Below are 72,089 nucleotides of genomic sequence, written 5' to 3' on the forward strand. Positions count from 1 at the left end.
AACGGGGTTGATGGATTCGTACTCGTCGTGATCCAAATCACCAATGATCCTAGTGCCGAACGGACGGCACCTCCGTGTTCAACACACGTACAGCCCGGTGATGTCGCCTTGATCCAGCAAGGGGAGAAGGAGAGGTTGGGGAAGACTCCATCCAGCAGCAGCACGACGGCGTGGTGGTGATGGAGGAGCGTGGTACTCCAGCAGGGCTTTGCCAAGCACCGCAAGAGACGAGGAGGGAGAGAGGTAGGGCTGCGCCAACAGGGAGAGCAAATCACATGTGTTGGGCAGCCCCAAACCTCAAGTATATATAGGGGAAGGGGAGGGGCTGCGCCCCCACCTAGGGTTCCCTCCCTAGGGGTGGCGGCAGCCCCCAGATCCCATCTGGGAGGCGGCCAAGGGGGAGAGAGAGGGGGCGTACCTAGGGTGGGCCTTAGGGCCCATCTACGCCTAGGGTTTGCCCCCTCTCCTCTTGAGGACGCCTTGGGCCTTGGTGGGAGGCGCCCCAGCCCACATAGGGGCTGGTCCCTTCCCACTATTGGCCCATGTAGGCCTCCGGGGTTGGTGGCCCCACCTGGTGGATCCCCGGACCCCTCCGATGGTCCCGGTACACTACCGGTGATGCCCGGAACACTTCCGGTGGCCAAAACCATACTTCCTATGTATCAATATTTACCTCCGGACCATTCCGGAACTCCTCGTGACGTCCGGGATCTCATCCAGGACTCCGAACAACATTCGGTAACCGCGTACATACTTTCCCTATAACCCTAGCGTCATCGAACCTTAAGTGTGTAGACCCTACGGGTTCGGGAGTCATGCAGACATGGCCGAGACAACTCTCCGGTCAATAACCAACAGCGGGATCTGGATATCCATGTAGGCTCCCACATGCTCCATGATCATCTCATCGGATGAACCACGATGTCAAGGACTTAATCAATCCCGTATACAATTCCCTTTGTCTAGCGGTACGATACTTGCCCGAGATTCGATCGTCGGTATCCCGATACCTTGTTCAATCTCGTTACCGGTAGGTCTCTTTACTCGTTCCGTAACACATCATCTCGTGATCAACTCCTTGATCACATTGTGCACATTATGATGATGTCCTACCGAGTGGGCCCAGAGATACCTCTCCGTTTACACGGAGTGACAAATCCCAGTCTCAATTCGTGCCATCCCAACAGACACTTTCGGAGATACCTATAGTGTACCTTTATAGCCACCCAGTTACGTTGTGATGTTTGGCACACCCAAAGCACTCCTACGGTATCCGGGAGTTGCACAATCTCATGGTCTAAGGAAATGATACTTGACATTAGAAAAGCTTTAGCATACGAACTACATGATCTTGTGCTAGGCTTAGGATTGGGTCTTGTCCATCACATCATTCTCCTAATGATGTGATCCCGTTATCAACGACATCCAATGTCCATGGTCAGGAAATCGTAACCCAGTTACGTAGGAGTTCTTGGGGTGTGCCAAGTACTGGGTGACTATAAAGGTACACTACGGGTATCTCCAAAAGTGCCTGTTGGGTTGGCATGAATCGAGACTAGGATTTGTCACTCCGTATGATGGAGAGGTATCTCTGGGCCCACTCGGTAATGCATCATCATAATGAGCTCAATGTGACCGAGTGGTTGATCACGGGATCATGCATTATGGTATGAGTAAAGTGACTTGCCGGCAATGAGATTGAACGAAGTATTGGGATACCGACGATCGAGTCTCGGGCAAGTAACGTACCGATTGACAAAGGGAATTGTATACGGGATTGATTGAATCCTCGACATCGTGGTTCATCCGATGAGATCATCGAGGAGCATGTGGGAGCCAACATGGGTATCCAGATCCCGCTATTGTTATTGACCGAAGACTCATCTCGGTCATGTCTGTGTCTCCCGAACCCGTAGGGTCTACACACTTAAGGTTCGGTGACGCTAGGGTTGTTGAGATATTAGTATACGATAACCCGAAATTTGTTCGGAGTCCCGGATGAGATCCCGGACGTCACGAGGAGTTCCAGAATGGTCCGGTGGTGAATATTTATATATAGGATGTCAAGTTTCGGCCATCGGGAAAGTTTCGGGGGTAATCGGTATTGTACCGGGACCACCGGAAGGGTCCCGAGGGTCCACCAGGTGGGGCCACCTATCCCGGAGGGCCCCATGGGCTGAAGTGGGAGGGGAACCAGCCCCTAGTGGGCTGGTGTGCCCCCCATGGGCCTCCCCCTGCGCCTAGGGTTGGAAACCCTAGGGGTGGGGGCGCCCCACTTGGCTTGGGGGGCACTCCACCCCCCACTACTAGAAAAAGGGCTATATATGGGATTGACACTAATGGCGCAGCAGACAAGCGGTGCGCCATTAGTATATACTAATGGCGCACCACCTTCTGATACGCCATTAGAGTTGAAACTACTAATGGCGCACCTGGCCCAGGGTGCGCCATTAGTATCAAATTTTTTTTAACTAGTGCGGCTGTCCAAACATACTAATGGCGCATCCAGACACAGTGCGCCACTAATGTTGTTTTCTTATTATATTTTTTATTCCCTTTTTTGCAAAACTACTAATGGCGCACTGTTCCACCGTGCGCCATTACTAATTTAAACTAGTAATGGCGCACTGTGGGACAGTGCGCCATTAGTATTTTTTTTTGCAAAACTACTAATGGCGCACCACCAGAAGGTGCGCCATTAGTAACCTGGATTACTAATGGCGCATTTAGAGTTGGTGCGCCATTAGTAAGTGGGCAGCAACAAGATATTTTGGACAGCCTCTCCTACCCACACTCACTTTCTCCCCACTTCATTCTCTCCACCTCCTCCTTGTCTCGGGTGCCTCCTCTTTTTCACCTCATTTCCACCATAGATTCATTCAATTTAAGTGGTTAAATTACCTTGTTTTGATAGGTAAGTAAGGGGGGAAGCTATATTTATGTTGTTCTCCCTACAACAACGTGCACATGCACTTTTTATGGCCTAGCTAGATCTATGTATGTTCGTGGTGTTGCATATGTTTGTGGTGTTGCATATGTGTTTCTGTTTGGAGGTGTACCGGTATTTGAAATGCGATAGTTGCCAATATTTTGCCGGAATGTTGATTCATTTCCGTTTTGGTGAGAATTTTGGCATTAAGCATTCTTTTTGGTCCTATTTTTAGGGAAAGTCATGCCAAATTTTTCCTTGGTTCTAAAATATCGTTTTGCTCTACCCCGCAGGCGACCATGGTCCGCATGATGACCGAAGGCATCGTGAATAGGTTTTTTAGGTCCACGAAGGCCGAGATGCTTCAAAAGAATGTGACGGAGATAAGATGTCCGTGTCGAAGATGCAAGCTGAAGAGCCTTATTGCGGACCCAGAATCCGGGCAGGTGCGGGACCACCTGCTCTTGCGTGGTTTCATGGATGGCTATCGGTGGCAAGGTGATGAAGATGACTACGAAGTCGTCCATGGGGGCCGGGCAAGAAATGAGGAAGGGCGGCAAGACAACCACCGCGGCTCGGGCGGGTGAGAAGACGAAGAATCCCCAGGAGATGATCACGACGGTGATGCTGTACACAGTCATCATGTAGAAGATGCAGGACATGATGATGAGGAAGATGCCGGAGCAGACGACGGGCATGATCATGAAGATGATGATGCCGGCGGAGCAGATGACGCTGGACCATCGATGGGCTGGGTGCAGGACCCTCATATTCAAGAGCTGCTTCTCAAGCAGACGGATAACGCAAGAGCTGCCGCCCGAGAGAAAGCCAAGATGGATCAACTTGAGTTAGACGCGGTTACTCCATTGTATGAAGGATGCAGGCCCGAGGATACCTGCCTGAAAGTAACACTCATGGCTCTGGAGATGAAGGTAAAACACAAAATGACCGACGCATGCTTCGACGAGAACATGTCATTCTGGCACGAACGTCTTCCCAAGGGGAACAAGTGCCCGACCAGTTTGGAGGAGGCGAATTAAATCGTGTGTCCTCTGGATTTACCGCACGTGAAATACCATGTGTGCATGAACAATTGCATCATTTATCGGGACGAGCACGCGGAGTCTACCATATGTCCGGTGTGCGGCGTCACTCGATACAAGAAGAGGAAGAAAGCTCCTCGAAAAGTGGTGTGGTACTTTCCGATCACTCCTCGTCTGCAGCGGTATTTCGCGGACCCTAAGGTAGCAAAGCTCCTGCGTTGGCACGCGGATAGGGAGGAGAAGAAGCGAGAATATGACGCAAATGATCCGAAGATAGATAAAAAAGACAAGATGCTGAGTCACCCTAAGGATGCGAGCCAGTGGCAAGCGTTGAACTTTGAAGACCTAGAATTTGGGAACGATCCAAGGAACATCGTGTTGGGCGCGAGCACGGATGGAGTCAATCCGTTTGCCAGCCAGAGAAGCACACATAGCACCTGGCCTGTGTTTGTGTGGATGTACAACCTTCCCCCCTGGTTGTGCATGAAGAGGAAGTACATTCACATGAGTATGCTAATTGAAGGACCGAAACAACCAGGGAACGACATCAATCTGTATCTGGGGCGGTTGAAAGAGGAGCTTGACACGCTGTGCGAAACGCCAGCCAATACGTGGGACGCCGCAGAGAAAGAATATTTCCCTATGAGAGCCGCGCTGCTCACGACGGTGCACGACTATCTCGGTTACGGATATGTCGCGGGGCAGGTGGTCCATGGATTTTCTGGATGCGTCAGGTGCATGGATGACACAACGTATCGCCAGCTAGATAGAGATCCCGGGTCTTCGAAAACTGTGTTCATGGGACATCGAAGGTGGCTTCGCGATGATGACCCGTGGAGAAAACACAAGGATCTATTTGATGGTGAAACCGAACCCCGAGGACGCCCGCGTACGAGGAGCAGCGAGGAAATAGACGAGCTGTTGAAAAATTGGAAAGACTGCCCATTGCCGGGAAAGAAGCAAAAGGCGCCAGAGCCGGGAAAGAAGCGAAAGGCGCCAGAGCCGCTGCGGAAGGTATGGAAAACGAGGTCTGTTTTCTGGGACTTGCCGTACTGGAAGATCCACCGTGTGCCTCACAGCCTTGATGTCATGCATATCACGAAGAACGTGTGCGAGAGTCTTCTTGGTACCCTGCTCAACATGCCAGAGAGGACCAAAGATGCGCCGAAAGCAAGGGCAGACTTGAAATCAATGGGCATCAGGCAGGAGCTTCACGCTATATATATGATGATGATGATGATGAGGCGAAGCAGGACACGGAAAGTCGTCGCAAAGGCAAAAAGGCCAAGAAGACCGGAAATGACTACCCTCCCGCGTGCTTCACTCTAAGTCAGGAGGAGATCGAGCAGTTTTTCACCTGCCTCGTAGGAGTAAAACTTCCTTACGGTTACGCGGGGAAGATAAGCAGATACCTAGACCCAGCGAAGCAGAAGTTCAGCGGGATGAAGTCTCACGACTGTCACATGCTGATGACGTAGATACTTCCAGTTGCAATCCGTGGGATCATGGACGCGCACGTCCATGAAACCCTATTTGGCCTATGCAACTTTTTCGACGTCATCTCTCGGAAGCCTGTTGGCATGAGGCAACTCAAAAGGCTACAGGAAGAGATCGTGGTGATACTATGCGAGCTTGAGATGTACTTCCCGCCCGCATTCTTCGACATTATGGTGTATCTGCTGGTCCATATCATGGACGATATCATCCAACTCGGGCCGACGTTCCTGCACAACATGATGCCGTTCGAAAGGATGAATGGTGTCATCAAAGGATACGTTCGCAACATGTCACGTCCAGAGGGAAGCATAGCCAGGGGCTTTCTGAACGAAGAGTGCATCTCCTACTGCACGAATTATCTAGGCATCGAGAACCCCGTTGGTCTGCCCGTCAACAGGCACCTCGGCAGGCTCGCTGGATGGGGTCACCGTGAGGGTCGCCGCGAAATGCATGTCGACTTCGAGGGTCGACTCGCCGACTTTGAAAGAGCAAACCTAGTCGCGCTACAACACATAGACGTGGTCGATCCTTGGGTGGTAGAGCACAAAACCTTTATTAAGAGGACGTACAATGACCGAGGCCAACAGAGGACGGACGGAGATATACTCAAAGAGCACAACTCATGTTTCACGCGTTGGTTCAAGCAGAAGCTTATGTCGTACCCTTTACATGAGGATTCTTCCGCGGAAGAACAACTCATATTCGCCTTGTCACAGGGCGCCGAGCACAATCTGATGACCTATGAGGCGTACGATATCAACGGCTACACATTCTACACCGAGGCCAAGGACATGAAGAGTGATGGTTATCAGAAATCCGGGGTAACGATGGAATCCTACACCGGTAACGACAAGGACAGATACTACGGAAGGATCGAGGAGATCTGGGAGCTAAGCTAAGCTGGAGAGAAGGTCCCGATGTTCCGTGTCAGATGGGCGAAGAGCATCCTAAAAGAAGACCGGTATTTCACCACCATGGTTATACCCGAAGCCAAATCCAAGACCGCGGGCGCAAACGTCACCGCGAAAAATGAGCCATGGGTACTGGCTTCCCAAGTGGACCAATGCTTCTTCATTACCGACCCGTCAAAGCCCAGTCGTGTTGTCGTGAGGAGAGGCAAAAGGAAGATCATCGGAATGGATGGAGTAGCCAATGAGCAACACTTCAACAAGTATGGCGACCCGAGGATCGAACATGACGACGATGATGAAGTAGCAGCATACACCACAAGAAGAAGCAGGACCACCCTACCTAAAGGACGTCCGTTCCACAGAAGAACTCCATTTGCGAAAAAGAAGGGAAAGAAGATTGTGAACAGATAGCTAGCTAAGATCGATTGTATTTAAATCGTAGCCTTCATTTCTCGATTGTATTTCATGGGCACTTTTTGAACTATCATGAATATTTTAAAATTTCATGGACACTCGATCTCGATCCCTCTCCATCTCGATCGCTATCCCACCTCGCCAGATCCGGTCCCCCTCGCCGCCGAGCACCCCCCGGTCCACCGGCCGCCGCCGCCGACCCCCCACACCCCGCGCACCCTCCCCCGCTCCACCGGCATTACTGTTTGATGATATTTTTTAAAAAATTATTACTGTCTTATAAAAAAATATTACTGTTATGATTTAAACAAGTTTGAACATATCTAAACACAAATAAGTATCAAACATCATTTTAAATGCATAAAAAAAATTTGTGGAGCCTGGGAATCGAACCCAAGACCTCCTGGTGTGAGAACTGGCTGCTGACCAGTCAAGCTAGTAGAGGGGACTTGGTGTGGATCAGGTCAGGTGGAAGATAACCTGTTGGCTCGAGCAGAAATAAAAAAAAATACTAATGGCGCACCACGGTGAGGTGCGCCATTAGTATTGTGCCATTGCTATAAGAAAAAAAAAACTACTAATGGCGCACCACGGTGAGGTGCGCCATTAGTATGGATGTACTTATGGCGCACCGAGGGGTGCTGCGCCATTAGTATTGTGCCCGATCCCCCCTTCCCTCTCCCCCTTCGCCCGATCCCCCCTTCCCTCTCCCCCTCGCCAGTTCCCTCTCCCTCCCTCCACCGCGCCGCCGCCGCTGCCCTGACCCACTGCGCCACAGCCGCCCACGCGCCCCGCCGCCTCCCTCTCCCCTTCCCCCCCTCGTCGCCGGCGGCCCAGATGCTGCCCCGTCCACACCGCCCCGTCCACCTCGTCGGGCTCCTCCTCCCGCTCCGCGTCCTCGGGCTCCTCCCGCTCGCGCTCATGCTCCCGCTCCCTCTCGTCGTCCTCCTCATCGTCGCTCCCCTCCCGCCGCCAAGCGCAGGTGAGCAACCGCCGCCCTTCCCTTCCCCTCCCCTCCCCTACGCCTCCTCACGGCCGGCTCTACGGACCTGTCGGCTTCGTTTTCTGTGCTGGATCGATTTAGTTACTGTGATTGATTTCGTTGCTAGTTGAGATTTGCCAGTGGGCTTTATGATGAGGTGCAGGCAGCTTGCACGATGTAATAGAATGAATTGGTTTATTCACATTTACCGCCATTTTAGCTGATCATTCTGCCATTTAGTACTCTATATCAACGTGCAAGCTTAGTAGTGCTCTTCTCTGTGCTGCAGTTTATTTTCAGTCATTTGTCTGAAATGTTTGGTCAAGTTGTTTGCATGCTGCCAGAGTCCTCTGCTAGCTAGTGCCGACTATGATGATGTAAATTGATATTGTCTATGTTTCTTTGCTCATAACCATTGGTTAGGAATAGTTGTTATGTCAGAGGGTCTGATAGGTTAGGCTTTGATGTTTTCCCACTTCCACCCTGGATGTCTTCAACTACAAGAGGAAAACTCCAGTGTCTCCGAGACAAAATAGTTGTCTTAAACTACAAGGGGAAAACTCTAGTGTGTCCCCAAAGACAAAATACTCCACTGCTGCTTTATGTGTTCGGTCATTAATCTGAAATGTTTGATCCAGTTGTTTATATGCTCTGCCAGAGTCTTGTGCTAGTCAGTGCCATGTGTGATGATGATAAACTGATTATGCAAATGTTTCTTTGCTCAGAAGTATTGGTTAGGACTCTAGATGTTGAGAGTGTTTGACAAATTAGGTTTTGATGTTTTCCACTCCACTGTCCCCAGGACGATAACAGTCCATTAATTTTTGTTTGTTTGTTTGAGGGGAATAATAATCCATAGTTGATCAACTACATTTTTGTTTGTTTGTGGCCAAGTAGTGTGCCTCTGTTGCTTGTTTGCATCAAGTGGCACCCGTCTCATTTACCCCGTACTTGGTACAAACAACAGTCGTCTCATGTTTTTGCCTGCATATTTTAATTTTAATCCTAGTTGATCAGCTGTTGTCAAACCTGGAAAGTGTAGCTTCCAACCAGCTGAAGGAAAAGGCCTTCATCTTTTGTGTGGGTAAAAAGTGAAGTTTTCTGAGCATTATTTACAACGTGTTGTTGTTTTTTTCTTCCTGGGAGGTTGTGGACATTTCGGAATTTTTACTAGATTGGGTTTTGTATCTTCTTCATCCAGATCTGTTTCTAGCACATGGTTAATTTGGTCGATTAGTCAACATCTTGTTTCTAGCACAATAATTGATCTGATTTGATTACTCACCACCTTGCTGAGCTTCCTGATTACGTACTGCAAAGCTGCTGGTTTTATACGGCTGTCTGCTAATGCCTGATCATTGCTTGTTGACACTCAAACTACATTACATCAGGCCTTATTATAAGTAGAGAAACCATGGACTAAAGAGGCTCAGCCACATAGTGACCTGACTGAGTCATTCTAGTTTCTTATATGTGTCCAGCCGGCTCAGAGCACCGTCTGGCAGAGCCTTCGTACTGTTGCTGATCACTTCCCTTGATTGTTTCAGCTCAGTCTTGCCTGCAATGAACCAATTCTCCTTTTATCCATTTGATTGGCTCCTATTATAATTGCAGAGGATAAGAAGAACTTGCTCTGTTCTTGCTTGTACACCAATCTCTGCTTCAACTGCTGCATTTACTTTCATGTAACAGTCTTGTACCCAATGCTTCAGTGGCAGTGCATCCTAAGCAATGGAGGCCTTTTTTCACATGCCAATGTATTTTCCATGTTGTGATGGAGGCCTTTTTTGCCTTGTCCACCCGAGAGGCCCTTGAGTTTGCTAGAATGTCGATTAACTTCCGTTCCGGCAAATTCGGGTACTCCATATGTCCTATTTTCAGCAAAGGTCATGCTGAAATTTTCCGTGAATTTTAGCATGACTTTGCTAAAAATAGGAAATATGGGGTACTTGTGACTAATGCATGGGCCGGGTATCTTAGTAGTTAATTAAGTAGGATCAAGTGCCCCGGCGTACTTGTGACTAATGCATGGCTTTCAGGGTGCCTCGGTGTCGATAAAAACTGAAATGATGAAAGCTTAGGCTTTTAGGGTGCCTCGGCGTCGGAAAACCACAATGATAAAAGCTTAGCTTTTAGGATGCCTCGGTGTCGACAAACCCTAAATGATGAGACCATGGTCTTGTTCCTTGACAATAACCAACTTTTTGACCAAACTTTGTTCCTATTTATAGAGAAACATGGCCAACAACGATGAGGCCGGGGGTTCGAGCGGCAAGAAATTCTGGGAGCTGTCCCAGGAGATCGAGGAACAACCTCACTTGTATGAGGACGCCGCCTTCCCCACCGATCCTGAGACCACTGATGGTACCGCCGAGGATGACCCCACTGATGCCACCACTGATGGTGCCGCCGAGGATGCCACCATTGATGATGGCGGCGCACGCACAGATGGCAGCGAACCGAAGAGGCAACGGAAGGACTGGCGCCCGACCGTGCTCCGCACCCTCAAGGAGGAAGTTACTGAAGTGGACTCCGACGGGAATCCAATAGTGCCCGAACGAATAGTCAAGGGGTACTCGCTTCAGCTCGGGTGCATTCTCCGGAGCACTGTCTCGATCAACACCGAGAACCTGAGGCATCCTGACCGAGGGAATTTGCGCAACCTCCTCTTCACGAAGCTACACGAACGATACAAGTTCCCCGCTGAATTTGAAAACATAGGCCTCAAAGGGAATAAAGTGAACAATGCTGCCCTCACGAAGATGAGCAAGGCCCTGTCTACTTGGAAAAGCAATGTGAAGAGAATGATCGAGAAAGGTGAGAGTTATGAGAAGATCAAGGAGAAAAATCCTTCGATCACCGAAGATGACTACAACGACTTCAAGGTCAATTGCTCGAGCACCGCAAACTCCGAATCAAGTAAGTGGGGGAAAGAAATGCGGGAGCTGAACTTAGGGGAACACACACTCGGTCCCGGCGGTTACAGAGTGGCGGAGCCTATATGGGACAAGGAGGAGGCGGACCGTGCCGAGCAAGGCCTACCGCCCCTCTTCGATAAATACGGTGACAAGCAGACCAGGAACTTTGTCAGGGCCCGGTACAAGAAGGACCCGAAAACAAAGGAGCTTACCACGGATCCGAAGACCAGGGCGCTTGAGCTTGTTCTGGTAAGGAATACACCCTCGCGTAATTAGCTCCATATGGTTGCATTCTAATTAATGAAGCCAAATTTCTAAATGGTTCACATTCCTTCCGCAGGCGACTGAAAGCAGTAGCGCGGGGTTGACTAAGAGAAACCCTTGGGACACCACTCTAAATAGGGCGTTGAATGTAATGAAGAACAAGGATAAGCTCAGTAAGCCGACGTCAGCTGGTCGTGTGGCCGGCAAAGGCTTGTCGACAAAATGGTCATCATACTATAACACTGGTGGGCGAAAGGAGAAAAAGACCAGCTCAGAAAGCCAGGCGCGCGAGGTTCAAGAACTCAGGGCACAGGTGGCGCGGTTTCCGGAGATTGTCCAAGAGCAAGTGCAACAACAACTCAGAGCGACGATCACCGCCATTGTGCCTACCTTGATCCAGGGGATTAGTGCGTGGATCGCGGGCGGCCAATAGGGGCTGCCCCCAATTCCTAGCTTCACAGCCAGCAACTCGCAGAACGCGATGGCGGGGCCATTGGTGTCTCCGGCGGAGGCGGCATTGGTGTCTCCGACGCCGGCACGGGAGCTTAATGCACCCGGGTGTACGCCGGCCGGCACCTCTGCAGCAAGCAGCCCCTCCGTCAACTGCACGCCCGCTGTTGGCGGTGCCACGACATTAGCCGAGCTCGACGCCATCATCACAGTAACTATTTAAGCCTCTCTCGGCCGAGGACTTCATCTCCTTGCCTTTGACTGGGCATCCCTAACGCCCTACATGTTTTCGCAGGGCGCCGCCGATGTTCCGTGCACTCTCCTGCACTTCATGAACAACGAGTTGGTCGATGTCGCCAAGGGCAAAATCGTTCAACCAGGCAACCCCTTGTTCCACGGTACCCAGATGCCACCCAAATTTTGTAGGGTTCAACTGGTTCGGGTGCTGCCAGGCTGCGACGAGTTGTTACCTCCAATTCGACCCGTCGGGGCCGACGATGATGACGTGATGACCCTCAGCGCCTGCCTGAGCTGGCCCCTGCTTTGGCCGAAGAGCCAGATTCGTTTGGGGGCGGGGGACACCACCCCAAAGACAACACCGCCAGTCGTGCCGGCGCCAAGTCGGCCCCATGGCAAGACCGCCGCAACGGTGCCGGACATCCCTATGCCACTAGATCCAAACATGCATATGGCACAGGATCAGAACGACGACGACGACGATACATTTGCCAACGTCGATCAGTACTTTGCCGATCATGGGTACGGTGGCGACTTCATGGGGCCTCCTTCTCAAGAACCCAACCCAACAAAAGACGTGCGCGATCTAGCTGGTACCGCGGAGAAGCCAAGTTGCAACAGGCGTCGTCTGCAATTCAGCTCTCAGGAGACGCCTCCAGCTGCCGACCTCACCGAGCCTCAGATAGGCGAGGTGCGAAATATGATCAGCCCCAACACACTCAAGAAGGCGGTCTGTGAGAAGAACTCGGTCCCATTATAGGAGAAGAAGAAGGCACGCAAAAGAAAGACTAACAAGGGTGCGGGCCAGCCGGCACCGAGTACGATCCATGCTCAAGACGGGCCACCTTCACCTGAGGATATCTCGAGGAGGGTGCATGTGGCGGGTAGGCCGATGCTACCGAGAAATATGCTCGATGCTGCAACTGGTGCTATGCGGAGTCTGCATGACAGTGTTCTTTCTTTGGAGAAGCGGCGTCTCACAGAGAAGGATGTGGCATACCCGGTTTTCGCGGCCAAGGTGCCAGAGGGCAAGGGCTTTGTGGATAACTCCATCGGGGGTACGATCGTCCTGCGGTTTGATGACATCCACGCTATGTTGAACCTTCATCCGCTGCACTACACCTTTGTTCGGCTATTTTCGCTGAGTATGGAGATGCGGATCATTTGCGACAAGACCCCGGACATCGTGATAGTCGACCCCTTCTACATGCGTGCCAAGATCTTGGGCAGCGCTGGGGATCGGCAAGTCGCGAGTTCTTACCTCGAAGGCGTCATTCTGGCAAACCAAGATAAGGATAATTTCCTCGTGCCTTACTTTCCCGAGTAAGTCCTCCCCTCAACCGCCCCGTAACATATGAATTCTTAGATTTCGATCGTTTTTATTTTAACATTCCGTGTTTTCTGCAGTGACACACATTGCACGCTCATCCTCCTAAGCCCCAAATATTCCATGGCCACGTATTTCGACCCGGACCGTCAGTCAAACGTAGACTACACAAATGTCAAGAAGGTTCTTGATGATGTTCTCCCCGGCTACGTCAAATCTGGAGGCACCTTCACCAGGCCTATTCGTAAGTACGGCAAGCACGTGTTCTCCCACAATACGACGTTCTGCTGCGTCAAGCAGCCGCCTGGCGGTCAGAAGGGTGCCTACTACGCCATCCATCACATGCGGGTGATTGTACGGGACCATCATCAACTTCTGCTACCAAGTAGACTCAAAGATTGGGCCGCGAGCGTGTCGGCAATCCAGGACGCGGACATCAGACAAGAATTCTTTCGCATCCAGTCGGAGTTTGCGGAAATCATCCATCAAGATGTCCTTCGTACCTCGGGGCAGTTCTACCTCAGAAATCAACCGTCCAACAGTGACATCGACACAATCCTACAAATGCAGGCTGACAACGCCCGTTGTTTCATGACTCCCACGATAGACGGCGACTTCATCCATGCTCCGGTCCCTTGAGTCGAGTCGAAAGCAGTGATGCTGTGTCTAGTTATGAAACATCGATTGGCTCATGTTGTAATTAAACTTTAATGAACTTGTAGTATGTCTCTTTGGTTTCGAGAGTCGTTCAACTTAGATGTAATCGATGCTATTAATGTCTTGCTTTTCTCTTCCGATCGTTTTGTTGCATACTTATATATTGCTTATGTATTGTCTATGAATTGGTACTAACGTTTCATTTGGCTACTGCATAGCGATGCCGTGGTATGTCGTGTCCAAGGGTAAGGTTCCCGGAGTCTACGACGACTGGGAGGAGTGTCGGAGACAAGTTCACCGATTCAGCGGTAACAGTTACAAAGGGTACGCCACTAGGGCCGAGGCTGAATCTAGATACGCCCGCTATCTAGCGGGAGAGGGGAGGGAGCGTTGGAGGAACCGGATGAAGACGAGTTTCATCGTGATGATGCTCATCATGATGACCGCAGCTCTCTTCTATGTGATGGTAGTTTAGATGATCGATATCGACTTGTAATGTGAAGACAAACTCGCGGTCTCGAGACTTGTAATATAATGTTCTATCTTTGTTCGGTCTTTTCAATTCAGAGACTAATATGATGAATTGTATTCGGAGACTAAAATGATGAATTGTATTCAGAGACTAATCTTCTATTGTATTCGATGAATCTGTTGTTGATGTGTGCTGTCTATATTTTGTCCAATTATACATTTTGTAACCTGTGCAAAAAACAGAAAATAAAAAAAATAAAAAAAACCTAATATTCATACTAATGGCGCATCACATCATAGTGCGCCATTAGTATGCCAAAGAATACTAATGGCGCATCATTAAACAGTGCGCCATTAGTATGCCGAAGTTACTAATGGCGCATCCTGTTGTTGTGCGCCATTAGTATGCCAAAGCACCTGGGTATACATGGCCCCCTGGGAGGCATACTAATGGCGCACTGTTGTATATACTAATGGCGCATCTGTGGTGCACCATTAGTATACCAGATACTAATGGCGCACCAGTGGTGCGCCATTAGTAAAATATACTAATGGCGTGGCACTAATGGCGCACCACTAATGCGCCATTAATGGCCAAATTAGGTGCGCCATTAGTAGGCCTTTTCCTTGTAGTGCCCCTTGGCCGCCACCCCCCTTGGAGATTGCATCTCCTTGGGCCGGCCCCCCCTAGGGGTCCTATATATAGTGGGGAGAGGGAGGGCAGACGCACCCTAGCCCCTGGCGCCTCCCTCTCCCTCCCGTGACACTTCTCCCTCTCCCTGAGCTTGGTGAAGCCATGCCGAGATCACCGTTGCTTCCACCACCACGCCATCGTGCTGTTGGATCTCCATCAACCTCTCCTTCCCCCTTTCTGGATCAAGTTCGAGGAGACGTCTTCCCAACCGTACGTGTGTTGAACGCGGAGGTGTCGTCCGTTCGGCGCTAGGTCATCGGTGATTTGGATCACGACGAGTACGACTCCATCAACCCCGTTCTCTTGAACGCTTCCGCTCGCGATCTACAAGGGTATGTTGATGCACTCCCCTCTCCCTCGTTGCTAGATGACTCCATTGATTGATCTTGGTGATGCGTAGAAAATTTTAAAATTCTGCTACATTACCCAACAAATGTTACTATCTACAAAGCTCGACTTATTGCGAAAGGTTTTCGAAAAGTTCAAGGATTTGACTACGATGAGACCTTCTCACCAGTAGCGATGCTTAAGTCCGTCCGAACCATGTTAGCTATTGCCGTATTTTATGATTAGGAATTTTGGAAAATGGATGTAAAGACTTCATTCCTGAATAGATTTTTGGAAGAAGAGTTGTATATGATGCAACCTGAAGGTTTTATCGATCCAAAAGGTGCTAACAAAGTGTGCAAATCCAGCGATCAATTTATGGACTGGTGCAAGCCTCTCGGAGTTGGAATAAACGCTTTGATAATGTGATCAAAGCATATGGTTTTATACAGACTTTTGGAGAAGCCTGTATTTACAAGAAAGTGAGTGGGAGCTGTGTAGCATTTCTAATATTATATGTGGATGACATATTGTTGATTGGAAGTGATATAGAATTTCTGGATAGCATAAAAGGATACTTGAATAAGAGTTTTTCAATGAAAGACCTCGGTGAAGCTGCTTACATATTGGGCATCAAGATCTATAGAGATAGATCAAGACGCTTAATTGGACTTTCACAAAGCACATACATTGACAAAGTTTTGAAGAAGTTCAAAATGGATCAGGCAAAGAAAGGGTTCTTGCCTGTATTACAAGGTGTGAAGTTGAGTTAGACTCAATGCCCGACCACTGCAGAAGATAGAGAGAAAATGGAAGATGTTCCCTATGCTTCAGCCATAGGCTCTATCATGTATGCAATGCTATGTACCAGACCTGATGTGTGCCTTGCTATTAGTTTAGCAGGGAGGTACCAAAGTAATCTAGGAGTGGATCACTGGACAGCGGTCAAGAACATCCTGAAATACCTGAAAAGGACTAAGGATATGTTTCTCATTTATGGAGGTGACAAAGAGCTCATCATAAATGGTTACGTTGATGCAAGCTTTGACACTGATCTGGACGATTCTAAATCGCAAACTGGATACGTGTTTATATTGAACAGTGGAGCTGTCAGTTGGAGCAGTTCTAAACAGAGCGTCATGGCGGGATCTACATGTGAAGCGGAGTACATTGCTGCTTTGGAAGCAGCGAATGGAGGAGTCTGGATGAAGGAGTTCATATCCCATCTAGGTGTCATATCTAGTGCATCGGGTCCAATGAAAATCTTTTGTGACAATACTGGTGCAATTGCCTTGGCAAAGGAATCCAGATTTCACAAGATAACCAAGCACATCAAGAGATGCTTCAACTCCATCTGGGATCAAGTCCAGGTGGGAGACATAGAGATTTGCATGATACATACGGATCTGAATGTTGCAGACCCGTTGACTAAGCCTCTTCCATGAGCAAAACATGATCTGCACCAAGGCTCCATGGTTGTTAGAATCATTACTGTGTAATCTAGATTATTGACTCTAGTGCAAGTGGCAGACTGAAGGAAATATGCCCTAGAGGCAATAATAAAGTTATTATTTATTTCCTTATATCACGATCAATGTTTATTATTCATGCTAGAATTGTATTAACCAGAAACATGATACATGTGTGAATACATAGACAAACAGAGTGTCACTAGTATGCCTCTACTTGACTAGCTCATTTATCAAAGATGGTTATGTTTCCTAGCCATAGTCATGAGTTTTCATTTGATTAACGGGATCACATCATTAGGAGAATGATGTGATTGACTTCACCCATTCCATTAGCTTCGCACTTGATCGTTTAGTATGTTGCTATTGCTTTCTTCATGACTTATATATGTTCCAATGACTATGATATGCAACTCTCGTTTACCGAAGGAAAACTTTGTGTGCTATCAAATGTCACAACATAACTGGGTGATTATAAAGGTGCTCTACAGGTGTCTTCGAAGGTACTTGTTGAGTTGGCATATTTGAAGATTAGGATTTGTCACTCCGATTGTCGGAGAGGTATCTCTGGGCCCACTCGGTAATGCACATCACTATAAGCCTTGCAAGCATTGTAACTAATGAGTTAGTTGCGGGATGATGTATTACGAAACGAGTAAAGAGACTTGTCGGTAATGAGATTGAACTAGGTATTGAGATACCGGTGATCGAATCTCGGGCAAGTAACATACTGATGACAAAGGGAACAACGTATGTTGTTATGCGGTTTGACCGATAAAGATCTTCGTAGAATATGTGGGAGCCAATATGAGCATCCAAGTTCCGCTATTGGTTATTGACCGGAGACATGTCTCGGTCATGTATACATAGTTCTCGAACCCGTAGGGTCCGCACGCTTAAAGTTCGGTGACGATCGGTATTATGAGTTTTGTGTTTTGATGTACCGAAGGTAGTTCGGAGTCCTGGATGTGATCACGGACATGATGAGGAGTCTCGAAATGGTCGAGACGTAAAGATCGATATATTGGATGACTATGTTCGGACACCGGAAAGGTTTCGGACATATATCAAAGTACCGGGGGTTACCGGACCCCCCTAGGGGCTTAATGGGCCTACATGTGCCTTAGTGGAAATAGAGGGCAGCAAGGGGAGTGTGGGGCGCGCCTCCCAAGGCCCAAACCGAATTGGTTTATGGCAAGGGGGGACAGCCCCCTCTTTCCTTCTGCTCCTCTCCCTTTCCTCCCCCCTCTCCTACTCCTACTAGGAATAGGAGGAGTCCTACTCCTTCCCCCTTGGCGCGCCTCTCCCTGGCCGACCGCCTCCTCCCCCTTGCTCCTTTATATACGGGGGCAGGGGGCACCCCATAGACACACAATTTATCATTGATCCCTTAGCCGTGTGCGGTGCCCCCCTCCACCATAATCCACCTCGATCATATCGTAGCGGTGCTTAGGCGAAGACCTGCATCGGTAGCATCATCATCACCGTCTCCATGCCGTCGTGCTGATGAAACTCTCCCGTGAAGCTTTGCTGGATCGGAGCTCGCGGGACGTCATCGAGTTGAACGTGTACTGAACTCGGAGGTGCCATGCGTTCGGTACTTAGATCGGCCGGATCGTGAAGACGTACGACTACATCAACCGCGTTGTGCTAATGCTTCCGCTTTCGGTCTACGAGGGTACGTGGACACACTCTCCCCTCTCGTTGCTATGCATCACCATGATCCTGCGTGTGCGTAGGAATTTTTTTGAAATTACTACGTTCCCCAACAGTTGTGTAGTAGACACCAAATGTTCTTAACATGTGGGAGGGAGTGTGAGTAAATCGACCTCAATAGACGGCAAAATCGCCAGCCTACCGCAATTTGATAGAGACGAGGAGTGAGAAGCGATACGCTAGTCGATTACTAGAGCTAGGTGTCACACGGAGGCCAAGAAATATGGTGATGGCATGAGGTGGACCATGTATGATGTAATTACACTGGGCTGTCGTGTTTCGAACTCTTCCGGTCTACTAGATGTGGAGAAGATTGGGTTGATTTTATACCACTGAATGTAAAATATTAAGAGTGCAGACGCTCCATCGCGAGGTTCCTTGCTCCTTATAGGTCATTGGAAAGCGTTCTTATCCATTTTGCCGACACGTGGGACATCCTGAATCCAGGTCCACGTGTCATGCAAGAAAATGGTGTAAGTAGTAGGATAGACACACCAACAGTCACGAACGTATGTGGAGTACGTACGTGCACGAATCACCCGAAAAAACGTAGGTGTATGTATCAAATATCTCACAATTCTTTTCCCTGACTTAAGATGGCATTATTTGGGTGCCGCTTGATATTGAGCACGCATGCACACACTTAGCATAATGTCGGGGCGAGAGGCACATAGATATAGCAAAGAACTGATCATAGATCGATAATTTTTTTGATCAACGGGTTTGCCATCCTTTGGTAAGTCAAGATGTCCGGTGGTAGGTATGGGGTTTTTCATAGTTTTGCTTTCTTGCATGTTCTTTTTGAAAAGGTCTTTGGTATACTTTTTTGTGAGACAAAGGTACCATCCTGAGTTTGCTTGATTTTGAAACCAAGAATTTTAGTTGACACATCATAGACATCTCATACTTCTCTGACATAAGCCTTCCAAACTTTTCACTAAAGAGAGGGTCAGTAGATCCAAAAATAATATCATCAACATATATTTGGCACACAAATAGTTCACCATTTACTCTCTTAGTGAATAAGGTTGAATCAAGTTTACCAATCTCAAAACCTTTTTCAAGAAGAAATTTTGTCAAGAACTTATACCAAGCTCTAGGAGCTTGTTTGAGACCATAGAGAGCTTTATGAGGTTTATAGACATGGTTTGGATTCTTTTGATTAGCAAAGCCGGGAGGTTGTATGACATAGACTTGTTCCTCAATTTCACCATTTAGAAAAGCACTTTTAATACCAATTTGATAGAGGGTGATATCATGGTGATTGGCATAAGCAAGTAAGATACGAATGGACTCAAGTCTAGCAACGGGGGCGTAGGTCTCACCATAGTCCATACCTTCGACTTGGGTGTAGCCTTGTGCAATGAGACGTGCCTTGTTGCGTATGACTTTTCATCCTCATCTTGCTTGTTGTGGAAACCCATTTGGTTCCGATGACGTTTTGTTCACCCTTAGGCTTCTCAACCAATGTCCACACTTGGTTTCTCTCGAAGTTGTGTAGCTCTTTGTGCATTATGTTCACCCAATCGGGGTCCTCAAGAACTTCATCAACCTTCATAGGCTCAATGCTAGAGATGAATGAGTAATGCCCACAAAATTTAGCTAAACGAGATCTAGAGTGAGTAATTTTCCCAGATTTAATGTCGCCAAGAATTTGTTCGATGAGATGATGCTTATCAATCCTTGCTCTAACTCGAGGTAGCTTTTGCTTAGGTCATGGTGAAGCATCCTCATCATCATTGTCGGTGTACAAAAGTAGGGGCTCTCCTTTTGCACCCCTTTACTTGTGCACGAGCAGTCAGGGCTGCGCCTGCGGCCACACTAAGCAGGGCAGAGGAGGGATGCCGGAGCGCAAGACGACCAAAGCAACGCCAAGACCAGAGGCGCAAAGAGAGCAAGGGGGCGAGGTGGACTCCCCCGGCAAGACCCTTGCCGGGGTGGCTTCCGCAGCCTCAGCAAGATCCTTGCTGGGGCAACTTGCCTGACGCCAGCAGAGCACGCCACCCTTGATCCCAAGTTGTTCTAACACCATATTGGAACCAAGGCTCGGGAGGCACCTCCGTGGTGGCATGCAGATCTTTGTTGAGATCATAGATACACAAGATCAGATGAGAACCAGAAGACGACGATCCTTGGCGAGATCCTTGTCGAGGATATCCATGAGACCCCCGGCAAGATCCTTGCCGGGGACGACCGCGGTGCCACAGCAAGACCATTGCCGGGCCTTGCCGAGGATACCTGCGGGGCCGCAGCCAGGCCCGCGTCTGCCAAGACTCCACCGCCGCTCCCATGCAGCTGGCAGCTCGACCAGTTGGGCAGGCACCTGCATGGCAGCGCGCAGCCTCTAAACGAACTCAGCAAGCACCTGCATGGTGGCATCCAGATCTTCGTGATGGCTCCACCACCGCGCCAGCCCGGTAGCCGACCAACATGGTGCTACAATGCCTCGTCAGCAAGCACCTGCATGGTGGCATCCAGATTTCGTGATGGCTCCACCACCGCGCCAGCCCGGTAGCCGACCAACATGGTGCTACATGCCTCGTCAGCTTAGATGCGCGTCAGAGCAAGGCGAGGCGATGACAGTTGGGACGAGCTTCTTTGGCGTCCCCAATATAGCAATAGGGGCACGTTGGCATCTCATTAAATGCGTTTTTCCAACGATGCCAGGGGATAGACTCAGCCCCTATACACCTTTCCACTCCTGTGTGCCACTGTGGCGACCCATTTTTATCTATAAAAGTAGGCCCAAGGCGTACTGGAGGGGGATTCGGATCTTTTGGACTAGAGAGCTACCACAGCTAGTTCAAGAACACAAGAACACCTAAATATACATAAAAGCAGGACTAGGATTTTACGCGTCTCCACGGCACGAACCTGGGTAAACGATTTGTGTGTTGACCGCCAGACCCGCTCTTTGCACAACCCCGCGCCCGCCAACTGCAGAAGGGATCCCAGTGACCCCATAGGTCTCATTTCCCACTGACATCTCTGGCGCGCCAAGTAGGGGGTGCGCAGTTGTGAGAGTCCGGTCTGGTTGAAGCTATGGCTTCATCGTTGCCATCGCTTCAAGAAAGAAGACGACCGAACAAATGGCATCCTCGGTGGACGCGGAAAACGCTCATGCAGCGGCAAAAAAGCTAAGTCACACGAAACTTTGAGTAATTCCTTTTTATATATATGGTTATCGTCCTCGACGATCTTGCCCTGTGTATGGAAAACCTGCACACAATGGGGCCCTACCACTATTGGCAATGCCCTCGTTCTGTTTCGAGTCTGCTCAACAGTTCGAGCGGCTGCGTCGAGAATGGCAGGGTGACCTTCTATGATTGGCAATGCTCTCGTTCTATCTCGAGTCTGCTCGACAGCTCGAGCGCCGCGTCAAGAGTAGTGAGGTGGTTTTCCCGGCAGCAAGCATACCCGGCAGGCCATTGAACATCCGTCCTCAAGGCGCTGCCTAGGTTTCCACGCAGGCAAACCTACCAAGTTAACGTAGGGTGGACATACAAGGGGAGATCAAACAGGAAAATAACATGCATCGTTTCAAAAGTAATGTAGAGTTATATTACATCATTTGTTGCTATGGTTCTAACTAAAGATAAAAATTGTCTTGGTCATGAACCTGCAGCGGCGATAAGAAATGGGGTGCCTAGTCCCGGCGCTGGCCTTGTACCCTTTGAACTCCGTCGATGCGGCTGATGACGGGCTCGATGCGCTCCTCGAAGCTTCAAAGTCGAGGTCAGGGTTCCAGTATGCCATATTGGTGAGGACCTTGGTCATGGCACCCCCGGCAAAGCCTCCGGGCCTCTTTTCGCAGAAGAGGCCGCCCAGTTGGAGCGAAGCCACTCCAGGGCCCCGAGAACACCCTCGAAGAACAGAGTCAGCCTGGCATTAGACTCACGTTCGGCTCTAGGACGTACCTCACGGGACACCCATGGTAGCCAGCTGCGTGGTGAGCCTGCCGACCTCGGCAGATTCTTGGTCAGGGTCTCCTCCCGGGCCCTGACCTCCGAGAGCGTCCCTTCAATGCCCTCCAGCTTAAGCTTCAGGTCCTTGATGGACTCGTTGGCCGTGGAGAGTAGCTTGGCCGTCTCGAGGACTGCGGCCTGCGCGTCAGCCAAAGCACCCTTGGTCGCGTCCCTCTCCCCGTCAGCTCATGGACCTGCCGAGGGAGTCCTGGATTAAGGGGTCCTCGGGCGTCCGGCCTGTTAGCCATGGGCCGGACTGATGGGTTGTGAAGATACAAAGAGCGAAGACTGTACTCGTGTCTGGATAGAACTCTCCTTGGCGTGGAAGGCAAGCTTGGCGACCGGATATGTAGATTTCCTTCTTTGTAACCGACCTTATGTAACCCTAGATCTTCCCGGTGTCTATATAAACCGGAGGACTTACTTCGGATAGCACACTCATTATCATTGCCATACAAGCTAGACCTCTAGGGTTTAGCCATTACGATCTCGACGTAGATCAACTTTTGTAATACTCATACTCATCAATATCAATAAAGCAGGACGCATGTATTACCTCCATAGAGAGGGCCCAAACCTGGGTAAACATCGTGTCCCTTGTCTCCTGTTACCATCGACCTTAGACGCACAGTTCGGGACCCCCTAACCGAGATCCGCAGGTTTTGACACCGACATTGGTGCATTCATTGGGAGTTCGACTGTGCTGTCGACAACAAGATCGATGTCTCACCTCGTTTTCAAGGATAATATTACCACCGAAGGAACACTGGCTCCAGGCCAAACCCTCCGGCTGGGCGGCTTTACCATGACCGCCCGTTCGGCCATTAAGCCGATGATAGACTCTCGGGTCATCGAAAACCCCCTTCGTATCGACTCCGAATACTCCAAGCAGATGGATCCAGCAGAACTTTCGTCTTTAAACGAGCTCCTAGATTGCATCAATGCCCTGGGGATCGCTACAGACTACGATCGGATTGGACTTAAACCCGATCGGAGAGAAATCAAATCTCCGTCGATCAGCCACCAGATAGCGGTAGTCGAGGAACGGGTCGATAACTCTTCTTCCATATTAAAGATGGACAATGTCCGGATCTCCGGTCTCGAAGAGCCGGACACCTACCCATGAGGTGAAGCATCCTTCCCTCCGAACATAGAATCAGATGACGGGGCTAATAAATTAGCGGACACCCCGGACCCCATCTGTTAAGTTCGGAAGACCTTCAAACTCTGGATCCAAAACTGGGGCAGGGTTAATATTCAAATCCACCCACCCACCCGAATACAAGCTCTCTCACAAGTATAAAATAGCAGTCTCAGGAAACGGTCCACCACTTCTGGGCCAGATTCCTTCTTGTCAAAAACAAGTTTAAAGACTGCCGTGACGTGGAGGCGATCTCAGTGTTCCACAACAATTGCAGGGACGAAGGAATCCTCAATGCAATTAATCACCGTCGCATCCTACACTTCGCTGACTTGGCAACCATCATACAGAAGTACAGTGCAATGGAAAGCGCCTGGAAAACTCAAGCAGCTCGTTGGGAATAATCGGTCCCCACTTAACCCTTCATTTAGGCGAAAATGGCACACCCTTGCAACACAACCAATTCAATAGTAAAGAAATACAAGTCCGGTATGGGGTGCGGAACCGTTCTGGAATGATGGCTTGATGGGCCATGCAAAATACACGCAACACCGGATAACATACCAACACATAGCCTTAGAGCATGTTGGATACTCTGGCAAGTGGCAAAGAGCGGTGAGGATATCCTCACCAAGAATAACCCAGAATAACACCCCCAGAGGACAACGACTCCAAAGTACTGACGGTCTTCGAGACATTCGCCTCCAACAATAGGCACCAAAGAGCACTACGCGGACTCGCTGAAGTCTGTCAAATAGAAGCAATAAACCCTTGGAACGACACGGCTATAACTTTTAATGCCAGTGACGAACCAAAATACAGGACAGCCCGAGCACCAGCCGCCTTGGTCCTCAGTCCAATTGTGGACAGCTTTCGGCTAACCATGGTCCTTATGGACGGCGGTAGCGGGCTAAAACCTCATCTACGAAGATACACTCCACAAAATGGCAATAGACAGGAGCCGCATTGAGCAAAGCGGCATGACCTTCCGAGGAATTATCCCCAGCCGGGAGGTGTGGTGTGCGGGAAAAATAACACTCGACATGGTATTCGGCACGCCGGAGAATTATCGGCCTGAAGAAATAACCTTTCGGGTGGCCCCTTTCAACAGCAGGTATCACGCCCTCTTAGGGCGAGATGCATTTATGCGCTTCCAAGCGATACCCCATTACGGATACATGAAGCTTAAGATGCCTGGGCCCAATGGTATAATCACTCTAGCTAGTGATCCTGACATAGCACTCCGCGCCGAGAATAAGACCGCATCCTTGGCCCTCGAGGCGTTATCTGAAGCCCTCACGGCCGAATAACTAGCTGCCCTGCGCTCTATGGCGGAAAGGGATGATGTCATGCTAGATAAACGACCCAAATCCACCTCCTTCAAACCGGCAGAAGAAATAGTCAAATTCCAAGTCCATCCAACGGACCCCAAGAAGACAGCATCCATCGGAGCACAATTATATCCAACGGTTGACGCCGTGCTACGAGAGGAAATAGTCAAATTCCAAGTCCATCCAACGGACCCCAAGAAGACAGCATCCATCGGAGCACAATTATATCCAACGGTTGACGCCGTGCTACGAGAGTTCCTACGTGAAAATTGGGATATATTCGCCTGGCACCCTTCTGATATGCCAGGAATCCCACGTGAGCTGGCCGAACACAGCCTCAATATATTAAAAGGATATAAACCGGTCAAGCAAACACTATGACGCTTTTCCGAACCCAAACGCCAAGCTATGGGGGAGGACCTAGCCAAGTTAATCAAGGCCGGCTTCATCAGAGAAATAAAATATCCGGACTGGCTGGCAAACCCGGTGATGGTAGCAAAGAAGGACAAATCCTGGCGGGTGTGCGTTGATTTTAAAGACCTCAATAAGGCTTAACCTAAGGATCCCTTCCCCCTCCCCCAAATTGATCAAATCATTGATGCTACTGCAGGACACGACTCACTGTGTTTCCTGGATGCATATTCCGGATACCATCAAATCAAAATGAAGGAGTCTGATCAAGCTGCAATAGCATTCATTACCCCATATGGGCCATTTTGCTTCAACACCATGCCCTTCGGGCTCAAGAACGTCGGCGCCACATATCATCGCATTATTCAAACATGCCTGGAGAAGCAGATCGGCAAGACAGTTGAATCTTACATGGACGATGTCATCATCAAAACCAGGCGCATCGAAACATTAATAGATGATTTACTTCTCACATTCGATGACCTCCGCGCGTATGACATCCAGCTCAATCCGGAAAAGTATGTTTTTGGCGTCCCCGCCGGAAAACTGTTGGGCTTCATTGTTTCAAATAGAGGAATTGAAGCAAATCCAGCCTAAATCCGAGCTTTATCGCAATTGGCTACGCTAACAGACCTTAAACAAGTTCAAAAACTCGCGGGCTGCATGGCAGCTCTAAGCCGCTTCATCTCTAGATTGGGAGAAAAGGCACTACTACTCTATCGCCTTTTACTATGAACCGATCACTTCGAGTGGACGGACGCGGCAATAGCCGGACTGGAGGAAATAAAAACCCTTCTTGCGAGCAATCCAATCCTGGCCACACCAAACGTTGGTGAACCGATGTTATTATACTTATCGGCAACACATCAGGTGGTGAGCGCCGTACTCGTCGTTGAACGAGAACAGGACAAACATAAATTCCCGCTTCAGAAGCCAGTATACTATGTATCCACTGTCCTTACACCATGCAAATCCTGGTACCCCATTATCAAAAGATAGCATACGCGGTCTTCATGGCATCCCGAAAGATCCATCACTACTTCCAGGAGTGTTCGATTACGGTGGCTTCCGAAGTACCACTCAATGAAATCATAAATAACTGCGATGCCACGGCCGGATTGCCAAATGGGCCATTGAGCTCCTCCCATTCGACATTACATACAAACCACGATGAGCTATTAAATCCAAAGTACTGGTTGACTTCATCACTGAATGGACAGAGGCCGAACTCCCTAAAGAGTACGACACATATTCCAATTGGGTTATGTATTTCGATGGCTCCAAAATGCTGGCAAGGCTAGGAGCGGGCGTAATTTTAACGTCCCCTACTGGAGACGTCGTTTAGTACGTACTCCAAATACTATACACAGACTCCAATAACGCAGCTGAATATGAGGCCTTATTACATGGTCTCCGGATGGCCGTCTCCATGGGCATACAATGCCTAGAGGTGCACGGGGACTCAAACCTTGCAATATCTCAAATAAATGGATACTTTGACGCCAAAGATCCGAAGATGGCAGCTTATCGTAACGCAGTAATAAAAATGTCGGCCCGGTTCGAAGGGCTCGAGTTCCATCATGTGGCTCGAGAAAGTAATCAAGCGGCGGACGTTCTTGCTCGCATCGGCGCCAAGCGCGACCCTGTCCCAACTATTATCTTTCTGTAAAGGCTTTTTAAGCCATCCGTGGTGTGGCAGGGGGAAAACGGCAACACTAGTCCAGATCTGAACATAACCCCAGATTTCGAAAACACCGATATCATCGGAGGCTCAGCAACCGAAATAACACCATCGACGCATCTCCTCATGGCAGTCATTGCCCCATGGACCGAACCCTTCTTGGCCTACCTTAACAGGAAGGAGCTTCCTGAGGACCAGAATGAGGCCCGCTGCATTGTCCAGCGTTCAAAGTCCTACAAGGTTCATGATGGAGAGCTCTATAAGAAAAGCGCTACCGGAGTTCTTCGAAGATGTATATCCGAGGAAGAGGGGCGGAAGCTGTTGGCCGAGATTCATGCTGGGCTTGGAGGTCACCACGCCGCAGCTCGGGCCCTTGTAAGCAAGGCCTTCCGTACAGGGTTTTATTGGCCGACGGCCCGAGCAGATGCACACGACCTTGTCCACCGTTGCGTCGGATGCCAACTCTTCGCCAATCAAAGCCATATGCCCCCACGGCCTTACAAACAATCCCCATCACTTGGCCTTTTGCGGTCTGGGGACTAGATATGGTCGGACCCCTTAAAGGAGGAAGCCATAAGAGAAATACCTGCTGGTCATGGTGGATAAATTCACTAAGTGGATAGAGGCTAAACCAGTCAAAACGGCCGAAGCGGGGCCGGTAATAGATTTCATATCTGGCGTGGTACACCGTTATGGTGTCCCACACAACATAATAACTGATAATGGCTCTAATTTCACAGCCAATGAAGTGAAAACTTGGTGTGCTAATCTCAGTATTAAACTCGATTATGCCTCGTTCTACCACCCGCAGGCAAATGGTCAAGTCGAACAGGCGAATGGTCTTATTATGGGCGGCATCAAACCTAGACTAGTGCGGTCTTTGAAAGAATCAGATAAGCACTGGGTGGAGGAACTTGACTTTGTACTCTGGGGACTGCGGACCATGCCCAACCGCACCACTGGATATACACCTTTCTTCATGGTGTACGGTGCAGAAGGAGTGTTACCCTGCGATATTATTCATGACTCACCTCGAGTGCGTGTGTATGAAGAGAGAGAAGCCGAGCTTGATCAGCAGGACAGCCTAGATGTCTTGGAGGAGGAGCGCGACGTCGCAAAAGCCCATTCTACATTTTATCAGCAGCAGGCTCGCAGGTATCAAAGAAGAGAAGTGCGGGCCAAGACTTATAACGTTGGTGAAATCGTTCTACGCCTGCCAGAGGAGAAAAAGGACAAGCTCAAGCCCAAGTGGGAGGGTCCCTTCATCATTGATGAGGTTCTCACTGGAGGAGCGTACTGCCTGTGTGATGCGTCAGACAATCACCTGGAGCCAAACCCCTGGAATGTAGCCAGACTACGACGATTTTATGCCTAGCGCCGAACTACTATGTTCATCTTCTCCCTCCTGTTATTAACGTTATTTTTTCTCTCTTTTCATTTTTTATCTTTTTTCTTTCATTTTGCTCTTTAGCCTTACGGTTTCAGTATGGCTAGACCGTCCTTACCTGATGCGTACACCTCTGCATATGTACGTTCATTATACCTGGGGGCTTCTCGTACAGAAGCTTGCTATTATTCTTTGAGCATCAAGCTCACCACATATGCGTTTTTCCATATGTACCTTTTCTTCGCCACTATATGCATCGATATGACTTAAGTTTTGGCCAAGCTGGGTTGCCTGGCTCCTGTGCTTATGCCCTACGTTCCCGTTAGTTCGGCTAGGGCATAAAGGGAGCACCTCTGCAATTGTTACTGTCGGGTCATCTGGATGTGTAACTCCGACTGGGTGAAGCCAAAAGCTAGCATTCTTAAGGGAATAATCGGTCAATGAATTAAAGATGTTTTCGGATTCACTTCATTGTGAAATCCCAGAAGTTACTTACTCTGCGATTTTTTCCAATCACAGTTCGGACATGCACATTAAACACATGCACACCTAGGGAAAGAAAGCCTTAACGGAACTATTCTCTCTGGAAGATGTTTCTTACATAATGTAATATAACATAACTAGCCGGATACACATTGTCTGTTCAAGAAACTATGACACCTACGCCTGGTTCCAATGCATACCCCGGTATATTCTGCCATAAGGGTATTCGGAAACACTCCGCACCTTCGGGTCCAGAGGTCAAAGCGAAAAGGTCGGCCATGACAATTGTTTTATTATCCAGTTAGAAGGAAAGTACATAGTCACCTAGGACTCAAAAACTTCCTCCTCTATACCGTCCAACAGGCGGTCTAATTTACAATCCTGTTGGGAGTATCTAAAAGCCACCTCTACTTGGCCATATACTAAACTAACGGAAATTTCTTCCCCATTTGGTCCTACCGGTCCGGCCTGGGCCATGTGATTCTGATCCAGCTTGGTATATCGCGTTTTTATCATGGCCTGGGCTTCTCGCGCACCCTCCCGGCAGGCCGATATCTTCCACAGTCGGATACGCCGCCACGCTCCCTTGAACAGCTCGACAAGCTTCTCCATACTCTCTGGAGGTGAGTCAGATGGCCATAAGGCCTTGGCTACACTCCGCATTGCTAGCCGAGCTCGCTCATGCAGCTGCGATAGCTCTTGCAGAAGATCACTTCATGATCCGGACACCTCCTCTTCAGTACGGCCCACCAATATACCTGCAATCACTGCTATATCAGCTACTGTTACTTCCGAACTATTATAATATAAATGCGGTCGCATACTAACTATGCCGCCTCACAGTTTTTTGTTGTCCTTCACGGACACAACTAGCTGAGCTCGCACCACTAGTGCAGAACCGGGCAATAGCACCGGTTCGTAAGGCCCTTTAGTGCCGGTTTGGTAACCGGCGCTAAAATGTAGGCACTAAAGGCCCCCCTTTAGTACCGGTTCAGCACGAACCGGTGCTAAAGGGCAACCACGTGGCACGAGCCAGCTTCGGCGGCAGGGAGCCCTTTAGTACCGGTTGGTGTCAGCAACCGGTATTAAAATGTTGGGGGGGTTTTGGGTTTATGATTTCTTTTTCATTTAATTTTGTGTTTTCCATTTAATTCTTTTTCGTTTGCTGGTATTTTACGATACTACATACTGTACACGTTATGCATATATATAAATAGAATTTCTAGTAGAACCGATCATAATATATATATCATCGAATGTCTCACAACCACCATTAATTAATTCACACATATATACACACATGTATATATATATACAATTTCTCCTAATTGGTGCCTTTGGAGCCAGTGGCATTTGCCTAGCTAATTGGTGCCTTCGGAGCACGATAACAATTGGAAGTGGTTCATGGGGGCGGTAGCGGGTAATAGTATTCTCCTTTGGGATCTATGACCTGGTCGAGCAAAAATCCCGTTATTTCCTCTTGAATTGCTTCTATGCGGTCCTGTGCTAGGAGCTTGTCCCGCACCTCTTTGAACTGTTAAGAAGGAGATCAATATGCATGTGTATTAGTTGTGTGAGTAGATATCGATAATGGTGTAAAAATTGTGAATAGTGTTTTGACAATCGATATCGTACCCACTCCTGTCTTTGAGATTTGCTCCTTTCGAACGCCATCATGCGAATGTTCTCGCAAACGTAGTATGCACATAGACCATTCCCCGACGCCTGCTTCAGGGCCTTTATGAGAATGGAATTTTGATCAGATAATAATTAATCAAGCATGATAATTAAAGAGATGGCAGCTAGCTAGTACTACTTAATTACTTACCTTGGGTCGATACCATTTCAGACTTTGTTTCCATGGGCCTGGAGTGACCCTGATGAACTTTGCCCAACCCTGCCCGCCGACAAAGAAAATGAATAAATGGGTTATTAAATAGTTATTATCAGGAAATGATGAACTAATTAAATATGCCGAGATATAGTTAATAATGATTGAAATTACCTGTTGACTATCCCCTCCACGATGTTGTAGTCACTTGCTTCCTTAAGTAGCGAGTCTAGTACTTCAACTGTTACTTCATCAACTTTAATGATTAACAAGATCCAGTGAAATCTGCATGCACACACGTTTGCATGTCTTAATTAAGTGGGCATATATATGTAAGCAAAAACATGTAGCTATAGCTAGTAGGGAAAAACAGAATTTGTAGTACAAGACAGTGTGACTCACTGGAAGTTGTAAGGAAGTAGTATATCTTCATTGTATTTGAGTTCCTTGAAGAACTGTAGCATGCTTTCCTCTACACATTTTGCATGATATGGATCTATTTTCCATGTGTATTCATTAATGGTATTTGGGTCAACGAACCCAATGCCATAGCGTCCACCTTTTTTCATTTCGTAAATCTTCATCCTGCATAATACCAAAGAAAAGAATATAGTGAGGATAATTACAGGTAATGATTGATCAAAATGATCAGCTAGCTTGAGACTTAAATTACTGAAAGAAATCACTTACAGACAATAGCAATTGACGATAGATTTGTCGAGTGCGTCTTTATTGTATAGCTGAAAAAGTTCTGAATACTCAACGGTCACAGCTTTCTTATGGTAGTAATGCTCCTAGTTGACATTCACCATGAGGGACTCTCGATTGGAAATCTTGGTAATGTCCATGTACCATTGATGCAATGCATACATTCTCGTTGGGAGCTTATTGACCTCCTCTGGCTCGACCAAAGGTTGGCCTCGGGCATATTTTCGTTTTATTTCCCCTCTCTAGTCGGAGACATGGGCTCGATATCGAGGAGTTGTCCAACAGTGATCCCGATCGATTCAGCCTGCGTAATATGCTCCTCGGTTATTACCACATTGCCCAGCCCAGGAACGTTAACGGTTTGCCCACAATAATATTGGGGGCGCCTACTCTCATGTGTTGTTGGCACAACAAGCGGGGGGGGTTGATTGCGCCGCCTGTTCTCCCAGCTGGGGAACGGTTTTACCGCATTTTTTGCCAGCTGATTTGCTCGAGCTCGAGCTCTCCTATTTCTGTAGACGTGCTCGATTTAACTTCCAGAGGTGGCGCTCTTAGTTTGTGTCAACAGGCTTGGGCGCTGGTGGTCTAGCCATATGAATGAAGTGGTCAATCTTTTCCACAGGCACTTTCTCCCATGGCGGCGGTGGCGGTTTCGGTGCAAAATGGGCTTCCACCTCGGCCTTCGATATGGCTACGTTTTCCTCCTCAGACTTGTCGTAAGGCCTCTGCGGAAGAGGCGCGAGGCTTGGACCATATTGAAATCGCTTGCCTCCGCCTGTACCTGCAGTACTACCTCAACTTGTACCGCTACGCACCATAGCTGAGGCGGCTCTCTTCCGTGATTGCTGAGGCGGTGAAGACGGCTGACGTGGCTGAGTAGGAGGAGGAGGAGTGGCCTGAAACTGTGCCGGACTTGGAGGAGGAGTGGCCTGAAGCTGTGCTAGACTTGGAGGAGGAGTGGCCTGACGCTTTGGTGGACTTGGAGGAGCGGGAGTCTGCTGACTCGGTGGCAGACTGCGATGAGGAGTTGGATGACACGGTGTCAGTGGCCTTCGAAAGATGATGCAATCCTTTCTCCATAGGATGATACGATGGTTGGCCTCTCCTAGTGTGTGCTCATCGTCACCTCCAGGAATGTCAAGCTCTAGCCCTGAATATTGGTCCACCACCTCATCAACCAAGACACGAGCATAGCCCGATGGAATCGGGTTGCAATGGAAGGTTGCCTCGGGGGGATTTGTAAAAGCAAGGGCGTCCGCCACCTTCATGGATATGTTCTTCATTTTGAAGTGTAGCTCGCAGTTAGTGTTCTCCATGATGTCATCCACTGGGTAGCTATCCAGCAATGCGTCGCCCGGGGCGGAACCCACGCTGCTTCTCGGCATGGATGGGACGGTGCTATCCATTGTTGGATCATCCGCTAGCTGCTGAGACCCCCTTTGTTGGCTAAGTGAGTCGATTAGCTCCTGCTGCCGCTGGAATTTGATTGCCAAGTCCGCGTGCGCTGATTCTAGGCCTTGAAGGCGTTCATAGTATAGCTTCCTCTGCTCCTCCTCCATCTTCCTCTTCTTCTCCTCCGCAATCTTCCTTCTCGCACGGGTTCTGTAGTCGGTGTTCCAGTCCGAAAACCCCTCATACCACGGAATAGCGCCCATGCCTCGTGTTCTTCCCGGGTGTTCAGGATTTCCCAGGGCACGCGTAAGCTCGTCGTTCTCTCTATTGGGCTCGAACAACCCGGATCGAGCCTCTTCTATTGCAACAAGTAGCTTATCTTCGGCTCCGTCCAGACATGCCTTCATGGAAACTTTGCCTGTCTTCAGGTCCAACTCCCCCCCATGCGCATAGAACCAAGTCCTGCACCTGGGGGGCCAGCTCAATGTTTCTGGAGTGACGCCTGCATCCAGCATCTCTTTCTCAGACTTATCCCACTTAGGCATTCCCACCACATAGCCACCTGGCCCCAGCTTATGGAACTTATCCTTTTTTGCGGCATTGGCCTTGTTTATTCTCGACCGTTCGTTAGATAATTCCGAATCCTTGAATTTCACGAAATTGTCCCAATGAGCACTTTGATTTTCTAGTGTTCCCTCGAATACTGGAGTCTTCCTTCCTCCGTTGACATACTTGGCCCATTCATGAATCTTGTGGTTCTTGAATGCGACCGCCATCTTCCTAAGAGCAGTGTCCTTGACTTTCTCCACATGTGCTTTTGTGAAATGATCTGGTAGGGTGAAATGTTCCATGAGCATTTCCCAAAGCAACTGTTTTTGTCTGTCGTCGACAAAAGTAACTCCTAGACATGGCTTTGATGGCTCTCTCCATTCTTGAAGGGAGATCGGGAGTTGGTCCTTCACAAGAACTCCGCACTGACGAACGAACTTGTCTGCAATCTTCTTAGGCACGAATGGTTCGCCATTAGGTCTGATTGCCTCGATATTGTACTTTATGCCCTCCTTCAACTTTTTGTTCAGGCCTCGTTTCGTCCTGTTGCCTGAAGATTTGCTCGATCCGGATGGCTGAAAGAAGAAAGATCGATTCGTTAATATATCTTCAAGTCATTTAAAACATGTAATGATCACTAGATGCCTGCTTATATAAATATATATACCTCACCGGTCTTTTTTGTTACAAGATCAACATTTTCTTCGTCATGTTCATAGTTCACGAATTCATCAATTCGGTCGTCGCGATCGAATAACATATCACCCTCCCCGGTGTTGTTTAGATATTCGGAGCCGTCATAATCTTCTTCATTCTGATCATCATCTGGCCCGCGAGGATTGCGTATGATATTGAACAGGGCCTCTTCTCCCTCTCTGCCGGTATTGTCCGCCATAGGTTTTGTTTAACTAATCCAAAAGAAATATATTCAAATTACAATGCATGGATGCAATCAATTAATAAGGAAAAACTGAATCAATCATAGTACATAATAAGCATCATCGAATATAATATCTCGATTACGTCGTCTCGAATAATAGATATAATCTTGAATACATCGTCTCGAATAATAGATATAATCTCGAATACATCGTCTCGAATAATAGATATAATCTCGAATGCATCATCTCGAATAATATATAATCTCGAATACATCGTCTCGAATATTATATATCGAGTACATCACTGGCTAGGTAGCTAATAAAGATCGAATACTACAGAAGAATCTAGGACACTCGCGGTTCCTGCGGCGCGGGTGGTGGACACCCAAAGAGAAGGAACCCTCATAGGATCATAGCTGAAGTGAGATCCCTGAAGAAACTGCCGCCCTCTAACGCAACCATGTAGCGATGGACGTGCTCGTCCTCCTCCCTGACATGGCGACGTACCACCTCCGGCGGGGCCGGCTCCCTCCGCACCGAAACTGGCCCACGCGAACGCCACCAAACGAGATCAGGGTCGACGACGGGACCCGGGGCCGGGTTCCTCATCAAGCGGTGCGCCCCTCCAGGTAGCACCTCCCAGTGCCAGCCCGGCGGAGCCCAGTCCCGGACATGGGTCAGCCGGACGTCGTCGCGGACGGGTCGACGGCGAGGATGCGGGCCGGGCATCGCCGAGAACAAATACTAGCTATATGCCCGCAAAAAGTAACATTTTTTTAATGATTGGATTTTGATAACTAAAATTTCTAACATTTCTATATAACTAACATTCCTATAACATTTCTAACAATGCTATATAACTAACATTTCTATAACATTTCTAATATTTCTATAACTAAAAAACAGAAAAAAAATTATAACATTTCTATATATAACTAACATTTGTATAACATTTCTAATATTTCTATAACTAAAAAAAGAAAAATTTCTAACTATTTCTATAACTAAAAAACAGAAAAATTTCTAACAATTCTAACATTTCTATAACACTTATAACAATGCTATATAACTAACTATTTCTATAACTAAAAAATAAAAATTTCTAACAATGCTATATGTGTGTGTGTGTGCTCACCGGCGAGGCGAGAGGCGACGGGCGCGGCGACAACGGGGATGGCGACGACGGGGACAGGGACGGGGCGGCGACGACGGGGACGGGTCGGGGCGCGCGGCGACGACGGGGACGGGGCGGCGATGACGGGGACGGGGACGACGCGGGACGGGTCGGGACGGCGCGGCGGTGACGACGGGGACGACGGGGACGGGGGCGGCGACGAGGGTTATGGAGACGGGGGCGGCGGGCGACGGGGCAGAGGAGAAGAAAAGAGGAGAAACTGAAATTTTTGAAGTGTTTAGTTATATAGGATGGACCTTTAGTACCGGTTGGAGCCACCAACCGGTACTAAAGGCCTGTTTTGGCCAGGCCAAGCGGCGGGAACCGCACCCCCTTTAGTGCCGGGTGGTGGCTCCAACCGGTACTAAAGGCCCCCTTTAGTACCGGTTGGTGCTACCACCCGACACTAAAGGGGGTGCGCTGGCGCAGGTGCGGTGCGAAATGTTTAGTCCCACCTCGCTAGCCGAGGGGCGTCCGCACTGGTTTATAAGCCCCAGTGCGGTAGCTCCCTCGAGCTCCTCTCAAAGCAGGCCTACTGGGCCTAAATGTTCGTGGACCTACTGGGCCTTTGCGGGCCTGCATCCTGGCCCAACAACAGGTTGGGTTTCTAGTCGTATGCAGGCCGCTGTGGCGCAGTAGGTGGGCTTTTTTCTTCTTTTTTTTGCTTTATCTATTTTTGTTTGAGTTGTTTTTTTGCTGTATTTAGAGTTTCTTTGTGAATATTTTTGCTTTAGGTGCAAAAAATTACAAACTTTCTGTTAGTACCGGTAGTTTACAAATTTGAATAGTTTAAATTTTGATTTATTTGAAATTTGTGTGAATCACTAGTTTGTGAATAACTTAACTTTGAGAATAGATTTTTCAGTGATTCTTTTTTCTTATGATTAATATTAGTGTGTTTTATCATTATATTCAATTTGGTAATACTTAGGTTATTTAAAAAATGAAATGCCTTTTGTAACAGATGAGTTTTCGTCCGAAACCCTGATACTTCGAAAGAGATTGTCTATTTAGTACACCAAGTGCATCTAGTTTTTGCAGTAACCCTCTCTACTTTTTTGCACATGCTATGTGGGTGAAATTATGATACCATGCCAACTTTCAACCTTTTCTGAGTTCATTTGAAATGCTTTTCAATTTCAGGGTCATTTAGCTTAAAAAATCAGTAAAGGCATGAAAGAATTTGTTTGCACATAAAATTTCTTCGCTTTTCAAATGCCAAAACACATAACTACCCTAACTATTACAGAGATTCCCTCCTGGGTGTGAAACACAGAAGAAAGTGATGATAGTGAAGCCAATCACATCCCAGATCTTTGGGTGTGAAACTTTTTCTTCGCGTGTGTCCCTTTGCGCCATAACCATGGAAAATCTTCATCATTTAACGGGATGCTCGGGTCAATATTCACTGTGAATGGAGCAATTTCATCAAACTTTTCATAATCTTCTGACATGTCTGTCTTGTCATCCACTCCCACGATGTTTCTCTTCCCAGAAAGAACTATGTGCCGCTTTGGCTCATCATACGATGCATTCGCTTCCTTATCTTTTCTTTTTCTTGGCTTGGTAGACATGTCCTTCACATAGAAAACCTGTGCCACATCATTGGCTAGGACGAATGGTTCGTCTGCATACGCAAGATTGTTGAGATCCACTATTGTCATTCCGTACTGCGGGTCTTCCGTTACCCCGCCTCGTGTCATATTGACCCATTTGCACCGAAACAAAGGGACCTTCAAACCACGTCGATAGTCAAGTTCCCATATGTCCTGTATATAACCATAATATGTTTCCTTTCCTGTCTTGGTTTCTGCATCAAAGCGGACACCACTCTTTTGGTTGGTGCTCTTCTTATCTTGGGCGATCGTGTAAAATGTATTACCATTTATCTCGTACCCTTTTAAAGTCATTATATTCGAAGATGGTAACTGGGACAGCAAGTACAGGTCATCTTCAATAGAGGTGTCATGCATGGTACGTGTCTGCAACCAGCTGGCGAAACTCCTGGTTTGTTCACGTGTAATCCAGTCATCAGACCGCTCTGGGTGTTTGGAGCGTAGCAAATTCTTGTGTTCATCCATATATGGAGCCACCAAGGCGGAATTCTGTAGAACTGTGTAGTGTGCTTTAGTGAGAGAATGTCCGTCCATACATATTATTTGTTCCCCTCCTAGCGTGCCTTTTCCATCCAGTCTGCCCTTATGCCGCGATTCAGGAACACCAATCGGCTTAAGGTCAGGAATAAAGTCAATACAAAACTCAATGACCTCCCCATTTTCATGGCCCTTGGAGATGCTTCCTTATGGCCTAGCATGGTTATGAACATATTTCTTTAAGACTCCCATGAACCTCTCAAAGGGGAACATATTGTGTAGAAATACAGGACCCAAAACGTTAATCTCTTCGCATAGGTGAACTAGGACGTGCGTCATGATGTTGAAGAAGGATGGTGGGAAAACCAACTCGAAACTGACAATACATTGCACCAAATCATTCTCTAACCTTGGTATGATTTCTGGATCGATTAACTGCTGAGAGATTGCATTGAGAAATGCACATATCTTCACAATGGCTAATCGAACGTTTTCCGGTAGAAGCCCCCTCAATGAAACCGGAAGAAGTTGCGTCATAATCACGTGGCAGTCATGAGACTTTAGGTTCTGGAACTTTTTCTCTGCCATGTTTATTATTCCCTTTATATTTGACGAGAAGCCAGACAGTACCTTAATACTAAGCAGGCATTCAAAGAAGATTTCCTTCTCTTCTTTGGTAAGAGCGTAGCTTGCATGACCCTGATGTATGCCGTCTTTTCCGTGCATACGTTGCTGGTCCTCCCATGCCTCAGGTGTATCTTTTGTGTTCCCATACACGCCCAAGAAGCCAAGCAGGGTCACACAAAGATTCTTCGTCACGTGCATCACGTCGATTGCGGAGCAGACCTCTAGGTCTTTCCAATAGGGTAGGTCCCAAAATATAGATTTCTTCTTCCACATGGGTGCGCATCCATCAGCGTCATTCGGAACAGGTTGTCCACCAGGACCCTTTCCAAAGACCACCTTCAAATCCTTGACCATATCATGTACATCAGCACTAGTACGGTGGCGAGGCTTCGTCCGGTGATCCGCCTCACTGGAGAAATGCTTGCCTTTCTTTCTTATGGGATGCCTGCTGGGAAGAAATCAACGATGTCCCAGGTATACATTCTTCTTACAATTAGCCAAATATATATAGTAGGTATCATCCAAACAGTGCGTGCATGCGCGGTATCCCTTGTTTGTCTGTCCTGAAAGGTTACTAAGAGCAGGCCAATCATTGATGGTCACTAACAGCAATGCCTTTAGGTCAAATTCTTCCCCCATGTGCTCATCCCACGCACGTACACCTGTTCCATTCCACAGTTGTAAGAGTTCTTCAACTAATGGCCTTAGGTACACATCAATGTCGTTGCTGGGTTGCTTAGGGCCTTGGATGAGCACTGGCATCATAATGAACTTCCACTTCATGCACAACCAAGGAGGAAGGTTATACAAACATAGAGTCACAGGCCAGGTGCTATGGTTGCTGCTCTGCTCCCCAAAAGGATTAATGCCATCTGCGCTTAGACCAAACCATACATTCCTTGCGTCATCTGCAAACTCCTTCCCGTACTTTCTTTCAATTTTTCTCCACTGCGACCCGTCAGCGGGTACTCTCAACTTTCCGTCTTTCTTATGGTCTTCTCTGTGCCATCGCATCGCCTTGGCATACTCTTTGTTTTGGAACAAACGTTTCAACCGTGGTATTATAGGAGCATACCACATCACCTTGGCAGGAATCTTCTTCCTGGGGCGCTCGCCCTCGACATCACCAGGGTCATCGTGGCTGATCTTATAGCGCAATGCACCGCATACCGGGCAAGCGTTCAAATCCTTGTACTCACGGCGGTAGAGGATGCAATCATTAGGGCATGCATGTATCTTTTGCACCTCTAACCCTAGAGGGCAGACAACCTTCTTTGCTTGGTACGTACTCTCGGGCAATTCGTTGTCCTTTGGAAGCATATCCTTTATCATTACCAGCAACTTTCCAAATCCCTTGTCAGATACACCATTCTCTGCCTTCCATTGCAGCAATTCCAGTGTGGTGCCCAGCTTTTTCTTGTCACCTTCGCAATTCGGGTACAACAATTTTTTGTGATCCTCTAACATGCGCTGCAACTTCTTCTTCTCCAAATCACTTGCGCAGTTTCTCTTTGCATCGGCAATGGCCCGACCTAGATCATCAACGGGCTCATCCGATGCCTGTTCTTCAGCTTCTTCCCGCATTGCCGGCTCAGCTTCTTCCCGCATTACCGGCTCAGCTTTTTCCCTCATTGTTGTATCATCGTATTCAGGGAACCCATGGCTAGGATAGTTGTCGTCGTCTTCTTCTTCTTCATTGTCTTCCATCATAACCCCTCTTTCTCCATGCTTGGTCCAAACATTATAGTGGGGCATGAAACCAGACTCAAACAGGTGGACGTGAATGGTTCTTGACGTAGAGTAATTGCGACCATTCTTACAGCCAGCACATGGACAATGCATAAAACCATCCGCTCGCTTGTTTGCCTCAGCCGCAAGCAGAAAAGTACGCACGCCATTAATGAACTCGGGAGAGCATCGGTCATTGTACATCCATTGTCGGCTCATCTTCAATACACAGCACCGAAAACATCAAATTAATACAATACATAAAGTTCATACATAAAGAGCATACAACACTTCAATGCAACAAACAAATAACTCTCTAGCTAAAGAATTTAACTGCAACAACAAATGCGATCAAGATCGCAACTAAGGTAACAATTGATCCAACATCATAATGATACCAAGCCTCACTATGAATGGCATATTTTCTAATCTTTCTAATCTTCAAGCGCATTTTCTCCATCTTAATCTTGTGATCATCGACGACATCGGCATCATGCAACTCCAATTCCATCTTCTCCCCCTCAATTGTTTTCAATTTTTCCTTCAAATCCTTGTTTTCTCTTTCAACTAAATTTAACCTCTCGACAATAGGGTCGGTTGGAATTTCGGGTTCAACTACCTCCTACATACAAATATCTATGTGAACTTGATGGGCATAATTTGTCATAAACACGAAATGCAATGAATAGTTTTAAAAGAGAATATACCACATCCGAATCATAACCCGGACGAGGGCCGACGGGGACGGATATCAAAACCATGGCACTATGCATAACAAACAACGTATGGGTAAGATAATTATACGAGTAACTATATATCCAAATCACACAAACATCATTTTTTATATAAAACTTCATGAACAAGAGGCTCACCACAAGGTGGTGCCGGCGACGGGACGTTGCGAGCGATCAACAGTGGTTACGACGAAGATTTAGAAGGTACTAAGTAAACCACACCTACATATGCAAAACTAAGTGTTATTTTTGACCTCAAATTGCATATAAATCAAATACTAGCACATATATATATAATTCCTCCCAAATTACTAAACTCAAAAATCAATCACTATAAAAAGCATTGCACGAGCTAATCTAGCAATGCGAGATGAAAGGAAAGAGTTGCTAACCTTTGTGATCATTTGAATGGATGGGGGCCTTCAAATCTTGGGAAAAATGTGTGATGAGCTTGAGAGGAAGAGGGGAAAGAACAGAGAGGAGAGGGGAAAGGGGAAGAACAGAGCGAGCTCGGGTGGATGAAGGGTCTATGTAGGACGACCTTTAGTACCGGGTCATACCGGTACTAAAGGTGCTGGAGGGGCCCCGGACTGACAACATCCTGCCACCACTCACTTTAGTACCGGTTCGTGGCACGAACCGGTGCTAAAGGTTCGCCACTAACCGGTACTAATGAGAGCGGCCCGGCTAGCCGTTGGAACCGGCACTAATGTACACATTAGTGCCGTCTCAAATTCAAACCGGCACTAATGTGCATCACGTTTGACCCTTTTTCTACTAGTGCACGTCTTTCAATTCTTCTCCCAGTTTGGTGTTTGAATCCTGGAACTTCTTTTTCTCCTGAACGACTTTTGTTAACACACAATCGCCCGCTGCTAGCAGTTTTTTGCCTCGGTGTTCTTTGCCTCGAACGGCGTCCAGCTGCTCCCGCAGTTGGTCTAACAATCCAATACAACGATAAGTAACCAGATTAGCATTATTAGTATACAATTATGATTTCTCGATGGAGGGAAACATTACCGGGGGATGCCTTCTTGGACTTCTCCAGTTCGGCATTGGCAACAGACAGCTGGCGCTGACACTTTTCTAGTTCCTGAGTTAACATGGTGTTCTTCTCTGTAAGCACTTGGTTGTACATTGATCCTTAAATCAGTTGTTTCAACTACTTTAAGTCTGGGGGGCTACTGGTATATGGTTATCATAGTCAAACAAAACAAACTTGCATGCACATCTTTTAAATGTTGTTTTGTGGCTCTATTAAGCCCATCTCGAGCAGCTTGGATATACGCATCGGCAGAGTTGAAGGAGTTAAATGACTCTTCTGAAAAGCCAGGGTCTTGTGTAATGGCCTTGCGGCGCTGATGATTCATGGTGCTCTCCACTTCCGAGTTGGTCACGGATATATCATCCGAATCCTCCGCAGGCGGACAGTCCGTCGTCACCCCCACTTCAGCCCCTTTCTTCATGGCAGGATTTGAATCCTGGCTACGAGAAGTATGACCGGCCGGACCCCCGGATATAGTCCGGCACACCTTTCTCCTGATAAAGGGTAAACGGAAAAGTTAAAGTAAGACGTGACTGCCAAGGTGCATACTTGCGAATTCATACCTCTTCGATGGAGGCTCGGCCGTATCTTTCTTTGCCTTCCTCTTGGAAGGCTTGCCTGGTATGGGGGACGCTCTCTTTAGAGACGCTCCCAGGGCAGCATGACCCGCTGAACTCTTCCCCCTCTAAGCACAGGACAGTGCAGTGGGTAGGGAGGAATGAGAAAAACTCTTTTGGATAAGGTGTCTTCGGATTACTTATGCGTGAGGCAGGAAGGAGGCCGGGGTAATCGGTGATAATGGGTGCATATGTACCATCCTAACTCATTTGATAAAATACTCCATCCTCAAGCTCCACAAATATGTCTAGATCTTCCTCATATCTGGGGTCAAGATCCCGGTTGCGATTCTCCGGCTGAGGGGCAGGGTCATGGATCCCCTCGACAGCCTTTCGCCATTCCTGTTATGAGTATGACAAGACGATGCTTGTCAAGAATTATTCAGGGACAAGAATACAATAAGTGGAGCTGAACCTTACCCAGCTGGGAGGATTATACATGGAAAACCCGTCTCGGATTTGGAGATGGGTGAACTCCTCCTTCTCCCCTTTATACATCTCAGCAAGTATTTTGGCTAGAGCGGCAGGAGTCTTTGGGCCCTTTCGTCCATAGCGTGAGGCGTCGTCTTCTCAGTTATACTGCCACATGGGCAACCTTCTGTATTGAAGCGGCTGGACGCCCCGCGTTATCGAAATTGCCATCACCTCGGCTACTGACAATCCGGACTGGGCAAGCATCTTAATCTTGCCCAGCAGCAGGCCGATCTCTGCGCTATCCTCTTCCTCGAGGCTCCGAGGACGCCAGCTATGGCGTTTCTTCGGCGGAGCGTTTGAAAACTCAGGGAGGCCCATGCGGACAGGGTCGGGTAGAGCAACATCGTTGATGTAGAACCATTCGGACGGCCACTCTTCGGGAGCTTTCTTCGGCGTGCCAGACAGGTATCCAGTCCCGGTGATGCGCCACTCTTCGGCTCCTCTCACTTCGAAGATTGACCCACCTTGATTGTGAGGGACGAGGCAGAATAGTCTTCTCCACAAATCGAAATGGGCCTCGCAACCCAGGAATAGTTCGCATAAAGCGACATAGCCCGCGATGTGCAGAATGGAGGCCAGAGTAGAATTATGTAGCTGGAGGCCGTAGTACTCCAGAAGCCCTCGAAGGAATGGGTGAATTGGGAACCCCACGCTCCTCAGAAGATAGGGGACGAAGCACACTTGTTCTCCCGCAAACAGATTGGGGAAATCCTCCGGCTGGGTTTTTCCGTTGAAGGAGGCCAATCCTGCTCGAACAGGGACTAGATCTGCAGGAGGAAAAAGCCCTTGCGTTTGCAGCTTCGCTAATTGACTGTGGGGCACGGAGCACCTCTCCCACTCGCCCCTCTCTAGGTTGGAACGGGAAGAGGAGCTGGGAATGTTGGCCATGTTGGAATGGTTTTGCCTGGTAGTGCCTGAGGATTTTCTCCGCGTGATGTTGAAAGGATCTGAGATCTAATCTCTTTAAATAGACACTCTTTCTTACACGGCTAGGTTAATATTTGCAAAAAATACCCTGACTATCCACATTCGCCCGACACATGGAAGATGAAGTCATAAATGCACAGAAGCCAAGGGGTGCGGCGTTGAATTGAAAGACGAACACCCTACTTGGAGGACATCGCAGGAGGAACCCGCCTTGCAATGCCTAAGACAATCTGCGCGCCGAATACCTTTTCATTGAATCCTGGTTCAGGGGCTACTGAGGGAGTCCTGGATTAAGGGGTCCTTGGGCGCCCTGCCTGTTAGCCATGGGCCATACTGATGGGCTGTGAAGATACGAAGACCGAAGACTGTACTCGTGTCCGAATAGGACTCCCCTTGGCGTGGAAGGCAAGCTTGGCGACCAGATATATAGATTTCCTTCTTTGTAACCGGCCTTGTGTAACCCTAGATCTTCCCGGTGTCCATATAAACCGGAGGACTTAGTCTGGTTGGCACACTCATTATCATAGCCATACAAGCTAGACCTCTAGGGTTTAGCCATTATGATCTCGATGTAGATCAAATCTTGTAATACTCATACTCATCAATATGAATCAAGCAGGATGTAGGGTATTACCTCCATAGAGAGGGCCCGAACATGGGTAAACATTGTGTCCCTTGTCTCCTGTTACCATCGACCTTAGACACGCAGTTCGGGACCCCCTACCCGAGATCCGCCGCTTTTGACACCGACACCTGCCTCTTCAGCCCGTCACGCTCCGCCCCCAGCTCGTTCACCTTGCCGGCATGGGCCTGGGCCTGTGCATTGAGGGCCTCCTCATGCCTCTACTCCAGTTCCTGGGTCCGCTGCACGACGAGCTCCTGGACCTCCTCGTCCTTGCCGCGGAGTGCCGCGGCGAGCTTCTCCTCGCGAGCGGCAAGGTCCTCCTCCTGGGAGTTCAGCTCGGCCTGGTGCTAGAGCCGAGCGGCCTCCTCCTTGGCAGCCTGTCGACTCGCCGTCTCCTGGGCCTTCTCGATGCCGGCCTGCTTCATGAAAAGCTACAGCTTATGCTCGGCCAGCTGGTCCTGGGCGGCCTTGAATTCCTCACAGGCCTGGCGGAACCAAGCATGCGCCTCGGCAACGCGCCCTTCGAGGTCCGCCTCCGCCTTGTCCAGCACTGCCATCCTGGACTTGGCCTTGTCCAGGCGGGCACGGTGAAGCGCCTAAAGCTTGTGGAAGCTGGCTCTCATGCTCTGGAGGAGCCACTCTTCCTGGGAACCGCCGCCGCCGATGCTCGGTCCATCGATGACCTCAAGCCCGGTGCCGCCAAGCACCTCATCATCGAACACCTCCCCCTCGGCGGGCGCCCTGGTGCTCGCCGTCCATCGGAGGCTCGTCGGCCACCTTCAGATATTTGCCCGAGCCAGAAGCGAAGGAGGAGGAAGTCTGGTCGTCGACCACCTCTTCCTCGGCAGTGGCCTTGCTGGCCTCCCCGGCAGGCCCCTTGCTGGCCTCCTCGGCAGCGGCCTCACAGGGCTCCCCGGCAGGCCCCTCAGCAGCGTCCCCAGCAACGTCCTTGGCGGTGTCCTCATCGGCGATCTCGTCGGCCTCGGCCGCGGCCTCTCTGGTGACATCTCCGATGACGGTGTCCACGTCCTCCCGGTCCGCCGAGGAAGGATCTGGGTACCGAGAAGGAGGATGAGGCGAAGCCAAGATCAAAATTTGAAAGAAGAAAAACGAGTGGGAACGGGAGGCAAACAACTCACTTGTGCCAAGCTGGGACGAAGTGGCCCCCTCCCCACCAACATTCAGTGCCGGGACGGAGCTACCGGCACCCAGGGCCTCCTCCTCCATGAGCATGGGCTCGGTGCTTGGCGCCCTTGCCGGGGACCCCCCCTCGTGGTGGCGTGGTCGATGGGGGTGGCGTGTTGAGGGTGGCCCTCAGTGGCTCCTCTTGCTGCCATTCTCCTCCTGCAACCATGGCAAGATCGACACCAAGAAATCATGCCCCAGCATACGTCAGGCGTACTCGAGGTGCCCGCCGAGGGCTGCCCACCCGTCGAGGCCTTGGCCCTCTTCGCCACCCTCTGGGCCAATGTCTCCCTATCCCTGCGAAGATGAAGACAAGTCAAGGAAAGTGGCACGGTCCGAGGGGACGAAGATGACAAAAGATGAGACACTTACTCATTCTCCGCCTCTTCTTCCATGACATTCCTCTTCCTCCTCGGGCTAAGAGACCCGAGGTCGAAGAAGACTTCCGTGTCATCACCTGCGGGAGGAGGGGAAGCAGGTGGAGTTGGGGGACACTTGTTCGGAGAAGGGGAAGCTGCTTTCTTCTTCACCACTGCAGCCTTCACCGCCTTTCCCGCTGCAGCGGCCCTCGTTTGACGCATGGACGCCTCCGGAGGTTGTTGCGGTCGTGCCGGGGCGGACCGTGTCAGGACCCCGATTCTAAGTCACATCGATCTAGCCTGTAACACCTCATATCACTTTGCGGCCTCACGCACGGTATTCCCACGGGTGTCACCTTACCATGGCCCGGGACAGTTTGCGCCTTTTGGCTCACGTGTATGATAGTGTCGCTAGCATCCATATGACACAGAACCCGAGCCGACATGACTAGTCGTGAACCCAAAGTGGCACTAACTTACGGGGACAGGCATACATGAATCAACATCGAGCATGTCGGTCAGCAGCGTGCGAATCCGGGATGTAGCACTGGGCTAACAAAGACTCCGGTGAACCGGGCTATAGCAGGCTAGGCAGGACTCCAGATGTCATCGCGTGACATTTCCCCGAAGGGACAGACATAGGAATGAAGTGAATCACATCCCGGCCAGTCAAGTGTTCCAGAGCAGTAGTGCTGGGCTAGCAGGACTTCGGTGAACTGGGTTGTAGCGGACTACTATGGCTCATGGAAGCACAATACTACATTTCCCCATAAGAGAGGCTACCAAGGATGAACAACTAGGTTGTTGGATCCCACACATACCAAGCATTTCAATCATACACACAATATGCTCGATATGTGTAAATACAACATGGCATCACAACATAACTGTACAACTCAAGGTATTTATTCATTAGGCTTCGAGGAGCGAGATATTACAAACATTGGTCTCATGACCCAACATTCAGAGCATACAAGTCAAGACACACGTGGAACCTTAACATGTCTGAGTACAGACATCTACAAATGAAAAAGGCTGAGAAGCCTGACTATCTACAAGATCCTATTGAGGGCACAAGATCGTAGCTGAGGTATCAAGCTAAACGTCGAAGTCCACACGAAACTACTAGCGAGACTGACGTCTCTCTGCAAAACATAAAATAGTCAAATGTGAGTACAAATGTACCCAGCAAGACATACATCAAAACTAACTACATATGCATCGGTATCAACAAAGGGGGTGGTGGAGTTTAACTGCAGCAAGCCAGCTTTGACTTAGTGGCTAACCTAAACTACGACTGCAAATAACTCTTTTGAGGTGGCGCACACGAGTCCACAAATTCACCATACCAATACACCACTATGGATCCACTCCCGTCTCGCTGCGAGAACACCATCCATAGCACTCACACTTATCTTGCGTATTTTAGAGTATCCACTTTCACTTGTCTATGAACTATGCAAGGGGTCCAAGTTTCCATATCCGAGGAATCCGGCTATTCGAATAGATAGTGATAACCCAACAAGGGTGTACTTCTTCACACACGCTCTCGCCACTTATCGCCCTGTACACGTCATGTACCTTGGCAACCTTCAAGCGGAAGCTGGACGAGGGTGTCGGCCACGACCAGACTAACCACCCAAGTCTCTCGTCCAGGTTTATTGCCTATTCGGGTTCCATCCGCAAGGAGATCCGGCTGGGGTGTCGCTCACGGCCCCAAATGATATGTGCATGGTTCCCAAGCCCACCATCCGGGTGCCACTTGGTACACCGTGCCACTGTGCCTAGTTTGTCCCAAGCCCACCTGTACCGGGTGCCACTTGGTAGACTACTAACACTACCTACAGACACCAGAAACTAGTTGCAACTCCTGGACAGAGATCGAGTTGATTAATAAGCCGAGAGGTGCCAAGTTACCGGAACCCAATGTGTGGTAGTAACTTTTCATGGATCAAAAACACATAACTCAGTTCCTGAGAACGGCTGCAATGAGACAACCCACCATGTACACCTACATGGCCTCTCACCGCTACCTTTACCAAATCGTGTTCACACACTTAGCTCTTAGCGGTAGGACATGTTCACCATGTTCCAATTCATTCCCGATGAATCAGACCTGACTCAACTCTAAGCAGTAGCAGGCATGACAACAAGCATGAATGAGTAGGCACATCAAGGCTCAAACAACTCCTACTCATGCTAGTGGGTTTCAGCTATTTACTGTGGCAATGACAGGTCATGCAGAGGAAAGGGGTTCAACTACCGCAGCATGTAACAGTTGAATCGTTGTTGTCCTAATGCTGTAAACAGAGCAAGAGTGAGAGAGTGGGATTGTATCGGAATGAACAAGGGAGTTTTGCTTGCCTGGCACTTCTAAAGATATAATTGGGTCTTCATCAGTGTCAACGATCACAACGTTGGTACAACGTCTATCGAGAGGGGACAACCACCGGCAACAGAGAAGGAACACAATCAATGCAATGCACAACATGATGCATGATAATGACATGGCAATATGTTGTTGATTGAGCTAATGCGACTAGCAACACAATTAAATGAAGTTGGTTTGAACCCAAAGTTCAAATTCAAACTCCACATGTGGTTATTTAAATACCATTCATTTGATTTGTCCTAAACAGTGGCCTTAAGTTGTTCTAACATACATGAAAATGGTACAGATGGATAGATTCGATTTTCTAATAATTTTTCATATATAATTTATTTAATTCTGAGCGACGGTTGATTTTATATGATTTTTTGAAGTTTGTAACAATTTCTAGAATTTTTTGAATAAGTTTAAATCGAGAAAATTCTTTACTGCGTCAGCATGATGTCAGCAGGTAAACAGACCCGGTCAGGTCAAACCTGACGTGTGGGTCCTGCATGTCGGTCTCACAGTGACTAAACCAGTTTAATTAAACGTAAACTAATAAGTTAATCAGGGGCCGGGCCCCACATGTCATTGACCCATAGGGTCAATTAGGTTAGTGCTAATTAGTGGTTAGGCCTAATTAAGCTAGAGCCACGTCAGCATCGCCGGACCTACGTCGGCGATGAACAAACCAACGGTGAGAGCTCGTCGGACTCGCGTTAGGGACGGCAGTTCATCGTGCTACTGGCACCAGGGAGGTCCTCTCGCTTGTCCGCATCCAAAGGACCAGACGGGAGGCTGCGGGGTGGCCGGAACCAATGTCGGCGACGAGGTTTAGCGGCGGCCGAGCTCGGGCTCGAGCGGGTGCAGGGTTTCAGTGTCAGCTAGAGCAAACGGCACGGCGCATTCGCTTCCCGGGACGTAATGAGCATGTTGGTGGTGCTGGGGCGAGCGGGAGAGCGCAGGAGCATCAAGCTCGTCGGCCATGGCAGCGGCCGGAGTTCGGCCAAGGCGGGGCTATGGCCTAGAGGTCAAACGCGACCAGGGAAGAAGGGGGAAACGACTCGGGGGCTCACCGCGAGTTCGTAGGGAGGGTAAGTGGGCTCGGGGACGTCCTGTCAGCGGCGAATTCGGCGACGGTGTTCGGTGGCCAAGACGGTGAGGAAGATGACGATGGTGGCGACGCTGCAGGGCATCCGGGGCACGTTCTTCGGCTTGGAGATTCATGGCGTTGAGGCAGAGCTAGTGGACGCAGCCACGGGGCATGGGGCGGCGGTGGACGCGGCGCTACACGTTCACGGGACGGCGGTCGGCAGCTACGCTCGGACGCGAGCGGGGAGAGAGCAGAGGGGGAGCCAGAGAGTGAGGGGGAAGTGACGGGAGGCGTCGGGCATCTCCGGGCGCGGATCAGGTCGAGGGAGGCAAGCAAGAGGTGGCCGGGAACGCACGCGCGTGCGCCACGCTTCCCCTCTGCCTACTAGTAGGAGGAAGAAGATGGCTCTGCCCTCGGTGGGCTGGGCCGCTACAGTCCCAGAACAGGTAGGTCGGCCCAGGTATCTCTCTCTCTCTCTTTTATTTCTGTTTTCTATTTTTTTCTCTATTTTGATTTAGTTTTAAAACTAAACCATTTTTGTTGCTTTTGCAAATTATTGTATGGACTAGAGATATTACTCTAGAGCCCCACAATAATTTCCAAAATTATTGGACATGTATTTCTTTTATAACAGAAATAAAGCCAATTCAAATACATTATGGTTTAATTCAAAATGCCCAAATTAATTACCCTTAATGCCCTAAAATATTGGTTTGGATTTTTACCTCTTGCCAATATTTTCAGGGATTAAAGTGAACATTTCCTTAGGCTCATTTGAAGAAATTTTTAACTTGCTCATTTTTAAAAGATTTCTGAAGCTTTGGGAATTCCCTCAATTCTGTTTTCCTTTGAATTTAAACATGATGCAACAGCCAAGATAGACCAAGGCCAAGGTAAAGCTAGGGATGTGACAACTCACCCCCACTAAAGAAGAATCTCGTCCCGAGATTCAAGCGTGGGTAAAAAGAAGAGGGGACTCGAACTATCACAATCACTACAAAAAAAATACACTTCCGTGATGATACGTGTTTGTCACAGTAGGTCGCGTTTTCTGTCATGCATGTACATCCATGACAAATTTATGACAGAATCAAGATAGTCATACCTGTGTAGTCGTAGAAGGGTTCCATGACATTGCCAAAATTATCATCACGGAAGTGTCCACTTCCATGACGATAAATCGCGTGTAACAGAAGTGCTTTCGTCAAGGGTGACTGACACGTGGCATCCACCATAACGGAACACCGTTAAGCTATCGGGTCAGATTTTGGATCCGATAACCCATTAACAACCATGACCAATGACGATTTTCCACGTGTAAAATTCTCATTGGCTAACGGATCCACGCGTCAGCTCCGCATTGGCGCATGTGTCACTCCTCCAACAGTCGAGATGGGCCTATGATATGTTGACACGTGGACCGGCCCAAAAGTGGCCCACAAAGAGTAAATGGGCCGGCCCAACCGAAAGCCCATAAGATTTAGCGGACCATAATGGGCTGACCCAGCTAAAGGCCCACAAAATTTAGCGGACCATAATGGGCCGGCCCAGCTAAAGGCCCACACGATTTTGCAGACCATAATGGGCCGGCCCAGCTAAAGGCCCACAAGATTTTGCGGACCACGATGGGCCGGCTCAGCTAAAGGCCCACTAGATTCTGCTGACCATAATGGGCCGGCCCAATTAAAGGCCCAATGTTCTCTGTCAAATCGGCCTGTCAAGAAAGCCCTGGCCGTATTACGGCCAACAGGATTGGGATGTGGACGACGAAGAAATTCGACGCCCACCCACCACCCACTTAATAGCCATTGTCGATGACTCAACCGACATGCTCGACTTCGACTCCAAAGACATCGACGGTATGGACAACGATGTGGGAGGCGAAGAGGAACCACCGCCCACAGGGCGCTGGACGTCCACTTCATCATATGACGTATACATGGTGGACACACCAAAAGAAGACGACGACGAGGAACGGAAGGACGCACCGAAGGCTTGTTCCCTCGAGAAGCAGTCAAAGCGGCGGCGCAAGCGCCGCCCCAAATCCCGCCTCGCCAGAAATAACAATCACACAGACCCAGCGTTGGAGCAGGGAGAACCACTGCCGGACCACGGCAATACGGAGAATCAAACCGAACAAACCAATTCTATCAAAGATAATAGTCTGGACGACAAAAAGCCGGACAGGCACCCGGAGCAGCAAAATGCCCGTCAAATGCTCGTTGCCACTGCGAGGAGTCTGAAAAAGTAGAAGCAAAGGCTCAAGGCTGCGCAGGACACACTCCAAATCAGATGGAGTAAAGTACTCAACACAGCAGCGAAGTACGGCGACAATCGCCTCACCAAGAGCTACCCAAAGCGGAAGTTGCTACCTGAATTCGATGTGGAGGCCTCAGACCCCTCACAACCAAAAATCAAAAAAGCCACCTAGCCGGATAAACGACCTCACGGCCAACATAGAGCGGCAAACAATGCCACTCACAAGACAATACGCGATTCATGAGAGGGTCTGCACCAAAAGGACAGCGCAACCAGATCCATCTATGGACCACGCAAGCGCGCCCCAGCATGCGATATAACACAACAAACATCCGAACAACGCGGTACACCCAGATACAGGGGTGCCGCACACCCCCTATGTTTCCCCGAGGAGGTGCTGGATCATGAATTTCCAGAGGGATTCAAACCTGTAAACATAGAGGCATACGACGGAACAACAGACCCTGGGGCCTGGATCGAGGACTATATCCTCCACATCCATATGGCTCGAGGAGATGATCTCCACGCCATCAAGTACTTACCACTGAAACTCAAAGGGCCATCTCGTCATTGCCTTAAAGGCCTCCCCGAAAACTCCATTGGAAGCTGGCCAGAGCTCGAAGACGCTTTTCGGGCAAACTTTCAAGGGACTTATGTCCGACCTCCGGACGCAGATGATTTGAGTCATATAACTCAACAGCCCGGAGAATCAGCCCGAAAGATTTGGAACAGGTTTCTTACTAAAAAGAACCAAATTGTCGACTGTCCGGACACCGAAGCCTTGGCAGCTTTTAAGCACAGCGTCCATGACGAATGGCTTGCCCGACACCTCGGCCAAGAAAAACCGAGAACAATGGCAGCATTAACAAGCCTCGTGACCCGCTTTTGCGCAGGTGAGGACAGCTGGCTAGCCCGGTGCAGCACCAGCGACCCCAGTACATCTGAAGTTCGAGATGGAAACGGGAAATCACGGTGCAACAGCAATAACAAACGCCGGAATAAAGGAGACAACATGAAGAGCAGAGCAGTAAACGCCGGATTCAAAAGCTCTTGGCCAGGTCAGCAAAAGCCGCCCCCTAAAGGCGCCAGAGACGAACAGTCCAGCCTAAACAAAATTCTGGACCAAATATGTCAGGTCCATAGCATCCCTGGCAAACCATCCAATCATACCCACAGAGAATGTTGGGTCTTCAAGCAGTCCGGCAAGCTCAACGTCGTACACAAGGGGGAGGATACACCAAGCGAAGATGAGGATGAGCCTCTCAAGGAAGACATTGGGGAACAAAAGAAATTTCCACCAGAAGTCAAAATAGTAAACGTGTTACACGTGATCAATGGAAGAAACAAAACGGCACTCCCAGAAAAATACGCCCAAAGGCCTATCACCGCGGAGTCCTGCCGCTGGTCGTGTCAACAGATCACTTTCGACCATCGTGATTACTCAGCAATATCCGGCGTGCAGGATGGGCTGCCCTGGTATTAGACCCAATAATTGACGGATACCAATTCACACGAGTCTTGATGGATAGTGGCAGCAGTCTAGACCTGATATACCAGGATACAATCCGTGAAATGGGGATAGAACCAACAAAAACTTGCCATAGCAATATTACCTTTAAAGGAGTAACGCCAGGCTCAGGGGCTCATTGCATGGGCTCCCTGCTACTAAAAGTTATATTAGGCTTCCCCGATAACTTCCATAGCGAACATTTAACCTTCCACATCGCTCCGTTCCAAAGTGGCTATCAAGCAATACTCGGACGCGAAGCTTTCACTCGCTTTAATGCAATACGACACTACGCTTCCCTCACACTCAAGATGCCCGGTCCACGTGGCATCATTATAGTGAACGGAAGTATTAAGCGATCTTTGCGCGCCGAAGAGCGTGCGGCTGCCCTGGCAGCCGCACACTGAAAACGGCCTCACCAACTAAAGCATTTAGCAGGTCGTCACGACCTCATACACGGTTAGACGAGTCCGGCGCAACTATATGCAATTTATACCGGATCAATGATCACACCCCTATTACAAATACAAGGGGCTCAACGTGCGCAGACAAGTGGCAATTCCTACTCGCCTTGAATTATACATGGTTTCTTTAAAAACTATCTTTTTGCACGACAACTTTTTCACCTAAGCTCCTCTCTTTTACAGATAATCATCATGCTACATCCGTCCAAGTTACGGCACAACGGAGACACAGGCGCAGACGTGCAACAGGGACCCGCTCCAAGGATTCTTTTTAGATTAAGACCCTGCATAAACCTTTTTTATTGTCTCTTGTTGATACATATCCACCGAATTCTCAGCATAGTTGAGAAGGATGCTGATGTCTTGGCATGTGGCCACGTCAGAATAATGCACGTACCTGGACACAAGGGGCTTCTTACAAACGACACTATTTCGGCCCGGTTTATACCATAAAGACCGAATACCTTAGGGAGTGTTCGGCGTCGCGAGTTTGGCCTTATATGCATCAGCTCCGAATCATTGTCTTTGGTCAAATGTTGGGTTTTCCCGGCTCCTGTGTTTTGGTGCCTTACGTTCCGCTTTACCGGCTAAGGTAGCACCAGGAGAACTACTACGATTGTGCCCTGGTTCATCCGGACGAGCACCTCAGTAGAGAAAGTCGAAAACTGATTGTCATGATATAGCGTGAGACTGGTCAACCACTCGAAGACCTATCGGAATGTTAGAATTCCTCCGCCTTAACGAAGGGCCGTTTTCCGGCCAGGCATGTACGCACCCCGCGATCGGGAGAGTGCGGAGCCACCAGGGGCTATCTAGTAGCCCCACTGTCAAACTCCCATGGCTAAGTGAAAGTCTTAAAGCATTATAGTCTGGTTTCCTCGTTCGCTGCGCTATCACCTCCTTATTAGGACCAAGACATTGGGTTAAGTGTGAACACGCGTTTTTTGCGAGCACCTCCACATTATATGCGTGGGGATTGAAGCCGACGGCTGCAGTCTTTCAGGTTATACACATGTATACATAAACGGCCGCACAGGAGGCATCATACTACTTTCAGGCAAAAGTATAAACATAGCCTTATAAAAACTTCATAAAAGCATTGTGTTTACAATGAGAATACATATCACTCAAACATAATATTCTTCGAGCACTGGGCCTCTATCAAACGAGCACCCTCGAGAACCTCCTCGAAATAATGCTCGGCTGCCACTCGGCCTATGGCCGAACCCTACGCTGCGACTACGGAAGCATCCATCTCCGCCCAGTATGCTTTATCACGGGGAAGGGCCATCCGCGAGCCTTCTATGCACGCCGACCTCTTCATCGCATTAATGCGTGGCACCGCACCAAGGAACTGCTGCACTAAGCTGAAATAGCTATCCAGCTTTTGCTTCTCCGGCCACAGCTGATCCACAACAGCCTCATGGCGAGTCCGGACAACATATTCAGTTCGGCCCATTCGGCTAGCTGGTCAGTCAATGAAAGCGGACGCTCTGGAACATTGAACTACGACCAGAACAGCTTGTCCACTTCACGATCTGTCTGACCTTGGAAGTACTTGGCAGCATCGGCAGCACTCGCCGCCAAATCCATATACGCACCTGCCGAACTCCACAACCGATCTAGAGGGGCATACCATGGATCTCCGAACATCCTCCGTAACATCAAGGGTTTCCCAGCCGCAATATCCCCGGCTTCCCGCAGCTCCTCCTTCTTCGCTCTCATAGCAGAACGGGTGTCCTTCTCCGCCGCCGTGGCCTTCTCATGGTCTGCTGCCTTTGCTTGGTTTTCCTTTTCAAGGACCCGGCAATGGTCGGCAGTGTCTTTTAATTCCACGGCCATCTTGGCCATCTTCTCTTGGCTCTCGCAATGTGCGGCCTTCTCGGCCTTCAACTCTTCGGCCGCCTTCAAAGTAGCGGCATTACTAATCCTTGCTTGTTCCTTGGCTCGGGCAAGTTCTGCCCGCAAGGCTTCCACGGAGGCAGCTCCATCTGCAATCACAACATATTAAAGATACTGGCATTATGCTGCTCTTACTATGTGGTGTTCACCAGATAATAACACTTACCCTGTGCCTCGTCAAGCCTCTTGTTAACAAGCTCAAGGTCGGCGTCTGCCGCATTCAGTTGCCATTTTAATTTGGCAAACTCACTAGTCCGGCTAGCCACCAGAGCCTCCACCACCTACACGTAAGGGCAGTCTAGTTATTTCCTGAGAATATGATCCTCTGCTCACCGCCGTTCTCGATGGCGACCAGAGTCTCAGGGGCTACTACCTACACAGGGCACACCTAACATGTGCAGTACTATCACATATTATCTTACGTACCTCAAAGCCTGTCACTAGACTCCTAAAGGCTTCATGTAATCCAGTTTTGGCAGACGAGATTCTCTCCATCACCGTACCCATCAGCACACGGTGTTCTTCTGAGATGGCCGCTCGCCCCACCAACTCCCTCAGAACGTCCGACCGCACACGAGACGGTGTCGGACTCTTTTGTCTGCTCTCCTCGGGAGCCGGACGCTGGGGACTTCGGGGGTCTATGGGATTATCTTCTGGCCTCACCGGATTCGGAGAGGCCCTCCGTGACGACACTTCGGGGTCGCCCGCTTCTGGAGCAGAGGAGTCCGAGGGAGGCGTTTTGCTCTCCATCATCTCTAGAGGAAGATCCCCCGAAGACGAGCTCATCTAAGAGGGTCTAAGGCCCGAACTGCAAGATATATGCGGTGGTTATTTTCTCAGAAGAAAGATAGCATACCTTAAAGTATTTTGGGATCACTTATGACTCGTTGGAGGGCAGATCCCCCCGCGGACTGTGTGCGGCAGCAGCACTCCCCAAGGCAGGACCCTCCGTGGAGATTTCTTCTCCCGTTTGGAGGCTTCGGCTTCCGTATCCTCGGAAGCAGTCCTTTTCCTCCCCCGGTTGTCCTCCTTCATGGAGACGCTCATTCCCTCGGTTGGAACGAGCAGCGACGGGGGCCCGCATCCGCCCGTATTATCCCCCCGGTATCTTCCTTCGAGGGCTCCGGGCAAGGTGCGACCTCGAGCATCTTTTCCCATACCGGATTTTCCAAACCATTGGGGAGGGGGGCCAAACATCGAATCATCTTCGCCTTCGTTAGCCAGTCCTGGTCAAAAAGCAAACTCTTAGAAACAACTTCGAATAAAAGACAGTGTGTTCAGCCAGAGGATTTCTTACTTGTTCGGCGGCGCGGTTACTGCTCAGGCCCATGTCCTTGGTAATATCCGGACACTCCACTTGAGATCCGAAGAATGACTTGTACATCTCCTCGTGCGTCAGGCCGATGAAACTTTGAATGGCACGCGGTCCCTCTAGGTTGAACTCCCACAAGCGAAGGGGCCGGCATCTGCAAGGCTGGACTTGACGAACCAGCATAAGTTGTCTTACCACAGCCAAATTAAAATCTCCCCCGAAGAGATCTCGAATGCGGCTTTGCAGTATAGGCACGTCGTTGGCTGGATCCCAGCTCAGGCCTCTACTAACCCATGACATCAGTTGTGGTGGGGGGCCCGAGCGAAAAGCGAGGGCAGCCGCCCACTTGGCACTTCGGGGAGCCGTGACATAAAACCACTCCCGTTGCCATAATTCGGACACCTCTAGAAAGGAACCTTCCGGTCATGGAGCTCCTGCCATCTTGCCTATTGATGCACCTCCGCACGCTTCCTGTTGCCCCTCGATCATCTTCGGCTTTACTTCAAAGGTCTTGAGCCACAGGCCGAAGTGAGGGGTAACGCGGAGGAAGGCCTCACACACGACAATAAATGTCGAGATGTGGAGAAAGGAGTCCGGAGCTAGATCGTGAAAATCTAGCCCGTAATAGAACATCAAACCCCTGACAAAAGGATCCAGAGTGAGGCCTAGACCTCAGAGGAAGTGGGAGACGAACACAACGTTCTCGTTGGGTTCAGGAGTAGGGACGACCTGCCCTCGAGCAGGCAGCCGATGTGAAACCTCGGCGGTCAGTTATCTGGCCTCCCTCAACTTCTTAATGTCCTCTTCCGTCATGGAGGAGGGCATCCATCGGCCTTGAAGGCTGGATCCGGACATGATTGAAGATCCGGAGCACCTAACCTGGGCTTTGGGTGTTGGACTCAAGGTGGAGGAAGGGTTCGATTGAGCATGAGAGAGAAAAAGCAAAAACCTCATCCCTTTATAAAGAGGGTGAATATCAAGCGTCCTCTCCATAGCCGTTTAGGACTTGCCTATAATCTAGGAGTCCTAGACACGGTTGGGTTACCCACGACCGCATTAATGTGAATCTCTTAATTGGGGGAACACGATCTCCGCTTCGGCAAGACGTGTCACAAAACTGCCTCGCGTTATGTGTGGAGCTGGTTAAAAGAAATGGTTCGAATAATCACCAGGCCGTGACGTAACGTCATGCTGCCAAAACAAGCCAGCAAATTAGATCTGCGAAAACGTTATTCTCTCTGCGGTGGAATGTGGAATTTATTTTGCAGGGTCGGACACTATCTTCGTATTCAACTTCTTCTGTCATGTATTCGGGGAAGGAACCCACCTTGCAATGCCGAAGACAATACTGCGCGCCGGACTCGTCGTCATTGAAGCCTGGTTCAGGGGCTACTGTGGGAGTCCTGGATTAGGGGGTCTCCGGACAGCCGGACTATCTCCATTGGCCGGATTGTTAGACTATGAAGATACAAGATTGAAGACTTCGTCTCATGTCTGGATGGGACTCTACTTGGCGTGGAAGGCAAGCTAGGCAATACGTATATGGATATCTCCTCCTTTGTAACTGACCTTGTGTAACCCTAACCCTCTCCGGTGTCTATATAAACCGAAGGGTTTTAGTCCGTAGGATAACAATCACAACATACGATCATACCATAGGCTAGCTTCTAGGGTTTAGCCTCTCTGATCTCGTGGTAGATCTACTCTTGTACTACATATATCTTCAATATCAATCACGCAGGACGTAGGGTTTTACCACCATCAAGAGGGCCCGAACCTGGGTAAAACATCGTGTCCCCTGCCTCCTGTTACGATCCGGCCTAGACGCACAGTTCGGTACCCCCTACCCGAGATTCGCCGGTTTTGACACCGACAGTGAGGGAGAAGGGGATTCAGCTAAGAGTGAAATGATGGTTGCTTCTTCCGTCAAAATTAGACCGCGGGGAGGCGGGGTTTTCTGATACGATGGCTCGTTACTGCCGCGCTACGACCGTGGTGACTCTCCGCCTGCAAACTGCCTTCTAATTTGGTGGATGGCATTTGGGCCCGCGCGCTGCATGGCCCGCATGTCGGTGAACAAAAGTATAACAGCATTCAATAGAGGGAGACGTTTCAATGACCTAGGAGGAGCCAGAAACGGTAGAGTGTCTCCACTGTACTAGCAGTAATTGTTTTTCTGGGTAGCTGTAGAGTGTCTCCATTGTACTAATAGTAATTGTTTCTCGGGTCCCAAGACAAAACAGCCCATCCACACTAGTAATCCTTGGCAGGGCAAAGGGATCTTGGGGCAGGCCTTGTTGAGGCTCGTGTAGTCTATACACATGCGCCACTTGTTGTTCTTCTTTAGCACGAGGACCGGGTTGGCGAGCCACTCTGGAAAGAAAACTTCCATAATGAAGCCGGCTGCCAGAAGCCGGGCTATCTCCTCTCCCACAATCCTGCGTTTGTCCTCTGACAGTCGGCCGAGGGGTTGTTTGACTGGCTTTGCGTCTTCTCGTACATGTAGTTTGTGCTCGGCGAATTCCTTCGGAACGCCCGGCATGTCCTTGGGGGACCATGCAAAGATGTCCCGATTCTCACGGAGGAAATCGGCGAGCTCGCCTTCCTATTTGCCGTTTAGGTTTGCCCCGATGACGGCAAACCTCTCTGGGTGCTCGGGGTCAAGAGGTATCTTCTTCGTCTCTTTGGCTGGCTGGAAAGATCCTTGAGCATCATTCTCCTTGGGATCGGGGGACAAGGCCGACTGCTTGCCGGCCATGGCCACGACTCGGTCCAACATCTTCTTTTCTTCGGCAATCACAAGGGACTCGGCCAGCCGACTGCTGGCTGCTGCGCACTTAGAGGACTTCTTGTAATCGCCGGCTATGGTGATGACGCCTTTGGTGCTCGGTATCTTCATCTTGAGGTATGCATAGTGGGGAACTGCCATGAACTTGGCCAAGGCAGGTCGGCCAAGCAATTCATGGTAAGGGCTCTCGAGGTCCACCACTTCAAACCAGATCGCTTCCCGGCGGAAATGCTCCTTGTCCCCCAAAAAGTACATCAATCTTGATCTTGCCAATGGGGGCGCAGGACAGGCCGGGTACGACGCCATGGAACGCAGTCCGAGTAGGCATGAGTTGCTTCGTCTTGACATTCAGCTTCTCCATGGTGTCACGGTACATGATGTTGATGCTGCTCCCGCCGTCTATCAGCACGCGGGAGAATCGGGCAGCGCGTCTATACGTTGCAAGGGTGGCATCCAAAACCAACGCATAAGAGCCGGGAGACGGCATCACCTCTGGGTGGTCGGTCCGGCTCCAGCTGATAGGTTTTTCTGACCAGTGCATGTGCTCGGCGGGGTTGGCAGCAACCATGCTGACTTCTTGGTGCTCTCGGCGTTTGCTGCGCCGGTCTTCGGGCTGACTTGTAAAGATGATGTAGGCGGCATGCTCGTCGGGGAACTCATCGAGCACGGCTCCGGCTACGGGCCGAGCGGCTGGCGGCTGCGAAGCCGGAGGCGGCAGACCGGCAGGCGGAGGCGGTGCGAGCCCTTCGCCTTTAGAGATTCGGCTGAGCCAGTGGCACTTCCGGGTCGTGTGGTTGGACGGCTTCGCGCCGCTGTGGAACTTGCACGGGGCGTCGAGAGTCTGCTCATAGGAGAAGGCCGGCTGCTAAGCCGGCTTGCCGCCCCTCTGCTTCTTGGGTGCGGGCAGCGCTTCGGGCTGCTCGTCTTCGACTGTGGCCACCTGCCGACTGGTGGAGGGCGGCACCGGGCCCTTGCGCTTGTGGTCGTTCTGGTGTGGGCGTCAGCCGGAGTCCCCAGCCGGCGTCTTAGGCGCCGGGCTGAGTACCTTTCCGGACGTGTCTACCCGGAGTTCGGTCTTCATCGAGGAGTCGGCGGTGGCGTACTTGTCCGCTATGATCAGAAGCTCGTCGAGGGTAGTCGGCTCGTCACAGAGGAGCTTGTGCTTGAGGAAGGTGCCTTCTCGGCACCCGACAGTGAAGTATTCTATGGATTGCACCTCGTGCACCCCTTCGCAAGAGTTGCGGAGCTCGGTCCAACGCGTGAGGTAGTCGCGAGTGGACTCAGCGGGGCCTTGTATGCACAAGGAGAGCTGTCTGGGCTTGGGAGCCCGCTTGTAGGTGCTGGTGAAGTTGCGGACGAAGGCTTCTGTGAAGTGTAGCCAGCTGTTGATGCTGTATGGCCTGAGGCTATTGAGCCAGGTCCGCGTCGTGCCCTGTAGCATGACGGGCACGTACTTCACGGCAACGCGCCTGTTGCCGTTGGATATGCTAACCGCCATGGAGTAGTCGATCAACCAATCTTCCGGCTTCACGGAGCCATTGTACTTGGGCGTGTCTCTTGGGAGCGAGAACCCTTTGGGGAAAGGCTCATCGCGGATGCGGGGGCCGAAGCAAGGCGGGCCGACATCGTCTTCTTCTTCTAGCGCCAGGGATCGCGCCAGGCGGTCGATCCGATGGCGGGCGTCGTTCTCGCCGACTCCTTCGCGGCGACCTAGCCGGCCGCTGAGAGTCGGATGCGCAACAGGCGGCGGGGTGGAATATCTCTCTCCACGGGGCCGGGGCGGAGGCAGGTTGCCCCGCCAGTCCACGGCTCGGGGTGGCCTTCTGCGTCTCACTCGATGGAGATTCGGGTTCGGCTTTTGCTGGCAGCCAGTTCTTTCTCGCCCCGCGCGCGGGTTTTATCCGTAGTCGGCGTCCGGGACGTCGGGCCGTGATCTCGGCGCGGGAGAGGGGTTTCCGCGCGGGAGTCGACTTCGTGCCGCTGCGCGGCTGCATCGATCAGCTGCTGGATGCGTCGGGTCATGTGGGGGAGTTCTTCGGCCCCAGTCCATCTAGCCCGTCTACGGCCGCCTGGGTGGCGCGCAGGTTCTCGAGTGGAGTAGCGTAGACTGGGTGGTCGACTCCTAGCGTATCAGCGACGACAGCACCGCGCTGTCTGACAACGCCGGCCCGGCTAGGCCCGCCTGGGGACGGCGTGCCAAAGGCGGCGCAATCGGCCTCGCGTCAGTGGGCCTCAGCGAGCCGTCTCATGGAAACCAACTTCCGGCCCTCCGCGAGGAGGGCAAGGCGGCGAGCTTCCAGTGCTTCAGCGTCGGCATCGGCCGGGAGGGGGATGGACAAGTCGTGGACCGCCGCGTGCGGGGCGTCGTGGGCGCTCTCGTCAGAAGCGCCGCCGTGGCCGATGACCATCACCTCCGTGGTGACAGCGTCGCATCCATCGGCCCGGGGAAGCGGGTCATTGTAGATCGCGACGTTGGTGGGGAACGTGTCGAGTGAGGCCGTGTCGGAGTCGACAGGCATCGGATCGGTGGAGCCAACCGACTCCAAGTCCACAGCAGGCTCGCCGGAGACGTGGAGCTGGCCGAGGAGGTTGACGAGGTGGTCGGTGCCCGCGTCGGAGGCGAGCTCATCAGAGATGAGAGTCTTGTCAAGGAGATCGGCGAGGCTCCTCGCCGCACAGATGTTGGTGACGCCTTGTAGCACGTCGTGGCAAGCGCGATCGGGCGTGCCGGGCTGGCTACGCTCGCGGGGGAGGAAGAGGGTTCCCGTCCAGAACAGGTCTCCGGACGGCGGTGCACCTGGCCCCACGGTGGGCGCCAAATGTCGGGTGGTAGGTGCGACATATGCCAACGGGTGGCTTATCATTGTGGGAGCCAGTAAGACGTCGCCGGTGCCTGGAAACGGGATGAGGCGAAGACATGCACGCCGGCGAATCTTACCCAGCTTCGGGGCTCTCCGTGGAGATAACACCCCTACTGCTGCTCTGCGGGGTCTCCGCATGGTCACTAGATGAACAAGTAGCTACACGGTGCTCCTTGAGCTGTTTGGCGAGAGGAGGAAGAAGGGCACTGCTTGATCTCTTCTCCTCCCTATGTGGTGTCTGAGATTAGCAGGGATTCGTCCCCCTTTGCACGGATGCCCCGGGGGGTTTATATAGGCCTGCCCCCAGGGTACAATGGTAATCCAGCTGGGCGCGGGGCCCAGCCGTCTGTGTCTACGCTCTCCAGCTTCTGCGCCGGCTGCTGGGGCCCCCCGGCTAGTGGGTCCCGCCGGCTGCCGGCTCCTTGGTAGACAGGCAGGCCCCACTGTCAGGGCCTTGTCGGCGGCTGGTTACTGTTGCTCAATCTTGGTGGCGTGGGCTTCATCGAAGTGGGCGTGGCTACAGTGCCGCCGCTCGGTGGGCGATCACTGTAGCCCCTCCGCGTCTTATCTCCTTAATGGGGCGTCTTCTTCGAGGGAGGTGGCAAGCCGGCTGTGGGGAGCCGGCTCTATCTCGGGCCGACTGGGGGAGGTCTGACCGCCTTCGGGTGTCTCTCTGCCCGAAGGGGCCCACCGCCCGTGGGCCGTACTTGTAGCCCGTCGTGGATGACATCAGGGTCAGCGTGGCAACAGTGCTGCGCCGGACGGGGCATGGCCACACGTACGGCGCACTGTGCCAGGCATGCTCCGGGATTCGGGGGTGGCAGGCTTCACTGTAGCCACGCCCCATCACATCGCCGTTATGTGGATGCAAACTTTGAGGGTATGATCTTGACCGCTTTATGGGAGTCGGCTTCTTGGAGTCGGCCTTCTCGCTGTCGGCTTCTCGGAGCCGGCCCTCCCGCGGCTTCTCTTCATGAGGGCTGAAGTCAGGCCGCCTTCCGATAGCCGGCCTGGAGACAGCCGGCAAGGGGAAGGCGGCCCTGTGTCTTGGATTCTTGAGGGCCGAATCGGCTCGTAATTTTTTCAGAAGGGCCAAGGGGAGCCGGCTAGGCTACCCATGGTTATTTACTCCGACAGTAGTCCCCGAAGCTGATCGAGCTTCGAGGCTGACAAAGGGACGAGAAGCTAGGTCAGCTTCCTATCCCGAGGGGCCGGCTTTGCTCGTGCGTGTCGTCTTCGGAAAAGCTCTGTTTCTCGTAGGCGGGAACGCGGGCCACGTGGCGAGGAAATCCTGCCAATGCACGCGCGCGACGGGACGCCGCCGCAGGCCCGGGCCCGCCACTCGCAGGCCTCGGTCCGAGCGTGGATCTTCTGCGGCCCACAACGACCGCTCGCCTTCCCGCGGCGGTTTTATTCTTCCATCAAGGCACAATAATCGTGGGACGTGGGGGAGTGGGCGCAGTTGATCCCCACGTTCCCCCATGCCGTGCCTCCTCGGCTCCGTCGCGCGGTCTATAAGTAGGAGGAGGAGGGGGAGCGACAGAGGCTCGTGCGCTCTCCCTCACTCCGCCCCTTCTCGCCCTCCTTCTTCTTCTCTTTGCCGCATCAACTCTTTGCCGCGTCGTTCCTCCGTCGCTTCGTCTTGCTCCCCGCCGCATTGCTCCCATGGCGCTGTCGAGCTCGTGGGATGGCTCCAACGTCCATGAGGACCACGTCGAGTTCCTCCGCCGGACGCGGCGTCTGCCCGGCGAGAACTTTGTGCGGGTTCGTCAAGCGCTGGCGAGGGAGATTGCGCTGGCACCGGAGGAGGGCGAGTGGGTGATCTTCTGCTCGCACTGGCTGTGCGGCTTCGGCCTCCCGGCGAGCGGATTCCTTCGAGCCTTCCTTGAGTTCTACCACCTCCAGCCGCATCACCTCACGCCCAACGCGGTGATGCTGCTGTCGGCCTTCGTCACCCTGTGCGAGGGCTTTCTTGGAGTTCTCCCCACGCTCGAGCTCTGGGGGGAGTTCTTCCAAAGCAAGCTCGGCACCGTCATCGCGGGCGTGCCCGCCCCCTGCGGAACCTTCATTGCCATGAGGCGGGCGAGCGAGAACAATCCGTTCCCGTCCATTCCGCTGATCCAGTCGGTGAAGCTTTGGCAGAAGTCTTATTTCTACGTGAAGAACGTCGCCCAGCAGGGCGACTACGTCAACCTGCCGGATTACGTAGCCGGCCTGCCGGCTGGGAGGCAGCCTTCGTGGAGCTACCGGGCCAGGTTGCTGTCTCAGGCCGGGAACACAGCCGTCTCCCGGCTTCGGGTGATGATCCAGTCGGAGGGCCTGACCGGAGCCGACTTGGTGGCCGCCTTCATGGAGCGCCGGGTTCTTCCGCTCCAAGGTCGGCCTCACATGATCTGCCAAATGAGCGGCCACTTCGACCCGTGTCGGCTGAGCACCAGGGAGATGCCTCACGCAGAGGTGTCTTACATGGTGAATTATATCTCCAACTGCAAGCTCGCCGAGGATTGGCGATACGGTAAGGAGCCGTATTCCCGCGCCAACCCTCCGCCTGCCGTAAGTTCTTTCTTCTTTTCTTCCTTTTTTGTAGCCGGCCTCATGATGGCCGACTCTTGATCAATTGGTTTGCCTTTTGCAGAATCCTCTTCTCCCGCCGACAGCCGGGGCCGTGGGGGTAGAGAGCCAGCTCCTCCCCGACCGCACGGTGGACGACGCCGACGATCCGGACCTGGGAGCGGCCGCCATGGAAGATGCCATCGTGGGGGAAGGCAATGAGGCCGGAGGCACGGGACTCGGGGCCCGCTTAGAGGACTGGCCGGATGACGACGAGGTCGAAGTCGCCCCGCAACGCCAGCCGGCGCCCGATCATCAAGGCGCGGGCTCGTCTGCCGTGCCGGCTGCCCGTGGCGGTGTGCAGAAGCGCCGGGCCGCGTCGACCTTCTTCGGCAGCCGGCCGAAAAAATCCAAGGCCTCCATGGCAGCGACCAAGTGGGATGAGGCGGCCGCGAGGGCGGCCCGCTTCCGCAAGGCGGTGAAGCAGCCGCAGGCGATCTTTGCGTAAGTCGTCGAATGTCTTGCGTATATATTTTTTGTCTTCTTCGTTCGAAACTCTTCTAAACCTTTCTTTTCTTGCCGGACAGGGCGCCGCTTTCTCTCGAGCGAGGTCCTGGCGGCTCCGTAGTCGGGCCAACTGGAGGGTCCTCAAGCTCCCGCCGTGTGGATCCCCCCGCCGATCTTAAGGAGGCCATGGAGCGGAACGCGCGGGAGGCGTAGGAGGAGCGGGAGGCGGCGGAGCGAAGGACCGCCCAGGCGACGAAGGAGCAGGCCGACGCGGCGGCCAAGGCCCGGGCGAAGGCGGCAGCCGCGGAGACGGAGGTGGAGGCCTCCCACAACCGGCCTCCGCTGCTCGTTGTTCCCCTCCGCGCCGTGGGCCCCGATGTTCTTGTGCCCCCGTCGGAGGAGGTCGACCAAGGCCCGCCGGTGATGGAGAGGCGGGAGGACCCCGTGATCTTCGTGGAGGGGGCGTCGCAGACGGCGCTGACTGGAGCGGGCCAAAGCGGCCAATCAGCTGTGGCGCCAGAGCAGCCGTCCAGGGGTGAGCCGGCGGCAGGGGCCGGCCTCGAGGTGCAGCCGGCATTGCGCCAGCACGCACGGGGCGGCGCCTCCGCGCCAGAACTGCACCGAGCAACGGGCGCCAGCCAGACGATGGAGGCCCTGGAGGCGGCCCGCGCCAGCACGTCCGAGTGGACTCCCAGCAAGGGGACGGGCGAGCTGAATGCGGCGGCCCAGGAGGTCCGGAACCGGCTTCAAGCTCAGGCCGCCTCGCTGCAGCGATACACTCAAGAGTTTCTCTCGACGCGGGCCGTCATCCGGGTGAGTCTTCTGGCCTTGGTTATTTTGTTCTTTTGGTTTCTTCCGTGGGGGCGCGTCAGCGCACCCACTGGGTGTAGTCCCCGAGTTCCGAGCCGGCTGCTGCACAGGCGGCTTGGAACTTACTAGGTTCTGACAACTTAACTTATCCTTGCTTCTTGTATAATCTTTCAGGAGTATCACAACCTCCGTGCAGCCGCCTTCAACTCCGAGGCTCAAGAGCTGGGCAGGAGAACCGAGGACCTGACCAGCAGCCGGAGTGCGTGTTTGTCTCGTTCATCTCCTGAGGGGGCGCGTCAGCGCACCCACTGGGTGTAGTCCCTGAGATTCGGGCCGACTGCTGAGCAGCCGGGTCAGATCTTCCTTGACGACTTCCCCTTATTAATTTCCTTTGTCTTCATGCTTGCAGGAGCCAATGCCGACTTGAGGGGGCAGCTGAGCAAGGCGCAGGCCGCCCTTCGCGCCAAGGAAACTGAGTACGACGCCTTGGTTCTGGAGCGTGACCGCCTGGCCAAGAAGCTGGCTGACCAGGAGGAGAGCCACAAGGCAGCCCTGAAGAAGGCACAGGACAACGAAGCCACCCTGAAGGCCGAGTTCGAGACCGAAGCGGCGGGCTGGGCTGAGACTAGGCAAGCGCTGAATGAAGGCTTCGGCCGTATTGAGGATTTGATCAACAGTAAGCCGCCTTCCTCGCTCCTTTCATGCCCCTTGCCGCCTGATTTGTGTTCTGACTTGTGCTGCTTTTTATTCTCTATGCATACTACTTTCCCGGCTACTCCATCTTCGCTACCCAAACCATCGAGGCCCATCACGAAGTGCGCCGTCAGGCGGGGGCCGACATCGCGCTGGACGCGAGTCGGACACTTGAGGAGCAATTCTTGGTGGTACAAGTGCGGCTGCAGCCGGCTCATCGTATGCTCCGCCGCCTCCAGCGCGCCGGGGCGCAGGTGTTGGCCGCCCTCAGGCCAAGCGAGACGATTCCCCGCACCCCGAGTCGGACTGCCGATTGGCTGGAAGTTGCAGTTGGCTGCTTCGAGGCTTGGAAAGCATCAGCGGCCCGGCTTGGAACTGGGCGAGCATTGGAGTTCGTCCGAGCTTGGTATCCGGGGCTGAACCTGGACCAGCTGCGCACCTGGCGGCTGGAGGCCGACGAAGAGCTGGAGGAGGTGCGGCCAGCTATCGCTCAGCGCACTTCGATGATCGCCGAGTGTACTGACATCAGCGTCTTCGCTCCTGAGATCAATGACGATGGCGTTGCCCAGCCGGAGGAGTGGTTCGGGCTGGACCCGGCAGCAGGTGAAGACTCGGCAGAGGAGATCGCCTCCAGCGATGAAGGCGAAGACGACGAAGGAGAGGAGGGCGAAGACGTTGAGCCGGCCGGTGAAGTGGCCAGCCAGCCTCAGCCTGATCATGCCTCTAGCAACGAGGCGCGTGCTAGCGCGCCCTCTGCGGGAGGCGGTGATCATGCCGAGGTTCGCCAGCCGGTCACTCCTCCAGCCGGCACTGCCGTCTCCACCGACCTGCCCGACTCGCCAGTCGCTCCCTTGGCTTAGTCTGTCGTCCTTGTTTTTTCCTGCTTGTTGCCTTTTGAAAAACTTTATTAAACTTGCGCAGTTCCACCCACTGGGGGTGTATTCGAACTTATGTTGAATGCTGGCCTTTTGAAGGTCTTTTATGTAAATATGATTGTGTGCATGTTTGGCTTCCATTTATGTATGCTTTTTATCCTTAGGCTGTTTCCTTTGCCGCCTTCCCCTTCTGGGAAGGCAAGTACTCGAGCTTTCTTAGATTGGAGCGAGGTGAATGGAAGCCGGCCGGCCGGCTACTCTGGTAGCCGGTCGGCGGTGGGAGAAAAACCGGCTTTTGTTATATTAGTCCGTTAGTCCCTAGCCGTTTTTCGTGTGGGCACCCGTTCCTGCCCTTAACTCTTGCCAGCCGGACAGCCGGTTCTTCGAACTGCGACTTTTGGCAAGAGAAGGCTTGGGATCCGGCACACTACTTGTCTGATTGCGGGTAGGACTTCTAATATAACTCCAGGCGGCCAGTCCCCGGGCCGACTAGTCGAACCCGGTGCCGGACGGAAAAAAGTGAATGCAATGACAAGGCCATAAGCATGATACTTTTCATTCATAGACAAAACATGGCAGTCCCCGAGCTCTCCTCGGGGGGCCTATTGTCTTGTATTTAGTACAAAAGTTAGCGTGATACATACTGCATTTCAACTGTAAAACCTTCGGAGGAGGTTGGCGTTCCATGGTCGTTCCGACTCCTTGCCGGAGTCATCTCTCTTTCGGGCCTTCGGCTTCTGCGCGTCAATCAGGTAGTAGGAGTCGTTGCCTAAGGCTCTGCTGATGACGAAGGGGCCCTCCCAAGGGGCCGAGAGCTTGTGCTGGCCGGCTGTTCGCTGGATCAGCCGGAGCACAAGATTGCCCTCTTGGAAGGATCTTGGCTTGACCTTCCGGCTGTGGTAGCGGCGCAGGCCCTGCTGATAGATGGCGGACCGGCTGAGGGCTAACAGCCGGCCTTCTTCCAGCAGGTCGACGTCGTCTTCTCGTGCTTCCTTGGCCTCGGCTTCCGTGTACATTGTTACCCGAGGCGAGTCGAACTCGGTGTCAGTTGGGATGACCGCCTCGGCACCATATACGAGGAAGAAAGGAGTGAAGCCGGTTGACTTGTTTGGTGTAGTGCACAGACTCCAGAGGACAGCCGGCAGCTCATCGAGCCAACAGCCGGCTGAACGCTCCAGTGGTATGATCAGTCAGGGCTTGATGCCGGAAAGGATGAGGCCGTTGGCTCGCTCGACCTGGCCGTTTGACTGCGGGTGGGCCACGGACTCTAGATCCAACCGGATGCCTTGCGTCGCGCAGAAACGTGCCAAGGCTCCCTTGGCGAAATTCGTGCCATCGTCGGTGATTATGCTGTGTGGCACGCCGTACCGAGTTGTTATATCTGCGATAAATGTCACGGCAGTCGGCCCATTCAGCTTCTTGATCGGCTTTGCCTCAATCCATTTGGTGAATTTGTCCATGGCGACAAGCAGATGTGTCATGCCGACGCGCGCCGTCTTGAATGGGCCCACCATGTCCAGTCCCCAAACGGCGAAGGGCCAAGTGAGGGGAATGGTCTTGAGTGCTGAAGCCGGCATGTGTTGCTTGGAGCTGAAGAGTTGGCACCCTTTGCGATGTTTAACTAACTCCTTGGCGTCATCCAAAGCAGTCGGCCAAAAGAAACCATGGCGGAAGGCTTTGGCGACGAGTGATCTTGAGGCCGCATGGTGGCCACATTCTCCTTGGTGGATGTCTCTGAGGATTGCGATGCCCTTCTCTTGCTCAATGCATCGCTGGAGGACTCCAGTGACACTGCGCTTGACGAGTTCTCTGTTGACGATTGTGTATGCTCGGGCTCGGCGTTGGACTTGTCTTTCCTCTACTTCGTCAGCCGGCAGATCTTGGTTTATTAGGAAGTTGAGGATGGATTGAGTCCATGACGAAGCTACGACTTCTTCTATTGCCAAAACGGCTACTGCGACCAGGGCGGGCGGGCTGGGCGGTGAAATGCTGGAGTCAGCCATCGCCTGTTGTGTTGGTGTAGTCTCCGGGCCGACTGCCGCAGTCCCCGAGCCGGGTAAGGCAGTCCCCAGGTCGGGCGTAACTACGGAAGTCCCCGAGCCGCCTGCTGATACCCCCTGGCCGACTATGGAAGTCCCCAGGTCACCTGCTTGGTTCTTTGAGCCGGCTGCGTCGGGGTCAGGCAGCACGAAGATGGAATCGGACTCTGGAGACGGCTTGATAGACGGCTTGAGGAGGCGTTGTAGAGCGACACCGGTTGGTATTGCTTGCCGAGTGGAGCCTATTCGAGCCAGGGCATCAGCTGGCTTGTTGTCGGCTCGTGGTACGTGGAGGAACTCGTATCCTTCAAAATACCCACTGATCTGCTGAATGAGGAAGCGGTAGCTTGCCATATTTGCGTCCTTGGCATCCCAGTCGCCGGATGATTGCTGGACCCATAACATAGGATCCGGCGAATGCCGAGTTCTTTGGCAAGCCGGAGCCTGTGTATGAGCGCCTCGTACTCGGCCACGTTGTTGGAGGCGGCAAAGTGAATTTGCAGTGTGTATCTGAGCTTGTCGCCTTTGGGAGAGGTGAGGATGACGCCGGCTCCCAAGCCGGTGCGCATCTTGGACCCATCGAAGTGCATGCGCCAATGAGTGGAGTCGGGAGCCGGCGGTAGGTACTGGGTCTCGGCCCAGTCAACGAGGAAGTCGGCCAATGCTTGGGACTTGATGGCGGTGCAAGGCTGGTAGAAGATCGTATAGGGGGCCAGCTCGATGGCCCATTTCGCCACCCGGCCGGATGCATCCCGGCTGCCTATGATCTCGGCCAGCGGGGCGGTACATACAACCGTGATGGGATGCTCTTGGAAGTAGGGCTTCAGCTTCTTAGCGACGAAGTACACGCCGTAGCACATCTTCTGGTAGTGCGGGTAGTTCTGCTTCGAGGTAGACAGCACCTCGCTCAAATAGTACACCGGCCTCTGGACCGGCTGGGCTAGGCCTTCTTCTGGGCGTTGGACTATGATGACGGTGCTGACCACCCAGCTGGTCGGGGCAATGTAGAGGAGCATGGGCTCTTTCTCAGTCGGCGCCGCTAGGACAGGCGGCGTGGCCAGCATCTTCTTCATCTCGTGAAAAGCTTGATCGGCTTGGTCATTCCACTCAAAGTGGTTGGTCTTCTTCATGAGGCGGTAGAGGGGAAGAGCTTTCTCTTCGAGCCGGCTGATGAAGCGGTTCAGGGAGGCCAAGCATCCGGTAAACTTCTGGGCGTCTCGAAGTTCGGTGGGAATCGCCATTCTCTCAATGGCCTTGATCTTTACTGGGTTGCATTCGATGCCGCGTTCGGAGACCAGGAAGCCTAGGAGCTGGCCGGCTGGCACTCCAAACATGCATTTCTCGGGGTTAAGCTTGATTTGGAACCAGCGTAGGTTCTCAAATGTTTCCTTGAGGTCTTCCAGCAAGGTGCCGCGCTTCTCCGTCTTCACCACAATGTCGTCTATGTAGACGTGGGCATTTCTGCCGAGTTGCTTGAGGAGGCACTTCTGCATGCAACGCTGAAAAGTGGCACCGGCATTTCTCAAGCCGAATGTCATAGTCAGGTAGCAGAAGGCTCCGAATGGCGTGATGAAGGCGGTCTTCAGGCGGTCTGCTGGATCTAACTTTATCTGGTGATACCCTGAGTAAGCATCCAAGAAACTCAACAGCTCGCATCCGGTCGTGGAGTCTATCACTTGGTCAATCCTTGGCAGGGCAAAGGGATCTTTGGGGCAGGCCTTGTTGAGGCTCGTGTAGTCTATACACATGCGCCACTTGTTGTTCTTCTTTAGCACGAGGACCAGGTTGGCGAGCCACTCTGGAAAGAAAACTTCCATAATGAAGCTGGCTGCCAGAAGCCGGGCTATCTCCTCTCCCACAATCCTGCGTTTGTCCTCCGACAGTCAGCGGAGGGGTTGTTTGACTGGCTTTGCGTCTTCTCGTACATGTAGTTTGTCTTCGGCGAATTCCTTAGGAACGCCCGGCATGTCCTTGGGGGACCATGCAAAGATGTCCCGATTCTCACAGAGGAAATCGGCGAGCTCGCCTTCCTATTTGCTGTTTAGGTTTGCCCCAATGACGGCAAACCTCTCTGGGTGCTCGGGGTCAAGAGGTATCTTCTTCGTCTCCTTGGCCGGCTGGAAAGATCCTTGAGCATCATGCTCCTTGGGATCGGGGGACAAGGCCGACTGCTTGCCGGCCATGGCCACGACTCGGTCCAACATCTTCTTTTCTTCGGCAATCACAAGGGACTCGGCCAGCCGACTGCTGGCTGCTGCGCACTCAGAGGACTTCTTGTAATCGCCGGCTATGGTGATGACGCCTTTGGTGCTCGGTATCTTCATCTTGAGGTATGCATAGTGGGGAACTGCCATGAACTTGGCCAAGGCAGGTCGGCCAAGCAATGCATGGTAAGGGCTCTCCA

The sequence above is a fragment of the Triticum urartu genome, chromosome 1 (genome assembly GCF_003073215.2).
Source record: "Triticum urartu cultivar G1812 chromosome 1, Tu2.1, whole genome shotgun sequence".
Taxonomy (NCBI): domain Eukaryota; kingdom Viridiplantae; phylum Streptophyta; class Magnoliopsida; order Poales; family Poaceae; genus Triticum; species Triticum urartu.